At 46.8% G+C, this 70,350-nt stretch overlaps 3 protein-coding genes across 4 annotated transcripts in view; 2 read left to right on the top strand and 1 right to left on the bottom strand.

Annotated features, from left to right (window-relative positions):
* Nucleotides 1–7,773, top strand: part of LOC308426338 (uncharacterized protein) — a gene marked incomplete at its 3' end in the record, with an annotated part of 9,856 nt that extends 2,083 nt beyond the window's left edge. Inside the window, exons 2-4 of the mRNA XM_080924065.1 lie at nucleotides 5,143–5,269; nucleotides 5,645–5,705; nucleotides 6,567–7,773. Coding sequence (XP_080780191.1) covers nucleotides 5,143–5,269; nucleotides 5,645–5,705; nucleotides 6,567–7,773 — 1,395 coding nt within the window. The remainder of the gene's footprint in view (nucleotides 1–5,142; nucleotides 5,270–5,644; nucleotides 5,706–6,566) is intronic.
* Nucleotides 7,774–11,445: 3,672 nt separating this feature from the next.
* JMJD4 (jumonji domain containing 4) lies at nucleotides 11,446–20,038 on the bottom strand. Of its 2 annotated transcripts, XM_080923626.1 has the most exons (7): nucleotides 19,673–20,038; nucleotides 19,346–19,511; nucleotides 16,411–16,509; nucleotides 16,016–16,150; nucleotides 15,597–15,864; nucleotides 14,714–14,860; nucleotides 11,446–14,490 (listed from the first exon to the last, which is right to left on the bottom strand). In XM_080923626.1, the coding sequence occupies exons 1-7, from the start codon at nucleotides 19,935–19,937 to the stop codon at nucleotides 14,191–14,193; spliced, it is 1,380 nt and encodes a 459-aa protein (XP_080779752.1). In that variant the 5' UTR covers nucleotides 19,938–20,038; the 3' UTR covers nucleotides 11,446–14,190. The 2 variants fall into 2 exon arrangements, with proteins under 2 accessions (XP_080779752.1, XP_080779753.1); XM_080923627.1 differs by lacking the exon at nucleotides 16,411–16,509.
* Nucleotides 20,039–20,151: 113 nt separating this feature from the next.
* Nucleotides 20,152–60,987, top strand: SNAP47 (synaptosome associated protein 47). The gene is made up of 5 exons (XM_080923631.1): nucleotides 20,152–20,266; nucleotides 32,595–33,113; nucleotides 39,860–40,350; nucleotides 46,688–46,812; nucleotides 60,013–60,987. Exons 2-5 carry the CDS (start codon nucleotides 32,617–32,619, stop codon nucleotides 60,157–60,159), a joined length of 1,260 nt encoding a protein of 419 aa, XP_080779757.1. The 5' UTR covers nucleotides 20,152–20,266; nucleotides 32,595–32,616; the 3' UTR covers nucleotides 60,160–60,987.
* Nucleotides 60,988–70,350: the final 9,363 nt, after the last annotated feature.

Raw genomic sequence — 70,350 nt, 5'->3', positions numbered from 1 at the left:
CAGAGATCCACCTGCTTCTGTCTCCTAAGTGCTGAGCTTAAAGCTGTGCCACCCAGCAAGGTGAAATACTCTTGAAGCCAGCAAGAAGTAGATTTCAACAACAACAACAAAAAAAAAAAAAAAAAAAAAAAAAAGCTTCATTTCCTCGGATTGTTTTTAACTGTTTCCCCTAATGTATACAGAAAGATTTCTGAGATGCTTTTATTGGGGGAGGCCAGTTGGGGAGTCTTATATGGGCCTAGACTAAAATATTGAGAAAACATTAGTTTCCCATTGTTGTTGTATAAAATGAATACATTCCCACAAAGTACGGTAGGTGAACTTGTAAATTAGTAAGTTGGCTTTGTTGTTGTTGAGATAGGGTCTTGCTATGTAACATTGACTGCCCTGGAACTTGCTATGTAGACCAGGTGGGCCTCCAGCTCAGGAGGGCCTGTCTCAGCCTTGAGAGTGCTGGGATTAGAAGGATGTGCTACCAGAGTAACTGAACGTCCATAGGACAGGATTTGAAATGACCTTCTAAGTAATTCTTTTGTCTTTTCCTTTTTAAACCTAAGTATAAATTTGTCAATTATAATCATGCTTACAAATAGCTAGTTTTTGTTATAGTTCATTATTTTCATTTCTTTTTTTTTTTTTTTTTTTTTTTGTGTGAGTTTGTTTGCATGTGCCTTAGGGTTTCTATAGCTGCAATGAAACACCACCAAAAAGCAAGTTGGAATGGAAGGGATTATTCTGCTTACCCTTTTACAGCACTGAGATTAACTGAAGGAAGTCAGGATAAGAATTCGAGCAGGTGGGGCTGGAGAGATGGCTCAGTGGTTAAAAGCACTGACTGCTTTTCCAGAGATTCTGAGTTCAATTCCCAGCAACCACATGGTGGCTCACAACCATCTGTAATGAGATCTGATGCCCTCTTCTGGTGTGTCTGAAGACAGCAACAGTGTAGTCATATACATTAAATAAATAAATAGTTATTTTAAAGAGCTCAAGCAGGGCAGGATCCTAGAGGCAGGAGCTGATGCAGAGGCCATGGAGGGATGTTACTTACTGGCTTGCTTCACATGGCTTGCCCAGTCTGTTTTCTTATAGAACCCAGAACTACCAGAGGTAGCATCACCCACAATGGGCCGGGCCCTTCCCTATTGATCACTAATTGAGAAACTGCCTTACAGCTGAATCTCGCAGTGGCATTTCTTCAAGTGAGGTCTTCCTTTCTCTCTGATGAATCTAACTTGTGTCAAGTTGCCACAATACAGCTTGCATGCCGAGGTGTGTGTGTGAAGTCAGAGGACAAGTGTAGAAGTTAGGAATTGAATTCATACCATCAGCATTAGAGTAAATGCCTTACCTGCTGAACCATTCTGTTAACCCAATTAACTGGTTTATTTATTTATTTTTAAGATATGGTCTCACTATGTAGCCTTGTTTGTCCTGAAACTTTCTGTGGGATTTAAGATATACACCACTGTGCCTAGTTTTTATTAATTTTATTTTACTTCTTGAGGCAGGGTCTCATGTAGCCCTGGCTCATTTGATTTCTTTTTTGTTAAAGATATATTATTTATTTTAAATTTAAATTATTTTGATTATGTGTGTGCAAGAGTCTGTGCTTGTGGAGGCCAGAGGTTTCAGATTCTTCTGAACCTAGGGATACAGAAGCTGTGAGCTCCCTGACTGGTGCTGGGAATGGTCCTTGGGTCTTCTACAATAACACACACTTTTAACAGCTAAGTCATTGTTCCAGCCCCCATTTGATTTGATTTGAATCCATTGGTGCCTCCTCAGTTTCTCTGGGTTGATACAGGACTACCTTCCTCGTCACTGAAGTTGCCAGAAATGAATTTGATGCCTTAAACTTTTCCTTTGTACTGGCTATACTGTGTTCCACAATTTAAGTTTCTTTTCCTTGAACTATTCAGGTTCCCTCAGATGACTCTCTTTCGTCCACATGTGATTTGGCACTTTGTGACTTCATTTGCAGTTTGGAGGTTTCTAACTGCATTTCTGTTACTGGTTGCTATTTAATGCTTCCATGTTCATTGAGTAGTTTCTGTGCTTGTAGTTGTGTGTTTCTCACGCAGAATGTGGTCTATCCCTTAGTTTTGCTGTTAACTGAGTGTTCCTGAAACATCACTGAAATTCTGGTTGCTGCTGTTGAATAACACTGTTACCATTACTGCTTTTCTGCCCATTCAAACTTGTCAACTACTGATATGGAATACTTTGGTACTTCTAACTGTGATTATGGATTTCTCCATTTTTCATTGTAATTCTAGTTTTTCCCTATGTAATCTGGCCATCTGTCTTATGTTACACAATGTTAGAGACAGTCAGTCATTTAAAACATCTTATTGAGTGAGTGTAGCATTTATTGACTGTAGTGTCTGGTTTCTCAAAGATAGTTATCTCAGATATTTTCTTCTCTTATTTTTGGTGTTAAAATGGACATTTGACAATTGTAATATATGACAACTGAAAAGTCAGTTTCCCCAGTTTATTGTCTGTCCTTGTTTATTGAACATACTGGCTATTTGCCTTTTCTTTGTCGTGTGTGTGTGTGTGTGTGTGTGTGTGTGTGTGTGTGTGTATGTGTGTGTGTGTGTGTTTTGAGATAGGGCTTCATTGTGTAGCCCCAGCTGTCCTGGGTCTCACTCTGTAGACCAGGCTGGCCTTAAACTCACAGAGATCTGTCTACCTCTGCCTCCTGAGTGCTGGGATCAAATGTGTTTATCACCACTGTCTGGCCAACTGTGTCCATTTATGTAGTGAAAATACTGTCCAAGCATTTTCTTTAAAATTAAAAAAAAGTTTTTTAAATGACAAAGTCTCATTAAGTAGACCATGCTGGCCTCCAACTCATAGAGTTCTAACTGGTTTTTGTCTCCTGAATGCTGGAATTAAGGGTATGTGCCACCATGCCCAGCCTCCACTTCCCCACTCCTAAAAACATTTGTGTACCTGCATGAAGTGACCTTGAAAGCTGGAAGAGGGCATTAGAAATCCTAGAACTGGAACTGTAGGTGGTTTGTGAGCTGCCTTGTGGGTGCTAGCAATTGAACCTGGGTTCTCTGCAAGAGTAACAAGCACCCTTTAACTGCTGAGCTGTCTCCAGCCCCTATTTTCAAACTTTTTGTTTTGCAGAGATTGTATTGCTTATGTGTACCTAGTCTGGTGTATTGTTCATTATTATTTATTGAACCAGTTTTGACATATTTCTGTGAATTTCATAAACTAAAACAGAAAAATTAGAAGACAGTAAATGCTCACCTCTTTCAAGGGGTATTTCTGGGTATTTCTTTAACACAAAATCAGGTTGGGGTTTTGTTCTTAGAGTTTCTTGGGATGCATAGTGCTTTCTCAGTTTCACATTATACTTGGGTATTTTTTAATACTTTAATTTTAAAAAAAGATTTGTTTATGTATGTGAGTACACTGTAGCTGTCTTCAGACACACCAGAAAAGGGCACTGGATCTCATTATAGATGGTTGTGAGCCTCCATGTAGTTGCTGGGAATTGAACTCAGAACCTCTGGAAGAGCAGTCAGTGCTCAACTGCTGAGGCATTTCTCAAACCCAAATACTTTAATTTTTAAAAGGAAATTTCACTGCAACATTTTCTTCCAGAGTTTAGGTGGTATGTACACATTGTGTGGGTATAAGGAGCAGCTTGGCTTTGTTTACTTGATGAAAACGAGGTCTGCTCTGCTCCTGAGCTGGAAACTTAGGCTGCTGCTAGCGTGTGTCTTAGTTAGGGTTTTACTGCTGTGAAAAGGCACCATGACCAATGCAAGTCTTATAAAGGACAACATTTAGTTGGGGCTGAATTACAGGTTCAGAGGTTCAGTCTATTATCATCAAGGTGGGAATATGGCAGCATCCAGGCAGGCATGCTGGAAGAGTAGTTGAAAGTTCTACATCTTTATCTGAAGGCTGCTAGTGAAAGACTGGCTCCCAGGAACCTAGGACAAGGATATTAAAGCCCACATCCACAAGGCCGAACCTACTCCAACAAGGCCACGCCTCCCAGCAGTGCCACTCCCTGGGCCAACCACATATAAACCATCATAGCATGTCAGAGACAGGTTGAAGCAAGGATGAGTAGAAGCCTCTCGAGGCATTCTGGTCATTTTCAGATCTTTAATCCGAGTACATTCACATGGCTGATATAAAAGTTGTAATATTGGGCTGGAGAGATAGCTCGCTCAGTGGTCAGGAGCACTGACTACTTTTCCTGAGGTCCTGAGTTCAAATCCCAGCAACCACATGGTGGCTCTCAACCATCTGTAATGGGATCTGATGCCTTGTTCCAGTGCCTCTGAAAACAGTTACAATGTACTCATATTAAAATAAATAAATAAATAAATCTTTTTTAAAAAGTTTGAATAGTGAAGTTTTCACTATTTTTAGTGAATTATTATTGGTTTTACTCGTGTTTCTGCAGAGGGGTGTGTATATTTGGAGCAGCCCAAAGTGTTTCCTGACCTCACTTTCCCTGGACTCTGGATTTTCACTGGGATGCTGTTTTCCGCATTACCTCGATCGCTGTTGCATTGAGAGGCAGGCTTTGGCATTAGGAAGCACTAGTCTTACTGCTCTTCCTGGGATCTGGTAGTTTTCTGAGTGTCTTATACTTGCATGTGAAACTATAAGTTAGTTATCCAGGATTTTTACTGACCTTAGTCACTCTAAAACTTGGAACTTTGGAATTCCTCCGAAATCTTGAGGTCCTTGATACAGCAGCAAAGGTACAACTTTGTGAGTGTTCACTTCTAACCTTAAGAACTCTGACAGTACAAGTATTAATCACTTTGAGGCGCAGACAAGGTTAGTAACATGGATTAGAGATGTGCTGTACTGTGATAAACTAGAGATAACCAAGTAGCATATCTTCCTCCCTGGATTTACCAATTCGGAAGGAGTTTTACTCTGCTATTGCTTTCCTGAGTGACTCAGTTCAACTTTACCCTTAAAACAGCTGCATGTGGGCAGCTGAATACATAAGAAAGTAAACGTGCGTGACCAAAGGATGGGATGAATATCTGGAAATCACAAAATCACATGGACATCTACCTATAGAGTATAGATTCCTAGTGGTATAAGTCTTACCCAGCTTGTAATGGACATTGTGTGATATTTTAGAACTCAGTGGCCTTTGATGATGTGGCTATAAACTTCTCCCAGGAAGAGTGGGCTTTGCTGGATCACTCCCAGAAGAATCTCTACAGAGATGTGATGGAGGAAGTCTTTAGGAACCTGACTTCTCTAGGTAAGTGTGATAGCATTTTCTTTCTTTAAATATATTTTAATTGTATTTCTCCTGCATATATGTCTGTGTGAGTGTCAGATCTTGAAGCTAGAGACAGTTGTGAGCTGCCATGTGGGTACTGGGAACTGAACCCAGGTCCTGTGGAAGAGCAGTCAGTGGTCTTAACTGCTGAGTCATTTCTTGAGCCTAACATTTCTTTACTTAATTAAAACAAAACAAAAACATCCTGGAAATTTTTTAAAAATCAGTTTTAATGGTGGAAAGGAACTACTTCTGTGAATAAATGGGCATGATTTTTAGTATATAGAATCTCAAAGCTGCTATTAATTTTTGGAGTTCATAATTAATAGTGCTTTTCCTTGGTCTATATTTTAGAGAAAGGGTGGGAAGACCAGAACATTGAGGATGAGGACAAAAATCCTGAGACAAATCTAAGGTAATCTGAATTCACAAAAGGTATGGTGTTCCTTGAGGGAAGCTCAGCATGTCTGTGAACTCGGTAAACAAACCGCACAGATAAGCACAGCTGTAAACACTGGTTATAGTTCATTTGTCCCCACCCCCAGTCCAACTGTTGTTGCACCCAACCTCGACCAGCAAGGAAGACACAACCCGAGGAAGATCTTCTTCAAGCAGTTTATTCAGGATTCTTGAACAAACTTCTGCTTCTCACTCTGCCTCTGACTCCGCTCCCGGGGGAGGGAAGGGAGCAGGCTAAATACTCTAGACTGGCAAACCATAAGCTGCCACGTGGGCAATGCAGGTAGGCTATAACCATGCAGAAGTTAAGGAGCCAGGCAAGTGCGTCCAAATAAGGAGTTGTTTATCAGGGAGCGCTCGCCTTCCCGATGGCGGAGGTCAGCGCCATCTCTGGGGCACGGCACAGCGCAGCTCCCTACAAACTGTGTTTTGCCTTTAAGGTAGTTGGTTTTCATACAGTACTAAGAAACTATGTGAACGCCACTGTTTTGATAATGGATTTGGGGAAGCCATGTTCCAGACAGATGATTCCATTTACTTTCTAATAATTGTCATGCCAAGACACTTGGACATTCTCTGAAATTGGTTATAATGTAAGTCCAAGACATTAATGAATAGAAATTCAGCAGTAAACCAGCCTTCAATATGTACTTGTCTTTTGTACAGAAGTCATATGGTAGATTCTGTAAAAGTAAAGGTCGTAAAACTTAGTGAGATTACAAATCTTAATTGAAAAAAAAGTACTTAGTATAGGAAAATCATGTGAAGTGTGACTTGTCTGGAAAAAAATCTTCATATGTTGTTTATTCCTTAATAGGCACATCATAGCCAACTCTGGATACAATCTATATGAAACTGAAGAATACTCTGAGAAGCCATATACATTTACACAGTATAGGAACTCTTTCATTTCTCTTATGAGCATTCAGAGACACATGATAATGGACACTGGAAGTAAGCCTTATAAGTGTATGCTATGTGGGAAAGCCTTTCATTTCCCCAGTGAATTCAGAATCCATTTAAGAACGCACACTGGAGAGAAGCCCTATGAGTGTAAGCAGTGTGGGAAAGCCTTCAGCCATTCCAGCTCCTTTCGAAAGCATGAGAGAACTCACACCGGAGAGAGGCCCTACGTGTGCAAACAGTGTGGGAAGGCCTTTAATTGTTCTGGTTCCATCCGAAAACACGAAAGAACCCACACTGGGGAGAAGCCTTATGAATGTAAACAGTGTGGGAAAGCCTTCAACTGTCCCAGTTATCTTCAAATTCATGAGAGAAGCCACACTGGAGAGAAGCCCTATGAATGTAAGCAGTGCGGGAAAACATTCAGTTGTTCCAGCTCCCTTCGAAAACATGAGAGAACACACACTGGAGAGAAGCCCTATGAATGCAAACAGTGTGGGAAGGCCTTTAGCTGTTCCAGCTCCTTTCGAAAGCATGAACGGACACACACTGGGGAGAAGCCCTATGAATGCAAACAGTGTGGGAAGGCCTTCTTTTCTCTCACAAGTGTTCGAACACACATGATAAAGCACACTGGAAATGGGCCTTTTAAATGCAGTGTATGTGAAGAAGTGTTTCCCTTTTCCAGTGTATTTAGAAGACATCAAACTTCTCATGCTGGAGAGAAGAAACCCTATGAATGTAAACAATGCAATAAATGGTTTAGTTCCTCCACTTCACTTCAGAACCACAAACGAAGTCACAATGGGGAAAAGCCCTTCCCCTGTAAACAAAGTGGTAAAGCTTTCAGCCGTCCCAGTTACATTCGAAAACGCGAACGAGCTCGTGCTGGGGAAAAGCCCCGTCCATACAAACAGTGTGGTAAGTGGTTCAGTGCTTCCAGTTCTCTTCAGACACACGAAAGAACTCATACCGCAGAAAAACCCGATAAATGTGAACAAGGTGCTAGAGCATTCGCTTGCTCCACTTCCATTAGGAAACATGAACAAACTCAGAGTGGGGAGAAATCCTATGAGTATACCGTGGGAAAGCCTTTGCTTCCAGTTAGAATTGATTACTAACAGTCTTATGAATGTGAATTCTGGCAAATCCCTAGTTTCTCTAACATGTTTTTGTTTGTTTGTTTATTTTTTTAACAAGAAATAAAGCACACTGGATAAGGACCTTCTGAATGGCAGGTGTGTGAAGAAAGCCTTTCACAGTCCCAGCATATTTAGAGCACATGAAACACACTCATGCAGGAATACACTCAAATACACTTGAACAATGTGAATGCAGACAGTGTGGTAATCCTTCTCTTCTTCCAGGTATCCTCAGAACCATTAAAGAATTCGTGTTGGAGAGTGTTCCTCTTAAGGAGAGCACTGGAGAACCACTTATTGCAATCGCCTTGTAAACATGAGTAAACTTGTACCCAGACATGTCCTTTGAGTACAAATAAATATGATAAATGTCACATTTGTCATCAAGGAAACTCATATGAAAACAGTTTTCTTGATTCTTATAAAGGACACAAAAAGGTTCAGAGTGAACAATAAGAAAGCCAGTTTGTGAGGAAAAAAGATAAGGTTCTCTTAGATTATGTGAAAGAACACATACTAGCTAAAACACTGGGAATAGGAACATGGGGGAAGCATTCAAATTTTCAGTGTCCTTCAAAGGCATAAAAAGGACCAGAGGGTAAAAGGCCTGCAGGTCTAAGTAATATGGTTAGGGTTCATTTCACACTTCTTTCTGAGAAGCATAGAAGAACTCTGGAGAAAAGTCTGATTGTAAGAAATGTCAGAAGCTCTTCGCTTTTTCCACTTTCATTTGAGGACACAGAAGTCATGTAGAAAAAGACTGTCACTGAAAGGCGTGTGGCACACTGGAGATGGCCGTGCACTACGTCGACTTTACAGTGCGAAGACGCTGCTTTTCTGGGTCAGGCCTGGAATGTGTCTTTTATATTACATTCAATTTTGTAGTATTTTGTTGAGCCTTTTTACAACTGTACTCAATGAGATTTATGATTCTTGGTATAGTATATAATATAGTATTATCTAGTACATACAGTGTATGCATGTATATATGTGTATCTGTAGGATACAGTATAGTTTGTATATGAGTAGTATATATTATATAACTGGTTTATATAGTGTGTAATTAAATGTAACCACTATTTTACTGTAGTATAATACTACATGTCTGTGCTGTTGAAGTCTTATCAGTGTGTAGAATAAAGTATTTCAGTTACCCACCCCAGTCCCTGTCTGTACCGATTTCTTGCTCCAGGAGCATGGCTACCAGATTCCTCAATATTCAGCATCAGTTGTTTTCCTTACCAATCTATGGACCTGGGACTGCAGCTGGTATCAACATCTTCAGCATCAACTGGACATGATGGTGGTAGAGACAGGGAAGGAAGGAAGGAGGGAGGGAGGAAGAAAGAAAACAAACAAAACCAACCAAAGGAGACAGCTCCACAGAATCTTCATCATCCCCATTCTTGTCCCTGAGGACTAGGGAAGGTTCTATTCTGTAGCTCTGGGAATGTGGCTATCAAACTTTAGAGCATATCTCCAGAAAGCTATCAATAAATGATCTGTAGACATCTTTTCACATCCTGTATGTTGTATATACCAAGGTTACAAGGCCTAGCACCACCTTTACTCAGGGGATATAAGATGTCTTATTTTACAACTGTAAGAGATTGGACACCAGAACTATGACTCCAAATGTTACCTTTAAATAGTCCATAATTCTTAGGGAAGATTTTCAGTAACAAAGACGTAAGAGATTCTGAAAAAAAGCCCTGGCACTACTTGGGGTTATACCATGGGGCTTCAAGAAGGTCTCATCTAGGTCCATACCCACAAAAAGTGGTTAAGGATGCTATATGCCCCCCATACTTATTTCAGCTCTTATTTAATTAAGGAAGGTACTGTTTGTGTTTCAGAACTTCTGGGATTCTGGGCTTACCCATGTCACACACCATGGACTAGTGAGGGTTCCATGGCATCCTGTGACATCAAGACTTTAGCCACAATCCTATGCACCTGCTTTCTTGAGTCCCAGAGAAGGTCTTCTCATGGCTAAGAAGGGTCATGGCCTGTGCCATCCTGGGGTGAGGCCAGAGATAGTTCCCAGTATCCTATAGAACTGATCGCAGTTGCTGCGAAAAACACCTGTTATCGAACTGGCTTGTGCTTCCTGTGAACACGTTTGGGTACCTGTGTTCACTACATGATTGGACAACTACTTTTATGAACATTTTGAACATGCACACTGTTTATGAAGCAAAGATGAAAGCACACAGGTTGTGCTCAATGTAAGCAAAGATTAGAGTCTAGAGGGCATCCTACAAGGAACTGTACACTGACTGTGGGTAGGGTTACAGACGGACAGTTTAATGTGGAAGAATACTTCCAAGAAGGGAGAGGGGCACAGATGGGTAGAAAAGTCGGAGGCTCAGTGTTCCCACGAACCAGCACACTGGGGTCTGTGTTATTTGTACAGTGTGCTATTCTTGTAGGTATGATTCAGTTTCTGTTGGGTTGGGCTCTCCCTGACGCCCCTCCCCCACTGCCCCTGTTTGTTCCTATCACTGGTTTCTTTTTTATATACTAATCTATAAAATTCATATAATTTGTATGTTCTGCTCTACTCTCCTGCCACATCTTCAAACCCGATAAATGTGGGGGTCACAGACCCCCCGAATATTTATTTCTCCATGTCTCAATGGGTCTTCACCAGCTAAACAGGAAACCACCTTAAGAATAGTATGGGTATATAAATCTGACATGCAGATTTGCAAACTTGGGCCTATGTGATGAGAAATTCTGGCTGTGCTGCAGAGAGTATGGGGACTTCTTGGGAGACAAAGTTAGACAACCTGCGTGTGGATGAGTAGGGGCTGGGACAGGGATCGACACAGCAGGGTACAGAAGGTCCCTCAGTGTCTGCTGCCCGCAGGTTGTCTCCCATTGCAGTTCCTCAGAGACATTTGGTAGAAAGGCTACCACTTGGGGATTTCCCACACAAGCACTAGCAGATGGTGCCTATGTGAGGAACAGCTAGCTAGGTGTGGTCTATGGGTGAGTCAGTCACCAGGTATGACTGGAATGCAGCTCCAAACTCTATCCCCCTTTGCAAGGCCTGCATGCAGAGATGGCTTACATAATTCCAGCCACACAGAGGTCATTGTCTAAGCTTGCAGGCACCAGCTGACAAGACAGAACCTGGCTTCATACAACACGTTGTCTTGTGTGGATCTGAGAGAAAATTACTCATTTCTCTCCTGCCGAGCCTTGTGAATTCCAATATTGAGAAACAAGGGAGAGAAGTGAAAGCTTTCTACCCTGCCTCCTCAGCAAGAAGAGACTCCTTGAGGCCCCTTCTATTGCAGTACTTAAGTTTTCTCTTTGCCCATTCACTTTTCTCCATCACATTATTCCTGTGTGAATCTACCAATTAGCTTGTCTCCCACAGGCAAGACGCAGCTGGGTTTGTTTGTTCTTTGAGATCAGGTCTCTCTACATAGCTGGCTGTCCTGGAACTCACTATATAGATCAGTTCAACAAGAGACCCCATCTGAAAAAATAAGGTGGAGAAGCAATAGACACCCAACATTAACACTATTTGTGTGGTTTCAGTGCTCTGAGAATGTAAATAATTCTATATACATACATATAACTTATTTTCTTCACAGCATTTTTAAAAAAGATTTATTTTATGTATGTGAGTACATTGTCATTGTCTTCAGACACACCAGAAGAGGGCATCAGATCTCATTACAGATGGTTGTGAGCCACCATGTGGTTGCTGGGATTTGAACTCAGGACCTCTGGAAGAGCAGTCAGTGCTCTTAACCACTGAGCCATCTCTCCAGCCCAGGTTACTGATCTTTTATAAGCCAACTTTTGGTTTCATTGCTATTCTCCATGTTTGAAAGACCTGTGCTGGCTATTTCCATCTTACTCTGTGGGTTCTATTTCTTGGGTTCTGAAGTCCTGCCAGCTTATCATGTTCCCTCTAGGGAAAGTTTTAGCTGTCTTACAAAGTTTGTACATTGCCTCTTCATTCTCAGCAATCTAAGGTATATTTTCTAATGTTGCTCTTGATTTTTCATGTTACCCTCACATAATCTGTATCTATACTCGAGTTCTCCAACTATTTGTTATTTAATTGCAGGCTTAGCCAGGCATAGTGGCGCGCGCGTGTGTGTGTGTGTGTGTGTGAGATCCTCCCACTGGGAAGGAAGAGAGGAGAGGGTTCCCTGAACACAGATCTGAGTCCCTCCTCGGGCACAGATTAGGATGTTTTCCTTTGTTAATGCTTTAGACATATTTGAATAACTAGGTGGAGGGTATTTAACTGTTAATCCCAATCATCTTCCAAAAGATGTTACTTCTTTTGAACAGCAGTGTCACAATGGGAACGTGTGTCAGAATCAAGGTTGTGTCATGGCAGTTGGGGCAACAAAATAAGATGATATAAGATCTCGAAAAACACTAATGTCTGGCTACAAGGAGCAGCAACAAGAGGGGCACCGGTGAGGCCTGGACAGCCCAGACTGGGCAGAAACCCTCACACAGGTGCCAGCTAAGGTCTGGGCCGTCCGTGAAGGACTCTAGTAGCATGAAGGGCTGTTCCTCTTTGACATGGATTCTAGGGTTCACGGCCCCTCCTAGCCTGTTAATCTGACTTGGGATTCTATTATCGTTCTAATAATGATGCTCATGGATAATTATGATATCATAGTAGCTACCCTCTATCACACATGGCCTAGGATGTTAATTTCTCTTAATTTCTGCCAGTCTAGAATAAGGGAGGTAAATTAAGTTGCTGGGCCACTTGAGTGAAGTTGAAGTGTCTCCACATAGGAAAGAAACCAGGGCCCCAGATACTACATCCCTGGCTAGCTCAAAGGCAGAGCCTGGGCAAGCTTGTCCACTTAGCTGTGTTTGAGGACTCCCTGAGATAATGCTGGCATAGGCTCTGATAAAGGAGCTACTGCCATTATTTAGCTGGCAAAGGGCTTGAAGGTATTAGTAAATACTTGGCCTTTCCACTGACTCTACATCTAACACCAAGCACCATTCTCCTGGCCACTGATCTCCAGCAGCTCCTCAGTAGTCCCAACCAGGAGAAAACATAGGTGTCCCTGCCCCCTACGCACATGCTTACAGTCAGCTAGTCTGCAGAGGGCCTACAGCTCACAGGGTCAATTTGCTACTCTGCAGGGCACCACCAGTTGTGCCCTGTAAGATGCAGCTCTCTAAACCTCACATGGCTCCTCTGAAAATGTTCCCAGGCCTTGCCCAGAATGGTCTTTTAGGGATGACAGGGTGTGTCATGGGCACGAGATCCTGTATAAGAACCCTACAAAGACTGGCCAATTCTGCTTATAAGTTCCTTCTTCCTATGAGGCCTCAGTTCAGACCAGGAAGGCTGCAGGTTTAGGCAGTTTCTGTCTGCAAAGATATCCACAAGTCCAGCACTATTAGAGCACTAAGTATTAGAGCTGCGCCTCATCCTGGTGGTCTCTGCTGGCGTCCAGAGTAAGCAGCTGGCTCTCACACAGGTTGTACACCTCTGCCCTCAGCCACACCCCTACTTCTTGAAACAGCACAGAGAACATCAGTGGCATGCAGGCACCAGAAGTACCATGTGGATTCATGCAAGCCATGAAGCAATGGTTTGTCTCCACCTCAGACTCAAGAACATGCATGGGCAGTGAGTTATCCTGGGTCAGCCTGAGACTGGGTGTTTATCTATCCCCTCTACAAGGCTCCCTATACTTCTGCAGATGAGCTAGCACAGGAGGCTGGGCCTTGAAGGACTGCTGTGGGGAAGAATGCTACTTACTGCCCCTTAGTTCTGTACCATCATCTCCATCCTGAGGATTTGGATGGACCAGTACCTGGGTTTTCTGGCCACTTAGTATTGTGCCTCCAGCCACTGGCAAACAACACCCAGCTTAAGACCCCTCCGAACTTATACCCTGTTAGTTCTTCCTAGTTCAGCTGGAGTCTGGAGCTCCTAGGACAGACTAGAGGATGAAGAGCCTTGGAGGACAACTGCATGCATGCATGCATGCATACATACATACATACATACATACATACATATCTATGTCCCAGGTTACACAGGGACACCTCCAAGGTAGGTAGATCAGATGTCCATCACTCAGGAATCCTAGGATAACTAGAAGAGGTTGGGCGGCTCCAAGGAAACCTGGTTTCATGACCACTACTCAATTCACATTCTTTTTGGCAGGCTTGTTAGAGGCCAGATAGGCGAACATCTCCCTAGCCTCCAGGAGTTAAACTTCCATTTTGGCTGGACCTTCCTCAAGGTCCACCCTGCAAGAACTGCACTGGCACAGGCTTGGGGCACATCCTAGGTCTCAAAGGAAGGTAACCTGCATTTCCAGAAGGGCCCTGAGGCAGGAAGCTGCTCTCCAGGATTCTTCCTGCATCTTGCTCTGTAGCACACTAAAGGGCCTCTGCAGCAGTCACCATGTCCTCCAGCTGATGAAGCAGCTCCTCTGGTTGTGGTGAGAAGGTGCTGGTGTCCACTCTCTGAAAGTCAGGATTCACAACCACAGAGGCCAGCACATCTGCAAGGCGGCCAACATCAAATGCAGCCTGCTGTAGGCCCAGGCCTAGGCTCTTGCTGTCCCCTGAGTCCCCCTTTAGCCCTTGCCTCAGGACAAGGAGCCTCTTCTCAGCAATGACCTTAAGGAAGTGGTAAAATTCTTCAAAATTGATCCCCGTGCAGGACTTCATGATGACCTGGACCAAGAGGAAAGGAAAAGTAAGCCCTGGGGTCACATCCAGACTCAGGCTGCTTTTGTGCAAAGATCCCTTCCACATAACCAGGTGTCAGAGACTAAGATGAGACCCAGAGACAAAGGTTCAGAGCCAGGATAGTCACCAGCAGGGTCTGAGTCATGAAGCCTGTCCTGGTATCTGTACTGGCCCCAAGGCTGACTCAACATGAGCCGTTGCTTCCCACCTGGCAGTGGTGGTGCCAGTCAGGCATGGAGTCCTTCCATTCTCCAACCTCATGCTGCACGGCCTGGAGCTCTTGTTGCAGGAAGTGCCACATGTTTGCCAGGTTGAAGCCATTAACCCAGTTATGGTTGATAGAGATGGTGTCTTCCTGGAGGGCAGAAGACAAGCTGGTCCATGAGGTGACAGCAGGCCTCACCATGGTTAAGCAAATCAAGTCCCATCCCACACCCAGCAGGCTCAGTGCTTTGGGTTTATGTAATAGTTTCAGCTGTCAACTTGACACAATCTAGAATCACCTGAGAAAATAATCTAAGAGCAACTGTTTACGGTGGAATGGCCCGTGGGCATGTATGTGGGGAGCCCGTCTTAACTGATGTGGGAAGACCCACCTCATTGTGTGTAGCACCATTAGGCAGAGGGTCTTAAACTGTGTAAGACCAGAGGACCTGAGCAGTGAGTAAGTAAAAAGTAAATCTTTATGCATTCCTCTAATCTTGACTGTGGATGTGATGTGACTAGTCATTTGAAGTTCCGGCCTTGACTTCCCCACAGTGATAAATGGTGACCTGGAATGAACCCTTTTCTCCCCTAAGAATGAAACAAAGTGGGCAAAGGTAGCAAAGGTACAGACTCTGGGCTACTGCAGCTAGGAAATGTGGATCCCGTCTTATGATGGGTATCACGCTGGGATGAAGGCTAGAACCTGACAGGCCAGGGCAGGAACCTGATTAGAGTAGGGCAGGGGATGAGCTCTCTGTAGTCTCATTGTGGCTTCCCACCCTATATCCAGCAGTGCAGAGGAATAATTGTGCCCTCTTTCTACAGCTGGAGGGGACAGAGTGGGAGGGAGCCTGGAAGAAGCTGAGCCATGTGCACAGTCTTACCAGATTATACACTTGATGGTGCCACCCACTGGGCACAAACACCATCTCGCCAGGCTCTTGGACGACTTCAATGGGGAGGCTGTTGTGCTGGATCTTGGGATACAGGTGGGGGTCCAGGAGCTCGGTGGAAGTCACATCATAGGGCAGGTTACCATGGCAATCCCGAAGGGCTTCCTCCTGCCCCGGCGGGAAGAATAGCCATTTCTTCTTCCCACAGATGTTGACTGACCAGCTGAAGGAGCGGAAGATGTCTGCATGGAAGGGAGACCTATAGCAAGGGCTTTTGGTTTGTGTCTTGTTAGTCCTGCATGGAGCCTGTTTACTTATTTTTTTTGATAGGCCTCTAGACAGATGCCCCAGATAGTAGTCACACCTCCCATCTCACCTTCACCAGGTACCCATGTCCCTTCTGTCATTACCAGGTGCCCCTAGGGCCCGCATAGACAAAACGGTAGTCATCCACATTGAGGACGTCCCAGAACTCATTCAGCCAGTCTGACGAGAAGTACACAGGCAGGGTGAATATATCTTCCAAGTCAGCCACCAAGGAGTCTCTGAGGAAACACAGACGCTATAGCAGTAATCTACTCTGCCCCACCGAAGAAGGCCCACCCACATCAAATATGGCCACCTAAGATCACCCAGTCTGAGGACCTGAGCTGAACCTCAAATCACTCAGTCCAGATTGCTGAAGATGACTTTGGGGGCACCCCACTTAGGCAGTAGTCACTGGGCCTCTGGACACATGGTAAGCATCATCATGACCTACAGGCCTCCTCCTTTTCTTCAACAACAATAAAGAGCCTAATGGTACCTGGCAACTCCAGGCTGTAGCCCCAGGTGTGAGAGTCTCAAAACCCAACACTGGGCCCCCAAACACTGGATCATATTAACACCATTCTTAAGGGAGATGCTGGAAAAAAAAAAAAAAAACCTTCTAGATTCATGTGCCTATAACTTCCAACAAGAGACAGAGATGGCCAGAGCCCTAGCAGCAACCGATTATCTGCAGGTCTCCAAACATCAGGATCCCTGGCCTTTGCACATGCAGCAAGCTCGTTCATCTATTAAACCCTCAGGTATGGCTTCCTCTGTGGCCTCCTGATTATGCAACAATATGCTTTCTGCACTTTTTGGTTTCATGTCTTCCAGACAAAAGTACAGTTTAACAATGTATTTCTAATGGTATAAATATGCCAGTGTAATATTTGGGAAATACTTGTAAGAGTAACATCAAAGCAAGCAAACAAAAAAGACACAACCCCCCCACCAAAAAAAAAGTTTACCTAAAATTCCAAACTACTACACACAACAGTATTAGGACCTGTGTTGAGGTTTGGTCTGTTGTTATGTATTGTAATGCTAAATTCTGTACCCTAAGATCTAGACCTATGTGTGAATTCTCACAGTTAGCAGCTTTTGTGTGCAAACCTGGCTCCTTAATTTAAAACTACTGGTTAAGTAAAAATGGCTATAGCCAATTACTGTGGGGTGGGGGTGGGGAGATTAAAGGTAGGTAGGGTTAGGGGTGGGAGATGAGGGATGGTGTGTGTGTGTGTTAAGTTTCCTGGTTGAGCATGAGAGAAAAGGAAAGAATGAGGAGAGAAAGCACCCATGAGCACATCATGGAAAACAGCAAGTACTTGGGGAATACCACTGGGGAGGTGAACAGACCAGCAGTTAGAAAAGTAAAACAGGAGTTTCCCCTAGTAATTGTCAAAGCTAAATAAAAAGTCGTAGTCTGGTCTCGTTTATTTGTAAACTGGTCAGGGATAAGTTTAAACTGGTTGTACTGTGAGTCTGTTCCTATCACGTCCAGACCGAGGACCTGTGTCTGGTCACACAGTACCCAGCTCCTGCTCTAGGCCTAAAGAAGTAGTGCTGCAGGGCAGATGGAGGCTGGTGTTTCTCTGCATCTGGTCAGTTGTGGGAATGCAGGGGCCTGAATCCCACCCACACTCTACAGTTCTGAGCCTTATTTCACACACAAATGATAACAGGAATTCAACTGTTCACTGGCTCACTCAACATTGCACTGAGCCTTTTGCTGTGGGTCTCAGTATGTTGGAAGGCATGTCCATCCCCCCTCAAGGGTTAGCTGAACTGCCCGCTAGTATCCCTAGACATTGGGAAGAGGACACGCCCTCTATTCAGTTTAGATGGGCCCAGTCACAAGCTGATCCACACCTGTGTTCCTATTGATTTTACTACCTCAGGTTACAGACTCGCCCCAGGGGCATACTGCCCTGGTAGCTGTATATCTTGAGTGCTGGATTGAGAGAATAAAGCAGTATATATTCTGGTAACAACCAGTTATGTCTTTCTTGTAAATCCTCAGGCCTTCGCCCGATTCTGAGTAGCTGTTTGCGGTGCAGGTGCAGCAAATGGAGGTCCCAACAAGATTCGGGAAAGAAAGGATACCCTGAAGGATCACCCCAAAGGCTGGCCAGCACATGAGAAAACTGGGGTGTATTGAAAATGGGATCCACAGTTGGTGGATCAACTAGTGGTTTGTGCTTAATCAAAAAGCGTAAAAGAGGTAATGGTAAATGTTTTTGTATATGTGCTGTGCTAAAGACTTAGAGGAATGAAGATATTTCTCATAGGTGTTTTTAAGTCTTGTACACAGATTAGAGGTAGTTTAATTGGACGAGAGAGAGAGAGAATGGGTCTCAGAAAAATAGTCCTCTCCCTTGTCTGGGATGGGCATGGCTCCCAACATCAGTACAGTGGTCTGTGCTTGTGGAAGGCACATCAGGTAGAGGAAAACACAGTGCCAGGGTCATCTTGGAAAAAGTGATACTCTTGCCAAAGTGAGCATCATATGAGCTGGGTCTCAGGTGCAGCCAAAACTCCTGAGATGTAGGACGCTCCTCATCTTATGATAGGCTTATGTACTAGCATGTCCAAGTTGAAAATACCATAAATTTAAAAACATACTAATAGCATGTGTTTAGATGCTCAAGACTGTAACATTCCCAGTTCCAAAAAGAAAAGAAGCAGCAGTTGCCTAAGTGCATGACCACCGTAGCTAAGCACAGCAACTGAGAACACTGTAGAGGAATGATCATTTCCGTAGACCCCAGAGTTGGATGAGGGTTATAGCTTCTTGACACTGTCCATCACTGAGATAGAAGAGTAGAAGAAGAAACACACCACATTTGGCTGGCCTGGGAAAACACCAAAATTCAAATTTCAAAGTAGTTTCTACTGAATGCACTGCACTCTTGTCCCAGCACAAAATCAAAATCTCCTAAGCTGCTGCGTGAGAAAACTGGAGGCTGATCAGGGAGGGTACCAAGTGTCACTTTAAAGAGTAAGGGATTTCCAAAGTGGGACAGGAGTGGTTGTAGAAAGTTCACTTGACCCTTTAGAGAGCTTAGATATTGGGCCAGGGGATGGCAAGAATCCCCAGAGCAGTCATGGAAGGAACAAGCCTGTTCTCAGTGGGGTCACAGAAAGGATAGCCCTAGAGGATCTGAGAAGTACCTGCTCAAACATTATACAGAAGAGGAAGGAGACAACAGGCCACCTGTACCCATACAACATCCACGAAAGACTTACTTTCCCCATGATAGTCTACCTGACCCGCTATGTTGATCTCCCCACGCAACCATCCTCCTCCCAACTTGAGATACAGACTAGAACTCTCTGTAGAGGTAGCCCCTCTGAGGATAGCAGGCGTGCTCTACCTGTACTGCTTGCTTAGGGCAAGTGCCCAATGTCCATCTGCCAGCCTGTCCTATTACCTGCACAGATGCCAGTCCTTGAGGTAGAGGCAGCCCCGCGGAGAGGAGTAGCCTCCTTGGATGTACTCCTTCCAGTAACTGATATAGTCACGGAAGGGCATGTGCTCCTTGGGGTTTGAATTGTATTCCCGCACTCCACAGTTAGCAACAGGTACAACCGCGTCTCCTGCAGCGAAAGATTCAGCACAGAAATGGCAGTGTCATACACGTAGTTCACCCTCTTGGGCTCCGGCCACCCTCTGAACGAATTATCCAGATTCCACTCTTCTGTCCAGCCCTGGCTGCCCTCCCATCCCGGGGTATTCCATCCTGTCTGTGCCCTCTTACCATACTTCTCCTGCAGGTACTCGAAGTCAGGCTTTCCCTCCGATGTCACCCAGCGCCTCCTGCTGCCCCAGCCCTCGGTGAAGGCGCTGGAAAACATGCAGGGTAGGTTAGGCAGCAGGAAGCCCTTCACGAAGTCAGCATAGGAGAAGGTGTCCGGTGCCTGAATGAAAGTCACACTGCTGGGTGTGGGACCGCCGGCGCTAGGGACTCGGTCCCGCAGGCCCCGGTAGTACCGCTCGGCAAAGGTGCGCGTCTCCCGATCCATCCACCGCGGAACCTGACCCCAGAGGCCCAGTCCCGCTTCTCACTACACTCCAAATGGGGGCTAGAGGCTGAGAAACCCCCTAAAAGTAGTCCGGAGCACAAATCACCGAGAAGGAGCCCGGAACAAAAAAGCAGAGGTGTGACATTCCAGCAGGAACTCAAGCCTTGGAGCTCCAAGGTGTGCGCGTGCGCGTCTACGTGGTCCCGCCCTTCCGCGCAGGCGTACAAGCGCTCGCCAAGTGACGGACCGGCTCTGCAGCTGCTGGTGTCTCAATTTGGTGGTCCAGTGGAGCGTGCCATTGCGTCTTCTGCGCGCTCCTCTTGCCTCAGGTGAGCGCTAATGCGCAGTTAGGCAGTACCTGACCCTGGTACAGAGACAGGAGATGAACATAAATCCAAAACCTTAAAGGATGACTGGGTCTTTAGATGATGGTGGGGCGCGGAGCCGACGGTCAGGATCCGCGGGGCGGGGTAAGGTTTCCGAGTCTCCTGGGTAGGTTGTGGAGGAATCTTTCCAAGGATTGTGGCGTTTATTTAGAAATAGATCGGGGGGAAATTAAAAAGGAGAAAAGCGAGCTTTTCGAGATGCTGAGGTTCAGGTAGAAAGGTATGCATTAGGAAGAGGGGAAGGATAGAAATAGGCGGAGGGTTGTTTGGTCTAACTCGCCCATTGTGGATCTCACTGCGACTCTTGTGGTCAGTCTAGAGCTCTGTTTCAGCTAAGTCATGGTAGAGATGACAGCTCATAGAGAAATTCAAGTGAAGAGAAACACCCATGCCAGAACTCGTGGTGCACGACTATAATCCCAGTATTGGCTGAAACAGAAAGATCTGACGTTCTAGGCCAACGTGAACCACAAATCTAGACTTAGCTCCAAAAGGAAAAAGAGGCCAGGTTACAATAACAACAACGCACCCAAAATTCCATTCACATGCGATCACTAAATCTGGTATTGAGCCAGTTTTTCCAGGTATACATGTGTTTACATTCCAGGTATACATTTTATCCCTGTTAGCTCCTCCCTCTCCCTGGGGCGCTCTTCTTTTCCTACACTGGCAATATATTATATTCGGAAACATTTTTTTTCTAGATCTTTAATCTACGTCTGGCATATAATTCTTAAAATTCTTGGACAATTTGAGCTGATAAAAGCCATTTCGCATGCTAATGAGCCCAACACCATCCAACAGCCAGTAGGGTAGATTTTTTGGGTGGAGCTGTTTACTGAAAGACCTGAGCAGGATCTGAGGGTAGGGACTTTCAGCCCAGCCCTCCACTTCTAGGGCTAAAGGTTGAGTGGGTCATCAGTGGCCAGTGTTTAATCAAGTCATGTCTATAACGTCCCTAGAAGACTCAGGATCCTGTGTGCCTAGGGAGACTGACGGTCAGGTCTCATTCTTGACATACCCCGTGTAATGTCATTTAGAATAAAATAGTAAATATAAGTTGGTTTTCTGAGTAATACGAGCTTCTAGGGGAAATCCAAGACAAGGGGGCTCTCTGGGACCCCGATTTATAGGTGCTGGCACATCAGAAAGAATGGTGATTAAAAATCTGGGCTTGCATCTGCACAGAAGTAGGGACATCTTGGGAGACAGAACCCCAGCCTTGGAACCTGATGTGATCTCAGGTAGACCTTGTCAAAGCTTAAAGAGCATTCTTCTGGGGTCCACTGCTGAAGACCCTTTTAGGGTCCCCGAATTCTGTGCTTACCAGGACGTGAGAGCAGAGGTGAAACGAGAAGCCTGTATTTTTTTGTGAGAGTATGAAACCCAAATAGGAATCGATTCTTTGCTTTCGTATCTGAGACTAGCGTCACCAAGTGCAAGAGGTCAAGGTCAACAGGTATATATGCTCTCAAGATCTGGGGGTTGGGGGGGTGGGGCTGTGTAACTAGAACATGAGCTCTTGTGCCCTGTGTAGTTAGTGCTGTAATCCTGGTCTTCACATGATGGCTGGCCTCTGGGTGTTCATAACAGTGTCAATTATGTGAGGCCTGGCAAGAGGCTTGAAACACAGGTGTGTGCCCATGAAGTTGCCTCTCCTACCTCCAACGGGGAAGTGCTGGTGATGCACATCCTCAGCCCACACAGACCTATGGAAACTGCGCATCCTGGGCAGAGCCACCCCAGAAGAAAACAGGAAAGGATTGGAGTTGGCACACTTGAGGCGAGGTGGAAACACTGCATGGTCTCTTTTCTCTCTCTCTTTGAATTTCTAGAGCATGCCCTGCAGCTACGCAGTGGTGTTTGCTTGAAACATCCTCAGACAGCATGCCCCAGCCTCCCAGGGTGGGGATGGGAACTTCTGAGGGAGTGGAAAGAGGGTCTGCTACAGAGCAGGAGGGCAGGTAATGGAAAAAGCCAGTCTTGCCGCCCCCGCTCAGACACACTGCACCACTGTTCTCCCGTTCAGCCTTGTAGTGGAAGGTGTGCAAAGTGTTTCGTGTTCTGCTACTTTGGAAATTAACTAAAAATAGGCTGTTTACTTGCTATTGAGTTTTACTCAAGGGCACATGGGTGATGGAAATGCTGAAAGAGACCCATTATGCCAATCCCAATGTATTAGGAGTCACAGTGACGTGGGCCTATTCCCCAAGAACGTCATTTATGTGACTTTGCTTGACACCCAGGGGTTGCCTGCCATGACTTCCCACAGTAATTGTGTCTCTCACACAGGGTCCTCTCAGAGTTACTACTCTGTACCTGTCCTGGTGGAGGCAAGTTACAACCTTACAAAGGCAGATACCATACAAAGAATTCAGGAACAGAGCATCTCTGGAGGGCTCATTTACTGTGTGTGCACTGGGTACCCACGGAGTATGCAGGAGACTCGATTCTGGGAAGGTCACCTTTGGTGCACATGTTGAGTTATGTTGGGAAAGCTCTCTGAGGTGTGGAGTGCTATGGTTGGTGGTGGGCTCTTTAAGTAGAAGCTTTAAGGTAGAAATGCAGTTCAGAGACTGGACAGTGAGAAGCCCTTAGATGGATAGAAGGGAGGGGCAGCAGAGGGAAGCTCAGAAACCATTGGAATGGGTGAAGTTGGACTTTACATTATGTTAGAAGGTTTTTTCTTTTAAAGAATTACTTATTTTATCTATATGAGTGCACTGTAGTTGTCTTCAGACACACCAGAAGATCTCATTACAGATGGTTGTGAGTTACCAAGTGGTTGCTAGGAATTGAACTCAGGACCACTGGAAGAGCAGTCAGTGCTCTAACCACTATGTTTGTTTTTGTTTTTGTTTTTGTTTTTGTTTTTGTTTTTTTTTTTATGATTTGTTTCACAGAGCTCTCTCCACTCTCCCACAACTCAGGGTCTCCCATGTGCAAAGCAGGTCTTTTACTCTCTCCGCCCCCACCCCGGAGTACGTATTCAGAAGAGTTTTGGGTGGAAGCATGACATTTTATAATTCTGTTTCCTGACTAATTGGTGGTGAATGGACTAAAGGGGCAGGAGGAGCTATGCCAGTAAAAGGTGACCCTGTAGAGAGCTGCCTCTGTCGCCAAACAGGTTGCAACCTATGCCCAAGCCAGGTCTGAAAAGAGTCAAGCTAAAAGTGGAAAGGGTGGGGGGGAAGGAGATTTATTCATTGTGGCCACACTGTTAGAGGGACAAAGAGATCTAATGAGCCCTCAAGTTTGGAAGTGAGATTAAATAGAAAGCCAAAGATTTGCATAAGTGTCCATACTCATCATTAATCCATCCTTGTCTGGACTTCAATCTCCTCCTGTAAGGTGGTCTAACAAATTGTTAAAATCTGGGAGACAGGTCCCCTTCTGGCTGGTGTCTCTTCCTTTTCCCAGTTTGAGATTTCTGGGGAGAAACCCATTTCTCTGGGATCCATTGTTTTAATACTTGATGGTCGGATTGAAAGACGCAATTGTCTCTTAAACTATTTTCATTTCTGCCAGGTCTGTTACACCAGGGTTTACTTCTGGGTTTACGAGGATGAGGAAGGGGGCTCCAGAAACTCTTGGTTCTAACAGAGTTTTTGCTTAAAAAAAAAAAAAAAAGAAAAGGAAAAACCATATAGCCAGGACCTAGTACAGTATGAGGTACCCAACAGATGACCAAACAAGGAGCTTCCTGTTGGTCTGGTTTGGTCGGAGATGCCTGTAAGGTGTGTTGTAAAGATGCTAAGAAGTCACAGTTGAAGCCTTGGACTTGGTAGATATGATTGGAGGAAGTCAGCCTTGCCATGGTGCTCTTAGACCTTTGTGTCTCACAGTGGGGGTCGAAAAGAATGGTGGTACCTGAGGGAGGGTATGTATAGGCTTTAATGTGGAGATTTGTTGTTGTTGTTTTTATTTTTCAAGACAGATATTCTCTGTGTAGCCCTGGCTGTTCTGGAACTCTCTCTGTAGACCAGGCTATCCTATAAATCAGAGATCCCCTTGTTTCTTCCTCCCAAGTGCTAGGATCAAAGGTGTGAGTTACCTTGCCTGGCTTAACTAGGAGGTTTATAATAGGCTTGTGAACTGCTGAAGTTGTCAGGGGGAATTCCTGGTAAGTAGTATCTTACTAAAACAATAGTGACGTGGAGAGGTTGGAAAAACCTTTGGCATCTATTGACCGAACAGACTACCAGCTTCTGCCAAACCCAAAGCTAGGAATGCCATCAGGTAACATCTGAGACCTAGAGAAAAGCAGTTTCCAGCCTGCTGTGGCTGCCTCTCTGATGAGTCCACCAACACATTTTTACATTTGCCTTGACTTACAACTTCCTTTGTTCTATAAAACATGAAACCGCTTCCACTTTGGAATATGGAATTTGGGGTAACCTAAATCTGTGTTGTTAGACCCTGGTCACTCACAATGGCTCCAAAAGAAACATCTGTTGATTCTATTTAAGGTGAGAACTGTGCTCTTTGTATTGACAAAGTAAATGGGATTGGCTACAACCTGTAGCCCACGTCCAGTTGCCAGAAATTTGTAGATGAAGCTTCTTGGCACAGCCACACCCCGCAGTTACGTGTTTCTTGTGGTTGTTAGTGACAGTGACTAAGACACATGGCTCCTAAGCCTAAAACACTTACAGGGCCCTCAAGCCAGGTTTATAGGCCTGATGTAAAGAAGACTGAAGTCAATAATGCTGAGGAGGGGTTGTGTGGAGAGCCCTGAGAAGGGTCTGGCTGCAGGGGGAGCAGGAGCCCCTTGAGGACTCAGTGGGGACTATGTCAGTCTAGGCAAGTAGGAAGGTCATGGGTCTAACCACGCATGGGCAGCTTCTGCTGTGTGGGTGGGAACAGTTTTCTCCTTTCTGCCCTTCCACTTAATACCTGTTTATTTTGGCTTTTTGGAAGAGACATCCTAGAAATCTGTGGAAAAGTTGTGGCCACACGATTCTTCTTTGAACTTTCTCAATCCTGGGCACAGCGCTCAAACTCATTGTCATGTTATTAGGACAAATGCTTGCTGTTCCTCTCCTCAGCTTTTGGTTCTCTGTCTTTTTCCTCTTTGAACATTGGAATGAGTTTCAGGTCTTTTCGTTATTTTACCAGAGGGTAAACAGAGGTCCAGAAGGTGAGGTAACTTTTCCCAAGTCATAAAGCTCTGGTGGAGCTGGAGGAGCAGCAGCTGGAACCACAGTGCGCTTCCTCTGTGGCTGCGCTGCTCGGTGTGGGGATTTTCTGGGGAAAGTGTGGATAATTTCACTGCCCACTCATGGAGTACCTCCCAGAGCTCTGCTCACAACAGCCTTGTGGAGCAGGTGACTGCTCATACAAGCTTTTTGTGTCTAGCAATGCAGTAGTGTGTTCTTGATTCCTGGAAAATGGCTCCTAAAATCCTGAGAAGGGAAGCACCTTCTGTGGGCCAGCAGTCTCTAGGGACAGGGTGGAACTTATTGAAAATTCAGGGCAGGTTCAGAGGATAGGGAGGTCAGTCTTATTCCCAGGCCTCCAAGAAGGAAGAGGGGCTGACGGTTGACTGGATCACCCAGGACTAGTGGCTGATTCAGTCACTCATGAAATGAAGCCTCTGTGGGTGGAGTGCCATGGAAGTAGGCTTCCGAATAGCTGAATACTCAGATATTCCAGGGAGGCCAAGGAAGCCCTTTTTCTTCTTTATACCTCGTCCTGTAGAGTTTTTCATCTGCATTCATTATAATCAACTAGTAAACCTAAGTGTTTCTCTAAGTTTGTTCTATCAGCTGTGTGGCTCCCGCCTTTAACAATTACCATACCCTTAGAAACTATGGCTGGGCTAAAGTGGCTCCCCTAATTCTGAGAGGTACATGCCTGTACTTGTTTTTTTTTTTTTTATCTGTTTGTTTGTTTAGAATATTTTTATTAGATATTCTCTGTATTTACATTTGAAATGTTATCCCCTTCCCCTACCCTGCTCCCTTCCCCCCCCTCCACTTGTCTCCACAAAGGTGCTCCCTCTCCTAATCACCCTCTCCACCTCAGCACCTTGGCATTCCCCTACATAGTGAAAAGTCACTCTCACTGGACCAAAGGCTTTTCTCACATTGATGCCAGACACTGCCATCTTCAGCTACATATGCAACTGGAGCCGTGGGTCTCTCAATGTGTGCTCAGTGTTGGTGTTTTAGTCCATGGGAGTTGTGGAGGGCTTGGTTGGTTGATAATGTTCTTCCCATGAGGTTGCAACTCCTTTCAACTCCTTCAGTGCTTTCTTTAGCTCTTTCATCGGGGTCTCCGTGTTCAGTCTGATGGTTAGCTGCAAGCATGCTCAGCTGCATCTGTATGACTCTGGCAGAGCCCCTGAGGAGGCATCCCTATCTGGTTCCTGCCAATAAGTACTTCTTGGCATCAGCAATAGTGCTTGGGTTTGGTGGCTGCATGTGGAGTGGATCCCTGGGTGAGGCAGCCTCTGAATGATCTTTTCTTCAATCCCTGCTCCTTTATTTGACCTTGTATTTCCTCCCGTGAGTGTTTTGTTCTCCCTTCCTAGAAGGACTGAGGCATCCACACTTTGGCCTTCCTTCTTTTTGAGCTTCATAAGGTCTGTGAATTGTTTCTTGGGTATTCAGAGCTTTCTGGGGCTAGTATCCACTTATCAGTGAGTACATACCATGTATGTTCTTTTGTGACTGGGTTACCTCACTCAGGATGATAGTTTCTAGTTCTATCCATTTGCCAAGGAATTTCATAAAGTCATTATTTCTAATAGGTGAGTAGTACTCCATTGTGTAAATATATTATAATTTCTGTATCCATTCCTCTGTTAAAGCACATCTGGGTTCTTTCCAGCTATTTATATATAAGCCTTATTTATATAAGGCTACTATGAACATGGTGGAGCATGTGTCCTTGTTATATGTTGGAGTGTCTTTTGTGTATATGCCCAGGAGTGGAATAGCTGGGCCTTCAGGTAGTACTATGTCTACTTTCCTGAGGAACCTTCAGATTGATTTCCAGAGTGGTTGTACCAGCTTGCAGTTCCACCAACAATGGAGGAGTGTTTCTCTTTCTTCACAGTCTGGCCAGCATCTGCTGTCATCTGAGTTTTTGATCTTAGCCATTCTGACTGGTGCGAGGTAGAATCTCAGGGTTGTTTTGATTTGCATTTCCCTGATGACTGGGGATGTTGAGCATTTCTTTAGGATACCTGTGCTTCTTAAAGCTATTCTTTAGTATATGAGTGTTTTGCCTGCACGAATATGCACCACATGAATGCACTACACCTGGATGCCAGAAGAGGGCATCAGATCTCCTGGGACAGAAGTTATAGACAGTTGTGAGCCACTATTTGGGTGCTGAGACTCAAACATGGGTCCTCTGGAAGAGCAGCCAGTGTTCTTAAACAGCTGAGCCATTGCTCCAGCCCCACCAATGACTTTCAAGGGTTTAGAGGTCATGTGCATGGCTTGGAGGTCCTCTAACCTGTGACCACTAGTCTAATAGGCAGGTCTTCTGAGGCATGAAGGTATCAGCACCTGCTCCCTGTATTTCCAGGCATTATGGTGGAAGGCTTAGGCACGGGCTTCCTAGTTCAGAGATTTGTTGCCTACTACTTGCTGTGGTTTATTCAAGAAGAAGACACTGCCATTAGTGTGGCCCTGGTGTGCCAGGGAGGGGCTCATAATGTAGACTAGCCTGCTGAACCCCTCCCTCAGAAATACAAAGCACCCTTCTATACAGAAGGAAGTGTCTCCTGCAGCTGAGAAAATCTCCCCCACTTTTCCAGTGACATCAGGCTGTAAACTTCCTGGCTGTTTCTCATGGAGCCTTCCTGAGGTAAGCATGCGAGGTGTTTTGTTTATTTTGAACGAGGTGGTTCCCCTTGGTCTGGTCAAGGACAGGTTGTTAGGAGGCCTGGCTCAGGCTCAGCATAGGACCTGGTTGTCCTCTACAACTTGGAGTTATCTCTGAAATCCTTTTCTAAAAAAATAACATTTATGTATCTTCTTTTCTTTGCTATGATAACAAACTTCTCCTAGCAAGTCTGCAGTCCAGCCGCTTTCTTCCAGGAATATCCTAAGCTCTGGTCCTTGAACTGGTGGAACTGTGCTTTGCTGGTGTAGGAGTGAAGGTGATAGCCATAGACATGGGAAATGTGGTCTGCTCTTGCGGCTGTCATGGAGAAAAGTTCTAGAATAGGTTTGTGAAGAATTTGAGCTGGGTTATTAGAGATGTCAAATTGGCATTTTGTTCTTACCTGGCACTTCCATTTTGTGTATCTTAAGTGTGATACAAAGTTTCCTTTTTTCATCTTCCTTTTCTTTTTTCCTCTTTCTTATTGTGTCTTCTGGTTTCTGTACATATATTGTACGAGACTAACTCTAATCAGACAGTAAAAGCTAAGGCTGCTTTTCCTGCTCCTGTCCTGGTTTGGTTTTCAGAAGAGTTTGGGTATCTTGCTGACAAAGACTAGACTTCTCCCAAGGAACTCAATGCCCCTAAGCAGTAGGAAATGGCTTAAGGAGATTGACAACCCCTATCCCCTCTAACACAGATGAGGGTGGATTAAGAGTTGGAAGGGTAATAGATATAAGAGCCCAGTAGAAAGCTAAGTATGCCTATAGCCTCCAAGTCACAGCCTTCCTCCCTTAACCTCCCCAGGCACCACCAAATTCATCCTTTCCCATAATGCATTTCTTATGGGTTGGGCTAGTGGTAATAAATCCCATATAATCCCAACAAATCCCAACAAATAGACTGACTAAGACAGTGCTTCAGAAAGACTTTTTAAGGAAAGATTTCATTTCTCCATTTCTGTAGGATGCTGAAAATTCTGTCTTCATCTTGTACTTTTGAAATTGGAGAGGCTCTTTTTGGGAATTCTTTGAACCTCGTGGATCTGAATGTCCACATTCCATTGAAAGCTTCAGGGTGGGAGATGTAGCTCTGTGGTAGATTACTTGCCTAATATGAACAAAACCCCAGTATTCGTTTGCACCATAGAAAGGCAAGGGGAGAGGAGGTGGTTTGAATGAGAAAAGCTCACATAAACTCATGTCTTTGAATGTTTGGTCACCAGGGACTAAACTATTCAAAGGTTAGAAGAATTAGAAAGGGTGACCTTGTTGGAGTAGAGGTGGCCTAACAAGGAGGAAGTATATCACTGGCGGTAGGCTTTAAAGTTTCAGCCTGTAATAGCCTATGTTTTTGTCTGTCTGTCTGTCTGACTATCCATGGATCAGAATGTAAAGCTCTCAGCTACTTTTCCAGTGCTGTGTGTGCTGCCATGCTTCCCTCCATGGTAGTGAGCTAAGCCTCTGAAACTGTGAGCAAGCCCCAATTAGATGCTTTCTTTTATGAGTTACCTTGGTTATGCTATCTCTTCATAGCAATAGAACAGTGACCATGACAAAAATCTTCAGGAGTTTTCAGCTGTTACCTAATAATAAACTTTTAGTGCCTTATCCTTATATTCTCTGGAATTCCCAGAGTGCAACTATATGTTTATTTAATGGTTTCCCATATGTCTCAAAGAATGTCTTCATTGTCTTTTTTTAATAACAATTATTTTTAGTTCATTCTCTCTCCCTCTTCGTCTCCCTTTCCCTGTCCCTCTCCATCACCCTGTTCCTATCCCTCTCTTCCTCCCCCTCCCTATCTCTGTGTGTGTGTGTGTGTGTGTGTGTGTGTGTGTGTGTGTGTGTGAGAGAAAGAGAGAGAGAGAGAGAGAGAGAGAGAGAGAGAGAGAGAGAGATAGATCTGGACCTCCTAAACTTGGAGTTACAGTAAGTGTTCTTAACTGCTGAACCATCTCTCCAGAGCCACCTGTTTTATTTTACTTTTTAGAATTATTTGATGAGTTCTTTCAAAAGAATTGTCTGCAGTTCAGAAATTGTGTTTGTTATGGAGTTATCTCTTTATTTCATACTTGTCGTTTGTGATTTTCTTATAAGATTTCTGGTTAACCCATGTGTTTTTTTTCTCTCTAGTTCCTTATCCTATTTCTTATTTATATAATGAATTGCTTTTCTTATTTTGCTTCTGTCTGTATTTCCTTCGGATTTTATTTTGAATTATTTTATAGGCAGCTCATGGCTTTCCTTTGGATTGAGATCTGTTTTCAGACAGTATCTGTACTCTTTGGAAATGTTGTGCAACCTTGAGTTTTTTTAATTGATATTTTCACATCTGGCATAATGTTGTGGTGTAGCTTTCATAGGAAAAGACTTTTAGGTAGGATTGAGGGCGCAGTGTACTTAGTGGAGGACTTGGAAGGGTGGCCTGTGTGGTCTCTTCAGCTGTAGCCCGTGCCAGCAGTGCTGTGTGGACCTTCACTTCACAGCACCGTGGGAATAGATGCACAACTTTGCAGAAGACATGGGTTTCCAAATGCGTGTCCCCTTGTGCCCTGCAGACTTGAGTGCCTGTGACTCTGGGGTTTATGGTGGTGGCAGCTGAAGTCCTAATGCTACAGAGTTCCTGACCTGGTGGTTTGTGTAGACACAGGTCTTCTGATTAGGGCAGCTCGTGCCAGTGTGGAGAAGGAGTAAAGGTGACTGGAAGGCCAGGACCTCTTAAGTTTCCTGTAGCTGTCTTCAGACACACCAGAAGAGGGCATCGGATCCCATTACAGATGGTTGTGAGCAACCATGTGTTTGCTGGGAATTGAACTCAGGACCTTTGGGAGAGCAGTCAGTGCTCCTAACCATTGAGCCATCTCTCCAGCTCCTTAAGTTTCCTGCTACCACTGCTGCTCAGTGAATCCACAACACTCCGTATAGACTCAAAAGGGAGCCTCTGGCCTTCAGCATCAATGTCCTCACACCTCTAGACTTCCCCCTGAAGCATGTAACACATGGCTGAAGGCAGAGTAGCACCCAGCCCACACCTCTCAGAGAGATCCCATCACAGGGGTACAGCCTGTTCAGGAGCCTTGTTTTGACATCGATTGTGCTTTTGTGGGTCTGGTCCAGATGGTACCACGTTTAACACTGTGATTATTTCCAGGACTGGCTCCTTAGAGCAAATGAATGATTCTCCCGTTGACTCCACGTCACAGGAGCTAGGGAGCCTGCCTTTTGTATGCTTGCTGCCTATTGTGGCATCTGCACATCGGGGCCCTATCTGCCAGGTGATTGACAGCAGTGACCTTGCAGTCTACAGCTGGGATCAGTATTTGAGTATCATGCTAAGATATCTCCTAAGAAGTAAAGCTGTATCAAAAGAAAATCTGTATTTGAAAGAGACAGAAAGACACAGAGGAAGAAGGAGGGTGAGAGGGAGAGAAAGATTCAGAGAGAAGGGGACAGAATCAGAGACACAACCAGAGAGAAATCCAAGGGCAGGGAGAGGTAGGAAAAACTCTGCTCTGTGCTTTGCAGTATGGAACTCTTTACTGGGCACTGCCAAGGCCTAGCTCCTCCCCAGTCAGTGCCGTAGACTGTGGTGTGGAACCTCCTTTCTTGTCTAATATTTGCTGCCTGTACAAAGAGGATTGGGTAGCATAACCTATAGGGGTAATTCAAACCAGCCATCATGATTTATGGCTGTCTTGATGACTATAATCATAAATATGAGATTTCAAACAGCCAGGTACGATGGCACAAACCAGTATTTCTCTTACTGGCCAAGCATGGGAATTTGAGGCCACCCTGGGCTACATAGCAAATTCAAAGCTGGTCTGAGCTACATGTGAGACCCTATTTAAAAACTAGGGCTGGGGTTAGAAATCAGTGGCAAATCGCTTTCCTAGATGTAGCTGAGTCTGATCCTCATTACTGGGAGTGGGATGGAAGCAAAAGAAACTGAAACTAGCACACTTCACTTGCTCATGGCCACACAACTGTCTCTGTGTAATCCATGTACATGCGGCTCTAGGTAGCTCTGATTTGACTGTGACTGTAAGAATGTCCAGCAAACCACTGGATGATACATACACAGTGAATTCAGAGAGGACCCTTAGGAGGACCTTGTACAGTGATAGAGACATCACAGCCACAGGTCCTGTGCAAGGGAGGTGTCTGGGGCCTTGTCTCTGGTGCTTGCTGTCCTCACGGTTAGCTCAGTGGGCTCAGGAGTGGAGGGTCTCACTCAGGGAGTGATGGGACAAGAACAGTTCCCTTCTGATCTCAGCCCTCTCTACCATTGATTTGCTAGGCAGGACCCAGAGCTCCCTTGAGGTTATACCTAGAGAGAAGTCTCCAGGCCAACCTCCTACTATATCTGCAGTCTAAAAGAACAATACATTTCAGCCTCATCTGACCACTAATTGTTTCTTTTCCCTCAGATAGCTCAGCAACCTAGAACAGATGAGCAGTGATGTGCGTGTCCACTCCTGGCCTTGTTCCTACTATCTGGACCTGGAGAAGCAATGGGTTCCTGGAAAACTGACCTTGACACCTCACTCACTGAAGTTCAGTGTGGACAAAACTGAGGAGGTCCTTGTTGGCCTGCCCCTCTCCAGCATCACTGAGATCAGGAAAGAGGCCTCTCTCTTTATCTTCAGTGCGATCACAGTCCTGGAGAAGGACCAGACCAAGCACTGGTTCTGCTCGCTGCGGCCTAGTCGAAATGTGGTCTTCAACGTCATCGAGCATTTCTGGAGAGAGCTGCTACTGTCCCAGCCAGACACTGATGCCAATACAACCTCCTCCGTGACCAGAGGGCAGGAGCTGATAGGACTGATGGAGAATTCCCAGAGGCGCATGGAAGACACAGCAAAGGTCCTTCAGCACCAGGGCGAGCAGCTAGACAGTGTCTTGAGGGGCCTGGAGAAGATGGAGTCCGATCTCGATGTGGCTGACAGGTGGGCAGACTCTAACTCTTCTCTGCTTCTCCTGGGAAGGCAGAGTGTGCTCTGGACAGTCTCATGGTTAGCACATTTCCAGCACCTACTATGTGGACTGTGTGGGACTCAGTAGAGAGCCATGGCCTGTCATCACCGGGATCCTGTTGGTTCACAGAGAGTAGGGTGGTGGGTGTCCACGTTGTGATAGGCTGCCTGAGGGGGACGTCTTGCTCTGTTAATGCTGTGGTTCCTGTGTGCTCATTGGTCACGTCTCCACCTCTCGGGTCGAGTATGATCTGCTTTTATGGCGATGGTCGAGTATGATCTGCTTTTATGGCGACACATAGTTACTTTGTTTTTGTTTTGTGCTTACCCTGCAATGTTCATTTCTTGGGTAACTTTTTCACATCTCTAAAATGTATTACCCGTTCGGAGCTCCCATTTTGTGTGTGGGTTTTGTGCCTGCTCTCCTTTATCAGCTGTCTTATGTTTTCTTTCTGTCAGATGTTAATCTGGAAGCGTTAGCTTTGTTCTGCACGTGCTGTTTGACTCCTGCCTCATCACCACTTCCTGTTTCCTTTCTCTCAACTCCACATTTCAGTTGCCTTTTTTTGGTTTTATTTTACTTTGTATTTATCTGTTTGTTTGTTTGTTTTTCAAGACAGTGTTTCATAGCGTAGCATTGGCTGTCCTGGAACTCGATCAGGCTGGCCTGCCCCTGCCTCTTGAGTGCTGGGTTTAGAGGTGTGTGCCACCACCCCCAGCCTTTTTGTTTTATGTTGACCTGTCTCTCCTAGTTTTCTCTCTGTCTGGATTTCTTTATCTTCTGTTTTTAATCGGAAGCATTTGTCCCTGGGTTCCTGTGTAGGGGACTTCTAGGACTGGACTGTCAGTAAAACCTTATCTCAGGTCCCTGCATCCCTCCTGCAGTGTGACCCCTATTGGTCTTGCTTGCCTTGACACAGGGACCCGGCTTTCTTCTCCCCATTCTGTCCCCTGCTAACCAATGTCTCCTCCCAAGTGCCCAGGTTGGGTGTAGGGTCTCAGTGCCTCCTCCACGCCAGCCTGTTCTGTCACTGACCACAGCCCAGGTTTTAGAGGATGCTGGTGCTGCCTTTTTTTACTGCACCTAGATTTTTAGCTTCTCCCACCATTGGTATATAGAAAAGTTACCATGGTCTGTGGCTGTCTCTCCTGTCTCCAGGGAGGTGGTGGTGTTCAGCTGTAGTCCTTGGACAGTACTCCCTGGCCACTCTTCCTAAGGCCCATCTTTGAGAGTACTCTTTTCAGCACACCAGGTTCAAACTTGTGTTACATTTCTGTGCTTATTTTCCAGAACTTAGTTTAGAAATGTCAACAGCCCTCCTGTCTACTGTTCTGCCTGTTGTGTTTCGGTTATCCCAGAGTCCCTCTGAAAGTATTAGGTAGAGAAGCCGACCTCTCGTAAATGTGTTCTCAGTGCCACCCTGGTGAGGTCTCAGGCCTGATTGCCCAGGCTCTTAGGAGGGGATCCGCCCTTTGTCCTGCTCACTGCTCACTGTCCACACCAGTCACTAGCAGCCACTTTGGTTATCAGATGTCTTTAGGTGTCTCAGTGCTGGGCTCAGCAGTGTTTTGCTTAATACTGATCCTAATGTGCAAGAGGACCTGCAATTTGGATTTGCCAAGGAGAGGCTGCCGAGTGAAACACAGGAAGGCACTCTGAGAGGAGTCTCCTCACATAACTCCTGTCGTAATACAGTGATAGAAGGTGGTCTGTAAATAACTCCAGCATTAGCTGTATTAGAAACACAGCTCCTGTCAGGTTTAATACTACCCTTCATGTCTGGTGTTCCTCAGGGCCGAGGAACAGGCATTCTCTGTGAATGAAGGGCTGTGTATGTGAAGGCAGTGCTCCCTGGCCATTGTGTGGAAGAATGTCCCAGGCTCTCTAAGTGTTTTTTAGGGGTGATAGCCTTTGCTTTAGTCCACACGTGGTTAGGGATGTGCTTAGAAAGAACATGCGGACACATCCTCTCTCATCAAGACAGATTTTTTTTTTTTTTGGTAAGACATGTCATGGTGGTAGGCCTGTGTCAGGCTTCTTATAGGAGCAGACAGCGGAGTCCACAGTGTTTACAGTTGGCAACACTGTTCTCTCTGGCCCCTGCTTAGTTTTGTCCTCAGGATGAACTGTTATAAAATGGATATGGAGAGTAAATTCTCTCTGTTCCGGGAATGGGGTGTTTTTACAACATCTTCTCTTCTGATTGACCATGTCCTAGCCTGTTTTTGCCTCTCTGTACACATGAATACACACTTTACGGGAACTCAGGGATAGTTCAGCATATTTCACAGTCTGCCAAGTTAGAGTTCCCATTGTTTACTTTTGGTTCCTATTGGGAAATGAGGTTTAATCTGGACACATTGGACACATTCGAGCCTCTGTCTTCTCCATGAAAACTCAGCAAATAAGTCAAAGAGAAGTGAGACCTTGGTGTTGCAAGGCCAGTCACAGCAGGTGCTGGCCCAGGGCTGGACTCTTCCCAGGGGTCTGTTCTGTATCCTGACAGGGCTCACCCATAAAGAGCCTACTCCATCACCACCCAGATGGCTTGGTGTCGATGTCTTGTGTTTTCAGTGTCTGCCTATTTGTAGTATCTTAGAGCCTGTTTCCATGGCAGACTAGACTGAGGGTGTCTGTCTGAGAGTAGTGCTCTGTGGTCTTAAGATGTTTGGTTCCTTTTCCACCATGGTGCCTGTAATTCACCTCACAGGCCTCAGAACATACAGAGAGGGATTTGTGCATAAAGGAAAAACGTGATCTGGTATCTTTTTGGCCATAGTGTCATTCATAGTAACCAAACTAGGAAGTGGCCCATGTGTCCATCAATTGATGGATAAATAAAGAAAATGTGAGACACTCTCCCCCCGCCCCCCTCAATGGAGCATCACTCAGTGATAAAGAAGGATGAAATGGTATCATTTACTGAGAAATGGAGAGCCTGGTGATCAGCATGCTAAATTCCTGGCTCAGAGAGAAATAAGAAATACACTGCATGCTCTTTCACATGCAGAAGCCAGTGGCTATGAAAGAGGCAGTGGGACTGTTTGGAGGAGTTTGGCGGGACAGAGTGTAGCAGTGATGGAGCTGGCCCTTCTCAGTCATGTGGCTTGTTACCTAAGTAGAAGTAGCTGAGAGCATTTTGGCTGACACCTGGGAGGGCGAAGGCATAGCAGTAGGAGCAGGAGCTGCTTACATCCACACTCCAGGAATGCGGGATGAGGACAAGGATGGGGGACCAGAGCAGGATGTCACGGGAGCTGTTTCTGTGTCCGGGCAGCTGTGAGTAGAGCTGTGATGGACACAGTCGGTCACAGAGACAGTGATGGCGGTCAGCATGATGGGCCCTGAACAGAGAATAATCTAGACAGAGCAGACAGTACCTCACACACACACAGATGAAGGAAATACAGTGTCTGTGCATGAGATGTTGTTCAGCCACGAGGAACACAACCCAGCCATTTGTAACAATACGAACGAACTTGGGAACTGTGATAGTGAAGTAAATAATCAAAGCACAGAAGACAACACATGTTTTCATTTATGGAAGGCTGAGAAGTGGGGCTTTTACATGTTTGTAGCTTATGCCTGATTCAGTAGGTCCCCAAGCCCACCGCGATACTTCTCCAGTTCTGTAGCACACAAGCAGAGCGGACACACTCTAGAGGGAGCGGAGTCCTTCTGTGTCCCTAACCTGTAGTAAGAGGCCGTTATGATGGGGAAAAGTACAATGCAGCCTGTAGAACTTCTTCTGTCTAGAAACATGGTAGCCAGTGGCATCTGTGCTGGGGTCACAGAGAGTGCCACCACTAATAGCTGTGAACTAGCTCCCCTGACCCATGCTAGGGTCATACTGATTTGCTCAAGCAGCTCGAAGAACTTGTGTTGACTGGTCAATCATGAGAATAATTACCAAGGGTACAGATGAAGAGATGTAAGGTCAGGTATGTGGAAAGGACAGAGTATTCATGCCTTCCCTGGCTACCGCGCCCTCAGGACCCTCCACACATCCAGCTCTGAACATGTCTCTAGGGTTTTTTATGGACACTTAGTTACATGGGGACAATTGATTAAACCACTGGCCATCAGTGAACTACTCAACTCCAACCCTTCTTTGGGGGCTGAGATAAGGCTGAGTGAGGGTCCTCACCCTCTGATCCAGCCCTGGTCTTGCAGTGACCAGTCCCACCTAGTGGTTACTTGGGGGCTGCTGGCCAGCAGAGGGCTCACATGGAGAAAGTACTTCATGTGGACATCCTTAGGAAACAGGATGAGGACCAAATACATTTCAGAGGGTCACACTTGAGAAAGGGCTGCAAAGCTTGGAGAATTTAGGAATCTGCTTACTTTTTATTTAATTCTGAAACCAAAAGGCATGTTATTAGTTTAAGCCTTGTGCAGGTGCCCTTTGTCTGAGTGAGAAAGTCACTCTAGCTCATTGAAGTGATAGAATTCCACGGGTACTGTTCTGATGAACATGTAGCTTTCCTGGTTCACTGTCAGTGACGTGAATTACCCCGGCGAATTTTCAGATGTTAAGCCCCCTTCATCTTCCTGGAATGAATAACTCTTATCTGCCAGTTAGTTGTTGGTTCTTAAAATCTTTTGTTAATGTTTTCAAGACAGGGTTCCTCTGTGTAGCCTTAGCTTTCCTGGAACTCGCTCTGTAAACCAGGCTGTCCTTGAACTCAGAATTCAGAGATCCATCTGCTTGTCTCCTGAGTGCTGGGATTAAATGTGTGCACCACCACTGCCAGCCTCCTAGGGGTTTTTGTTTGCTTATTTGTTTGTTTATAAGGAATTTTGCTGTGTTGGGATTTATGTCTTGTTGAATTAGGCTTGGTATGAGTCACACAGCTTATGAGCTTCTTGAGCAGTTTTGCCTTTGCATTGTTCTCTGGGCAGGACTGTTGATAGACAGCTGTTGATCCTTACCATGACCAGGGAAACCACACAGGGCTTGCTGTTCTCTCTGATGCCATCTTTACAGATTGAGTTTCTTTCTAAAGCTCTTATATAATTTTTTGGGGGCTGGGGTTTCAGAAGTTGGGCTTTCTATGTTGTACATTTCAGGTAAGTTGTTAGATTTATTGGCACTGAGGATAATATCTATAAGACTTAAAACTTCTGTAGTAACATCTCTCATTTCCAACCCTATGTCAGTAATTTACATTTTCTCTCTTGTTTAATTGATATTTCTTGTTAGTAATTTGTATTTTTTATTTAAATCACATCAAAGAACTGACTTTGTATGCTCACTTTGTCTGTCTGTCTGTCTGCCTCTCTCTCTGTCTCTGCCCCCTCCTCACCTCTCTCTTAAGATATAGTCTCACTATGTTTACCTGGCTATCCTGGAACTCACTTTGTAAATTGGGTTGGCCTGTAGCTCATAGAGATCTAGTTGCCTCTGCCTTCAGAATGCTAGGATTAAAGTCACAGATCACTCTTTATTTCTCTTCTCTGTGTACAGGCACATAAGTGCCATAACATCTGTATGACAGTTGGAGTCTGTTATTCCTTCTACCGTGTGGGTCCCAGGATCAGACTCAGATCTCAGGTTTGATGGCAAATTCCTTTACCCACTGACCTAGCTCCCTAGACCAGCTCTGGGACACCCACCTCGCCCCAACCCCCATATCCAATTTTATTAATTTCCACTTTTGGCTTTTTAACTTTTTTGTGTATATTTTGGTCTTCATTTTAAAATAGTTTGAGGTAAACACTTAGATAACTAATTTTAAACCATTTATCTTTTTAAAAATTTATTTATTTATTTATTTTTGACTCAAAATTTCTGTGTGTAGTTCTGGCTGTCCTGAAACTAACTCTGTAGACCAGGCTTGCCTTGAACTCAGAGATTCCCCTTATTTTCCTGCTCTTCAAACAATTAATTCATTGAATTAAGATTTGGGTTTCTTGGGGCTGGAGAGATGGCTCAGCGGTTAAGAGCACTGACTACTCTTCCAGAGGTCCTGAGTTCAAATTCCGGCAACCACATGGTGGCTCACAACCATCTGTAATGGGATTTGATGCCCTTCTCTGGTGTGTTTGAAGACAGCTACAGTGTACTTACATATAATAAGTAAAATTTATTTAAAAAAAAAAAAGATTTGGGCTTCTTAGTTGCCATGGCTAAATGTAAAGTGTTTGGTAGCTCTGTGTGCCCCAGTTGTTTTGGATATGCTGCAGAAAGCTGTAGCAGACAGCTCTGTAGAGATTGGTGGGCTGGTGATCCGTAGATAGCTTCTTTTTTTAATATTATTTATTTTATATATGAATACACTGTAGCTGTCTTCAGACACACCAGAAGAGGGCATCAAATTCCATTACAGATGGTTGTGAACCACCATGTGGTTGCTGGGAATTGAACTCAGGACCTCTGGAAGAGCAGTCAGTGCTCTTAACCACTGAGCCATCTCTCCAGCCCCAACCATAGATGGCTTCTGAGTCAGAATTCTCCAGGCCAAGGCACAGTGTGGAAAGAACGAGTCATGTGCACGTTGGCTGTACCTTTGGTTAGCAGGATTCCATCTGGACAGGTGTGTTTACATCCCAGCCTCGGCCCCCACTCTTTGCTCTTTCTGCTCCGTGTGTGTTTGTTGGGAAAGGCTGACTATAAAATAGTAGCATGCTCTACATAAAGCAGTCTTGTGAAAACAGCAAAAGCATTGCACCTTAAAGCTAACCATCTGTGGCTTCTGTGTTTTCTTTGTTCCTTTAGATTGCTGGCAGAATTGGAGACTTCTTCCTGGTGGCCTTTAACCTCTAAGCTTTGGAAGATGCCAGCAGAAGCAAAGCCCAGGGAAGGTGCCCCTGTCGCCACTTGTGAGCCCTTTGGAAAGGAAGGCGTTGTGATCAGGGTTCCTGTTGTTATTTCTCAGAGAACAGAGTCTCAGTCCAAGCCAGGAAAGCTCAGTGTCCTGGTTTCTGGTTTGGAAATCCATGACTCCAGTTCACTGCTCCTGCACAGGTTTGAGAAGGAAGATGTTGATGATATCAAGGTCCACTCTCCTTATGAGGTCAGCATACGCCAACGGTTCATTGGGAAGCCAGACGTGGCTTACCAGCTGATATCTGCCAAGATGCCAGAGGTCATTCCCATTTTAGAAGTGCAGTTCAGCAAGAAGATTGAGTTCCTGGAAGATGCCCTAGTGCTCAGGAGCAAGGGCGGTGCTTCACCTGCAGAGAGTAGCTGCTCCATTCAGCATGCAGGTGAGTGGCCAACAGGGCAGTACGTGTACCAGCTTCCAAAATTAGAGCCTCACTCAGCATGCCGTGATTTGTGTTTAACATGCCCATCAATCAGCAGCTGCTGACTCTAGCTCGCAGGCAGTCTCGGGCTCAAACAACCCTTCCAGGCTGCCAACTTACACCTGCCCTTGACAGATAATTGGTTTCAGGATAGGGCAGCGCCAAAGCTTGGTTCTTGAATGTCTCCCAAAGGCTTACCTCTCAAGGTGACACTGTTAGGAGATGGTGGGGCCTTTAGGAGGAAAGGCCTTGGAGGTTTGCCCTCTCCTGTTTGCTGGTGATAACAGTGAGCAGTTTTGTTCCTGTTTTGGTGTACTGCCTCACACAGGTTCACAGCCTTAGGGACCACTTGGTGTTGGACTGGGACCCTCTAGAACCATGAGTTAGGTTCTCTTGATAAGTTGATTGGGTATTTCCTTGTGGTATAGAAAACTAATACAGTCAGAAGGTATCATCAGCCCAGTTGGTGTTGCTCTAATAAGACAGCAGAAGCTAGGTGTTGTGTAAAGGAAAGATTAGGTAGTTTACCATTCTGAAAGCTTGAAGTCCAAGATTGGATGGCTCCATTTGTTTGGCCTCTGCTCAGGGTCACATGGCAGATAGCAGAATGATGAGAACGCCTGACAGGACAGGATGCTGAAGAGACTTAGGGGCAGGCTTGCTCCTTTACAGCTAGCTCTCTCAGAAACGTCTAAGACCCCACAGTCCTCCTAAAGACACTCGTCACCTGATGGGCTCCCCCGAGGCTCTGCCTTCAAAGGTGCCACCACTTTCAACATCACTTAGTACCCGGCATGTGAACTCTTGAGACACACTCAGCGTATCTGGACACCAGCAAAGGTTCGGGTTCATCCAAAGAAAGCTTCAAATTCTCAGCTCTTGCCTCTGCTCAGCCTAATTCAGGAAGTGTCACTCCCAGACACATTCTGCTGTGGTCCACATCCACCCTGATCTGTCCCCTACCGGCTTTTGGTGTCAAATTAGGTCTTTCTAGCCACTACCCAGATATGCATTGTAGGGGTCAGCAGAGCTGGGTTTTCAGGTTCGGGTACTGTGCGCTGTGTCAGTGGAGCAGCAGAACGTAGCACCAAGGCCCAGGATAGGGGTAATGGGTTTGGACATGACGTTTGTGCATTGCCCATGGTGTTCATCTTCCCTGGATTAAGCTTAGCCAAGTGAAGACCTAATGTAAGAGATGAAATGCTACAATGTGAAGCAGGACATCTGTCAGTGTGGGAGAACAAACTGCTATGCTTGGTCCTTTCAGGGGAGGCTCTCAAGACCGAGAGTGTCCAGTGAGGCACAAGCAGAGGAGAAAGTGGTGTCTCCTAGTGGAGGCAGGAGTAAGGAGATGATGTAAGGAGGCAGGCACAATGCTGGGGAGGGGGCATGTGGTACTGTAGCTGGGTGGGAGCTGTCCCAGTGGAGGACTGAGGGAGGAAATGATATGTGTGGGTGGGTGCGTGTCCTCCTCCGGGGGGCTTTAGGGAGGAGACATTAGCCTTAGGAAGGTGGCAGCTATGCCAGTGGAGGGAGGACTCAGGAGGCCACAATAGCCTAGAATTAAGGTAACTTCCTAAGGAGATTCCTGGGGGCTTTCATGACCTCACTGGATAGGTGAAGTCATAACTGGTGAAATCATAGATTCACTGTGAGATAGACATCATCCTGTGGGTTTTGGTTTGGTGAGAGTTCTGCTGATCACCCAGTGCCCGAAGGCCTAGGCTTGTGCACAGGCTGCCTGTGGTTTGCTGTCCAGACAGCATCATCGTTAAGAAAGCCGTAGGTGTGCTTCCTGCTCCCCTTCCTGATCAGCATCCCAATGGATGCAGGCCAACCTCCCATATTATAGATGTCTTTGCAACCACAGTCCTAGCAACAGCATGCTGGGACTTGATTGAGTTACTGGGGACCTGTCCTTTGTAAGGGACATAGGAAAGTAGCCATCACCGGGCACCTGCGTGGGATGAATGGAGCACTTGGAGTGTGACAGTCTGTTGTTTTATGTTTCCTGGGGACTCCCTGAAGTGTTGTGAGTGTGCTTGGTGGGAAGAAAGCACTATCCTCATTTCTAGCATAAGGGCATGCCCAGCTGGCTGCTCTGTGCAGAAAGCTCACATGAACTGAGGTTTAGTGGGGAAGATGGCTTCCAAGGAGGTAGAAACTCGGTGGTTTTCTTACCCACAGCTTGGTGGGGAGGAGGAGGGGTTGGCACCTTGCCCACACCTTCATGCGCTGCAGTGCTCAGCTAACTTCTATCTCACCACAGGGAGGTGGAAACTGGAAACCTTGACTGAGGCCCAGGCCCAGCCTCTTCTGAAGTGTGCTGTCTGCACACGGCCACATGGGGGCAGTCTTGGAGCACGCAAGCTTTTGCTGTTGGGAGCTAAACTTTACATAGGGAAGCTTCCCTGAGACTAACTACTGTGGTAAATGCTTCCTGCAGACCACAGAGGCTGCAGTATCAAGGGCCTGGATCTGGAGAGCAGGAACAGTGGCCATGCTGTCTCAGAAGAGCACAACTTGATTGCTGCTGCCCCTCAGATCATCCTGAAAGACTTGTGAGCTTAGAATAGGATTGAAGGGCTGGAGAGATGGTTCAGTGGTTAAGAGCATCGACTGCTCTTCCAGAGGTTCCTGAGTTCAACTCCCAGCAACCACATGATGGCTCACAACCATCTGTAATGGGATCCAATGCCCTTTTCTGGTGTGTCTGACAGCTACAGGGTACTCATATACATTAAATAAGTAAATAAATATTAAAATTTTTTTTTGAAAAAAAAAAAGAATAGGTTTGAAAACAGTGCAGGTCATTATGGTTTGTTCCATGTCACTTGGCAACAGGTATCTCAGACTCTTGAGTTTCAGATTATGGAATATTTGTGAACAGTAATGAAATCACGGAGCACAAGTCTACACGTGAACTTCACTGCTGCTTTATATCTGCTTTAGGCATGCAAGCCGAGGAGGATTTTATACCTTTTCTTTCAGAGAGTCCTGGAGTTTGCAGCATGTGAACTCTGGATTTTAACATTAGAGTCCTATGCTGCTCCTAACCCCAAATCTGCTCTGTCCTTAACTTCTAACGTTAGTGTGCCTCCCTGTCCCCCAGGGAACACCCACACCAGGAACCTAATCTCTCATCTCACCTCACCTCCACCTGGCCTCTCTGTCCCCAGAGCCCGAAGGTCCTGTGATTGTGGGTTCCTGAAAGGCCTGTAGAACTCCCCGCCAGAGCACTCCCTGCTGGGGTACATGCCATATATTTTCATGGTTTATCTGAGTGAAATCAGCAGTATGGTGCCCTCCCGTTCTGTGACCGAAACATGCATAGTGTGATCTGAATCATCTGCTAACTCTTTCTTTGCTGCTTGCTGTCGTCACATGCCCAGAAGGGCCGTCCACAGCAGGCACTGAGAGCCGCCCCCAGACATCTGCTACAAAACAGCTCACAGAGCTCTCAGCACTTATGCCTGAAGCTACTGGCCACGTCCCCAGCTGTATAGCACAGTGGAAGACAGAAGATGGCATTTGATCCGATTGGTCGAAGTTGTCTTTTAAAGGCTTAGAAGCCCTTGAGAGTCCTAGGATATAGTTGCCCATCTTAATCAGGGTGTCTATTGCTGTGATGAAACATCATGAGCAAAAGTAAGTTGGGGAGGAAAGAGCTTATTTTCTGTACACTTATAAAACAGTTCATCACCAAAGACAGGACAGGAACTCAAAGAGGGCAGGAACCTGGAGGCAGGAGCTGATACAGAGACCATGGAGGAATACTGCTTGCTGGCTTGCTCCTCATGACTTGCTTAGCCTGCTTTCTTCCAGAACCCAGGACTACCAGCCCAGGGGTAACCCACCCACCATGGGCTATCCTCCCCCCTGTTCCCCCATCAATTACTAATTAAGAAAATGTCCTATAGGCTGCTTATAGATCAATCTTATGGGGGCATTTTTTTTCAATTGAGGTTCCCTCCTCTCCTATGACTCTGACATAAGGCAAATTGACATAAAAATTAACTAGGAGACCACCCTAGGATGAGGTCCTCAAGTGTGCAAGCACTGTGCTATTTTTAGCTGAGCTCTCACAAGAGGTTCCTGATGATAGTTTTTATACATTTTGCCTGATGGTGATCACTGAGCCCAAAGGCAGGATGTGTAGGAATACAGACATGGGTGGCACTGTGAGTGTGGTGCTCCTGGGTCCAAAGACAGGGTCCTCGGGTTGCACTGTGCTGCTCTGGGTTGGCCAGAAAGCTGGTTAGGGAGAGTGACTTGGCCTTTATACACCTATGGTCTCAATGCCTGAATGTGCTATGTACTACAAAGTCACTGGAAGTATAGGTGTCTGTGAAAACAGCATATGATCTTCTGTTTCCCCTTCCTCGCTCTCCTGCCCTTGTGGATGAATGTGCATTTTGTTTTCTGACCTGTGGACTAGCACCTCAGGCCTCATACAGCCTGCAGCCCCTGCCAGAGGAGCTGCTTTCCGAGTGCAGATGAGGAATGCGAGGCCAGGTAGTTCCCAGAAGCGGATCCCTTTGTTCTGAGCTGTGTGCTAGTGGGCTGTCCATGGGGGGGAGACAGTATCTGTCCCTTTTGCCAGCTGACCTCCCTTAAGGCCATCTTCTGGCCCTCTGTCCCTGCAGTCTCTCTGCCTTGCTGCAGGAGCCGTTCTTGCTGCTTTTATTAAACAGATCATTAGTGACTACAGAGATAGAAACCATCCTGCCCAGAACCACAGTAATTCTTCTCAGATGTTTCACAACATGGATCAGCGAGTCAGCAATCAGCCCTGGAGGTGGCAGAGTGCTCTGTGGCTTAGATGGGTCCCAGCTGACCCCACAGCTTGTGGAAAACATCCCAGACTCCATGTGTCTGTGGGTCATTAGGAACATCCATTAGGAGAATCTTGCTTTAGCTTTCTCTTTGTTGAAGCATAGTCCCAGTTATTGAAGCTGTAGAAGTCCAGTCAGCCAGCAGTGAGCCCTAGGATCTGGGGTTGAAGGAAGCTGATTGCTACCACTCCATTAGTGCCTGGCAAATACGAGTTTGTAATCAGTTTGGCTTGTTGCAACCAGTTTTGTTAAGAATGCAGTAGGAAACCACTGTTCCAGTGATGGGTCCTAACTTGGTTATTTGGTAGACTGGGTTTACACACTAAAGAGTGCAATATGTGTGAGGTGAAGGGTGTTTACCTCTGTGTTCATCTACCAATCTCATGGGCCCGTCCTTACCCTGCCCATGGGCCCGTCCTTACCCTGCCCGTCTTTCTCCTAAGGGTGTGCCTTTTTCAGGAGGGATGCCTTTTAAGTCGGTTGGCAAGAGATTCAGAGTGACAGGGATTTTGTGCTGAGTTTGAAGCACCTGAGAAAGACAGGCATGCCTTGGTGACTGATCTTTTGGGTCCCTGCCCTCAGGCCTAGCGAGAGCTCCCCTAGGTATACCCTTTTCACTCTTTCTGTGCAGCAGTGACCTCCAGGCTACTCTACTCTACCTTGCCTTGCTAAGGAAAGTGTGAGAGCCACTGGAGGGGCTGCTCGTCAGACTCAGTGCTCTCCCTGTTCCCTCCCAGACCAGAAAATGCACTTGGCTGCTGCTCTTTATTCGGGTGCCCCATGTCTTAGGGAAGAGAGTTGCAGATCTCATATGGGCTATGAAGTTCTGCGTTTGTGGATTTGCTCCTAAATAAAGAACAGGTGGCACGTGGTCGCCACCAGAAGCTACTGGCTGCCCTGTCCTGCCAGCTGTTTTGTCTTGGGTGCCAAGAGTGCCCAGCACAGGTGTGTATTGATCTGCAGAACTGTCCCATTGAGCTGGGTGCTGCCTGACCACAAGGTGGGTTCTGACTCACAAACTGGGACAGGTTTGTGCATGCAACACCACTTGGCTCCAATAGCTGGCCATTTCCTGTGTTCTCTGGAACCACAGTGTTCTGTGGAATAGCTCAACTGTCCCCACATTTCCTGGTGATATGTGTATTTCACCAGGATTCAACAGTTCTTGTGTTTTATATGCCACATCTTTAAAAATGTGAACACTTGTGAATTATAGGCCCTTCTCTTAAGAGATGTTTGAAAACTTAGCTCTGGGTGCTTACGGTATTGCGAACTCACCTTGATGTGTCAGCTCAGGAGGGGCCCAGGACCAAGGCCCACACATACCCATGTGGACACTGTGACGTGCACCTTGGGCCAAAGCCTGTGGCAGTCTTAAATGCCTTCTGTGATGTTCTGAACGCTTGTGTGTGGTTTGTTCCCTTCCGAAAGTTTTCACCACTGACCTCAGCTTCCTGTTCCAGCATCCAGACTGATGGGCTGCCCTACACACCGAGAGTTGCCCGAGGGAGGACAGGAAGGCGAGCAGCTGCAGCTGCAGAAGAACTGGCCACTACTCTCTGAGGAGGAAGCCCAGGAGCTGACAGAGGTAAAGGGTGCCACTGCCTCAGTGGAACAGTTCAGCACCTCTGTCCTCTCCACCTGTGCCTTATCCCTCTCCTGCCTGAAGATAGATGCATGCCTTTCAGTAAAACAGTGCTTCTCACCCTGTGGGTCATGCCCCCTTTGGGGGTTGCACATCAGATATTTACATTATGATTCATGACATAACAAACTTATAGTTATGAAGTATCAGTGAAAATAATTTTATGATTGAGGGTCATCACAGCATGAGCTGTATTAAAGGATTACAGCATCAGGAAGGTTGACAACCACTGAACTAAAAGGAGCTGCTTGGTTCTAGGTTTGCTATGCCCATCCCAGCTCTCTTGTTTTGTGGCATACAGACTCAAAGTGTGCACACCCTCTGCACATATAATTACCTTGTGGTGATCTCCACTCAGTATGTATGTATGGGCTGTCAGTGTGTGCACTGCATATGTGCTATGACTTTTCTGCATAGAATATGTATACTGTAGTATTGTGCACACATATTGTATGGTGTACAGGTCGTGAATGCTATGTGCTGCACATGAACTCATGTTCTCAGTAAACGTGTATATACAGTTAAGGATAAATTAGCTTGCTCAGATCTCTCATGTTTAACATTAGATGCTGAAAGTTTTCCACTTTTCCTGAGAAGATTGAAACTTAAATCCCACACAGATGCTGTAGTATTGCTGGGCAGTGCAGGTGCCTTTTCTTCTAGTGCTTGAAGAGACGCCTCAGTGTGTCCTCTTACTGACAGATTTCAGTCTCTGCCCTTAGGAGAGAGTACTTGTAGGATATGATGGCTTGTCTCTAGTCACAGGACTCTGGAAGCTCAGCAAGACCGTCAAAGGTTCAAGGCCAGCCCGGATTGAAAAGAGAGACTAAAAACAGTAGCAACAAAAGCAATACCCAGATAAGGGCTGTTAATAAGGCAGGAACATGAGGGTGAGATAGTTGGATCATGAGTTGCATGCATATAACATACATACATGCATGCATTCATACACGAATAAACATAACCCCATTCTTAATTTAGAAAATGAAAACTGGAGGCCGAAGAGACAGCTTCTTAAGAGCACTGGCTCTTGTAGAAGCCTGGGTTTGTTTTCCAGAACCCACATGGTGGTTCACAGTTGTCTGGGTACTGCATGCACACAGTGCACATACATACATCTAGGCAAAAAACTCTTACACATAAAGTAAAACTAAATAAACCTTTTAAAAAGGGCGCATGACTAAAATGTTGAGTCAGCGTTCACGCTGCCCTGGACCTCCCATGAGGCCTGTCTGTTTTAACCAAGACCTGTAGCCACATTCAGAGATGGGAACAGCTCTGCCCCAGCTCTGCCCTTCGTCTGTGGGAGTTGCAGGTAAATACAGGGGTTCTGTTTGTGGGGACATGCCTCCAGCAGAGTACTGTCTCCATCAAGTGGTGGATATGGTTCAGTAAGCCTGTTCTTAGAAATGAGTTCTCAGCTGTGTGTCTGCATAGGCACAAACTTTGAGCTCAGCAGTTTCCTCTCTGGGGGAAAATTTAAACTTTCTATGAAATACTTTAAACATAAACCCCCTATTTCTTTTTCTTCGTGGTCCAATGTTTATGTGTAAGCATGACCCAGGCACACTGCCAGCTGTGAGCATCATCTGCAGGTCACTAGTCACATTGTCTTCAAGACCTTCCAGGTGTGGACTTACTCGTGTGTCAGGACCCGTGTCCTCAAGTTTCCTTTGCGTCCTCTTCTGAGCTTTTGGACAGGACGGCATCAGCCTGGGGAGGCTGGGTGTGTGGGTGCTCAGCTCAGCCTATGACGATGTTTATGCCCTGCACTTGTGTTTAGCAGAATTTTACTTATTAATTGCAATGGTGGTCACGGGGTCTGAGAGGCATCTCCTGTTTGTGAGCATCTGATCTCTGTCAACCTTCATCCTAAAGCTGAGGGTCGGGGGGGGGGGGCGGACGATGTCAATCTGAACCCAACCCAAGCTGAGAATGGGGTAGAGATCCACAGTGCCTGTCTGTGGCAGTACCTAGACGGCCCCGGAGTGGCCTGGGTTGGCAACACCGAGCGCCAGGTGTAGAGGTCTTGCATTGGGACACAGAGGGCAGTGGTTCTGGAAGGCCGTCTGTGATGCCAGGCTGGACCTGAGGGAACAGGCAGGTGGGGACTTGGGGTGGTCAGGAGGTGCAGCCTAGCTCTACATGAAATGGTCTTTTCAAGGTAAAACACATGTTTCATATTTAGAAAAGAGTTCCTAGCTGTGTAGTTGAAGCTCTAACCCAAGTAGGAATGAGTTAAGTTCTGGGGAAAACAAAAACGCAAGAAACCCTCCTCCATCCAGCTGTGGCTTTGGCTGCAGATGCTGTTAAAGCCATTATGTTGAGATGTGTCCTGGTGATTTAAACTGCAGTTGGGGATGCTAATGGGGAAGTGGCTAGGACTACACAGGGGTGGGAGTGACCTGAGTGGGTGCGCGGTCTGTGGCCACCAGCTGCCGCGTCACTGCGGCTGGGAGAGAAAAAGTCCAGGAGGCCAGAAGGAAACCAATCCCCTGGTAGATTTGGCAGAGCCCCTCAGCTGACAACTAGTAGAGTGTCTGCTCCTCCTCAGAACTGTGGCTGCACTTGGTTCATGGATCCGCAGAGGCACATTAGTTGGTGGTAAAGGGGGGACGTGATAAAGCAGGAAGTGGAGGTTTCAGTCTCAAAGCAAGGCACGCAGGGTCCGAGTAGGGTTTCTCCTGTCCCTGCTTCTGTGTCCTCATCTGAGTTGGGAGGTTCTTCATCCGACTTTGCCTTATCCTGGATTCTACCAGTAGAAATCAAGGTGATCAGACATGGTGGGCTGTGGGCAGAAAGCCAGCTGGCCCTAGCAGCAAACTGAAGCAGAGAAAGGAGGCTTCCGTGTGGAAGGTCTAATGTCAGGCTGCAAAGGCATGCTGCAGTGCCCCTGAGGTCTGCAGCTGAGGTCTGCAGAACAGGTTGGTCTTGCAGCTTGATGCTTATATCTTTGGAAGCTCCCACATGCTCCGTCTACTCCAGCTGTACCTGCCCAGCTCGTTAACTGTAGCTTTCTGGAAATAATTTGGTGGTTCTCTATTGGTTATACAACCTCTTTCAAGACATTTGTGGGCCAGTGAGATGTTTCAGTGGGTAAGACCCAAGCCTGATGGCCGACATGGTAGAAGGAGAAAACTGTCTCACAATTTGCTCTAGACCAGGCATGGTGGCGCATGTTTTTAATCCCCAGAAATCAGGCAGAGGCAGGAGAATCTTTATGAGATTGAGGACAGTTTGATCTGAATATCAAGTTCCAGGCCAGCCAGGGCTACACATTGAGACCCCACTTCAAAACAAAAAAAAATGGCAAAATAAAACATAAAAATAAAAATAAGAGAAAACTAAACTGCCCTCTGAGCACTACATGCATGTGTGCATGCACAAAGAAACAATTAAATATGATGAAAAAATATTAAATCCATGTCTTCTGTCTCTGCCTTTTTATTCCTTTTGAACAAATTTGGAACATGGTTTATCATCTTCAGTTCTTGCCACCTTGGCCTGTTTTCCCTGTTATCCCAAGTTTAACTCTACCTCAAACTGTACCTTTTTTCTGCTCAAAAACATCAGTCAGCCATTTTGCTTGAACCTCATCTGCAGGAGATAAATGTACCCTGCAAGTATCCCTGAGGTTGAAGAAGAATTTAAGGGCCAGGGCATCCACACCCACACTGTCTGCTCATTGAGACCCTGAGTCTGAGTTCCCATCCTCTCCCTGGGACTTGGCTTATTACCCTCCAGCACGTCGGTGTCACCAACTGGGGTCTCTGTTGTTTTTGTTGAGGTGACATCTCTGGTCATGCTTGATTGACCAGTCTTACACCTGAACCTAATACTTAACCCCCATTCCCTGGGAGGTCACAGTGGGATCTTGTGGCCACCACCCCCACCCTCCAGTCACACACAGATAGTCATTGCATAGCCATAAACTCAGGTGTGGGGGTCTCATTGGTTATAAAGACAAAGATGTTCCTGTTACATGGGAAGTCCCAAAGATCTTGATGCTTCCAGGACCCAGGAACTAAGGCTACTCAGATCTTATTCTAATCTATTTATCTATCTATCTTTATTTATTTATTTATGTATTTATTTACTTATTTTGGGGCAGGGTCTCTCAGTCTGTAAACCAAGCTAGCCTAGAATTTACTATGTTGCCAGGTTGGCTCCAAACTCATGATAATATTTCTGTTTTTCCTTCCCAGGTATAACATTATCCCCAGCTTTTAAATTTTTTGTAATACAACAAGGGTCCAAAGAATTCAAATGTTTACCCCAGCCCTCCCCTACCCTGTCTGATACTTTGGTCTTTAGACAGGGTCTCACTGTATAACCCTGGCTGGCCTTGAACTCAGAAATCTGTCTGCCTTTGCCTCCCAAGAGCTGACACTAAAGATGTGCACCACCCCACCCAATTTATCTATTATGTACTTCTCTGCTTTGTTCGATTGTTGTTTGTGATATGCTGGTTTGGTGCTTAAAGAACAGTAATAACAAGTTCCTGAAGACTTAGCCCTGCTTTTCTTGTTTGAGTCTACCTTTCCCATCTGAAGTTGTGTCCATCTTGAGTTCATTTTTGCATGTGGAATGAGGTAGCTTCCACATTGCTGGGGGAACTGATGTTTTCCCCCTTAGAGTCATCTCGAAGCCCTGTCAAATATCCATTAGCCATGGAGGTATGGATTTCTCTCTTTTCTTCTTTGTTTTGGTCTGTTGATCAGTGTTCTGATTGCTGTAGCTTTATAGTAACCTTTAAAATTGCTCAGTGTGACATACCTCTGTTGTTGGTTACTTTTTAGTCTTTGAGGCAGGTAGCCCAGGATGCCCTCAAATTCATTATGTGGCCTGTAGGGCCCTCAGGCTCCCAAGCCTCCAGCTTCCCAAGTGCTGTGGTTATACATGTATTTGCCACCACACCCAGCTTCCACGCTGTGAGGGTGGCTTTGGCGTCCTAGGCCCCTTCCATAAGGATCTGAAAATTGGCCTTTCCATTTTGGTTTAAAAACTACAGCTTGCATTTTGACTCTGCCTACACTGTCTCTGTGTCACTTTGGGAGGTTCCATGATCAGGACAGTCTGAAACCTTCTGACCTGGCACCTAGGGAACCTTTCTGTCTGTTTCAGCCCTCTGACTTCATTTAGCAAAACTTCATTTTCAGTGAAGGCTACTGTTCCGTTCTCTAGGATGCTATCATGGCCAACATCTTTTTCTAGTCCTTTGCTGCCGGTACAGGAAGCTGCAGGCTTTTGTCTTGCAGCTGGCTGACTTCATGGCTCAGACCTGGTCACCTTTTTAGCTGAGCTGTAGGTTTCCACAGTTAGACATCTTCTGCGCACAGGAGTCATTTTGGTGTTCCCTTTCCTGCTTCCCTATTTTATGTGCATGAGTGTTTTCCCCACATATGTCTGTGCTACTGTGTGCATGTCCTGTTCTCTCAGAAGCCAGAAGAGGGCATCCAGTACTCTGAAACTGGAGCTACAGACAGTTGTGTGTACTGGGAATTGAACCCAGGTTCTTTGGAAGAGCAGCCAGTGCTTTAACCTCTGTGCCATCTCTGCAGCCCCTCCCTTCACTGTTTCACTAAACTCCACGATCTGGGTGCGCTCTTGAAGCCTCTTTTCTGTTCCTGAGGGCATGCTGGGTTTCATTGGTGTCCTTTGTCAGTAGAAAGTCTGTCTGGGTGTGACTGATGGTGACACTGATTGCTCACAGAGACACCCCCCCCACCCACCACCCCCACACTCGGGGATCTGTCCCATATGGACTTGGTTTGTTTCCTGTGTTGTGTTTTCATTTTTATTTGTCTCTAAGAATTTACTAATTCCTTTCCACTGGTTGTTGCTGAGCATGCTATTTAATTTGCATATATCTATAAATGTTATAAATTTCCAAATTCCTACTTTGATACACTGTGGTCAGAGAAGAAACTTAACATTTCAGTCACTGTACATTTAATGAGATTCGTTCCCTGGCAGATGATGTATGCTGGAGAAAGTCACTGAAGCATGGGGCATCCTACTTCACTCCTAAAGCGAAGTATTTTCCCATGTTTCTCTGCTGGCCAGTAGCCCCAGCCTCTAGAGTAGCTTCAGGGTGGGGCTGGCTACTGAAGAACCAGGGCAAGACTGGAATATGAGTACCCTTAGCCCTATTTCAGAAGAACGGCTTGGTGTGGAGCACATCTCGATGGCCGGTGGTTCCCTCCCTCCCTCCCTCCCTCCCTCCCTCTCTCTCTCTCTCTCTCTCTGTCTCTCTCTCTCTCTCTCTCTCTCTGTCTCTCTTTCTCTCTCACACACACACCTGTGTTATGAAGCCTCCATGAAAGCCCTAGAGACATTTTCAGTAGCTTCCTGAGAGCTGACCAGTTGGAGGCTCCTAGTGGCAGAGTGCTCATGAAGGATATGGACGCCCTTCCTGCACTCACACCTGATCTCTTACATCTCTGTGTCTGTATCTTTGTTAATTATCCTCATGATGAGCCAGTCAACATGTTAGTGTTTCCTAAGTTCTGTGAACTACCTGAGCAAACCAGTACAACCCAAGGAGGAGCCTTAGGAACTCTGACATAAGTGCTGGTCATCAGGAGAAGGCTTATGTCTGGCACTGAAGTGGGAACATCAGAGCTGACCTGATTAGAGGACCTACTGCCGAGGGGTCCCGGACTTTTGGTGTTAAAGGGTGCAGTGAGCCTGCGCTTGCTGTTCCATGTGTCCTTACGCTGGGCAGCTGATTGTAGCTCACTGAAGCCCTGCATTTCCCTACGTGATCTCTCCAGATAGTCTCATCAACATTGTCCTAGTAGGTAGCAAGTGTGATGTAGCTTTGGTCTTGCCTGGGAAGCAGGTGCCACTGAATCATGTCAGATGATGAGGAGGGTGAAAATAATGAGTCTGTCCTTCTGTCTGTCTGTGTGCAGCATGGAGGTGGCACGTGCTGTGTCCTTATCAAGTAACCCATTGTGATAATATGATTGTTACTGTCCCCTGTCCTGCAGCAGGGCTGTACCTGAAGGCTTGGATAAGAATAGATGGTTCCTTGTGAAGCAGTGTGAGGCGCTCACAATGTCAGCTAAGACTCTGGGGAGCTATGCCTCAGCACGTCTTCCTTAGGTCTCCTGTCTTGTATAGTGAAGATTTGACTCTCTTTGAGGTCACCTATGATTGAGTTGTGTAACAGTGGCCTGGCCCAGCTTTCAACCTGTGTAGTCAAGCAACACTGCTGGGCCTCAAGTGACAGCAGCTGTTTGTCACTGGTGGCCTGCTGCCAGATATAGTTCAAGGCCCACAGATCCCCAAAGACCTGAGCTTTGCCACTCTGCTGTCTCTGAGTTGCCTCAGAAGTGGCACAAGCAAACCCATCACGCCATAGAGTGGAGGGACCATGAGACTGGAGTCTCACATCCACCCTCCCTGCCAGCCCCAGACCACCGGCAGCCCCTAGGAATGCGGCGGCTGGGCGTGAGACTAGGGTGGTCTGGGAGCTCTGCGTGTGATGGGTTGCAGCAGAGCATGCTCCTGCAGCCCCTAGGGCTTCACTGCTGTGAAAGCCAACTTTCCCCCTCTTTACCTTCTCCACAACATGTTAATGGCTCAACTGGAAGAACAGTTCACAGTTGCAGACAGCTTGATTTATCCCAGCTCTGTTCTTAAATGGTTGCTAATTTCTCACTGTAGGAAACTACAGTTACTGGGTGAGTCAGTGTAAGAACAGCTGAAAGCAGACAGCCTAGCTCATGTGAACTGTAGGTATTCATGTGGTCATAGCCCAGATCCTGAGATCACAGGACAGGGTGGGGCAGAGCATCCTTTCTCAGATCCTACATGAAGATAGAAGCCAGTGTATTATAACATGTGTGGGCACACAGAGTGTGTCCTGAGCTAGGCTGTCTTGACAGCACAGCTGTACATCAAGAGGCAGAGACCCCTTGAAAGTATGTGTGGAGACATGTCCACACGGCCAGTGCATTTCAACTGCCTCAATCAGCGCTGGTTACATAATGTGCTGTCAGTGTGGACAATGTAGAGATGTCAAGGAGGCTGAGGTCTCTCTGTGTTTGCTCTTCTGGTGTGACTGCTGCCAGCCGGGACTGTTGGTGGTATTTGTCTAAGTCCAGGCAGCCTTGTGCAGATAGACCACTCATCACATTACCACTGAGCTGTAAACTCTGGTCCAGAGAGGCGTGGACCCCTGGGACTGTCCAGGCCAGCAAGGCTAGAAAACCCTTCCCAAGAATTCCCTGGGAATGGCCCTTTGCAAAGTTGTGTGTGTGCCCTGAGGACACAGCTGTGTGACCCCTTGTCTGCTTCCTTCCCTGAACTGACATATTCCTCTCTACTTCTGTCTGGTTCCTGCCTGAGTCACCTGGTTCTCCTACCACAGACACTAAGAGGAGCTGATGTGATTCTTGGTCACAGCAGCTGCTGATTGTTGTATTGTAGTCATAATATCTCTAGAGGAGCCCTCAGTGTCCCAGACTTTCCCAGACACAGGTTTGCACATATTTATGTGTCCTGCCTGTGTAGCAGGGGCTGAGCATCACACAGGTGAAGCTGCCTGGTTACTGTGTTGTTTGGTGCATGTCAGGGACTTGTGGGAATGTCCACTGGAGCCTGGTCTTTGCCTCACAGCCAGACAGGGCTCATCAAGGGGCCCCCAGAGTATGTCAGAGGCTGGCAGCAGTACGTGCTGATGACTAGACAGCTTGTCATCCTGAGCCACAGAGGGAACAACTGTTTCTAAGGTTTGGCCAGACTTCATGAGCTCCATTCTTTCCGTCCCCTGTTATATGGAATGTGCGTGGTGCTATTTAATTACTTCAATGCCTCTCTTAAAGAGAAAAGGCTACCAGTATTCTAGAAGTATTAGTGCTTGGAAGGTTAGCCCTGTGATTTTCTTTGTCTGCAGACCTAGTAGCTGTGGGATGTCTTTTCAGTATGGCCAGTATTAATTAATTCCAAGTGCATTTTGGCAGACAGGCCAAGGGGTCTTAGCAGGCTATTTGGAATGAATTCTATTTTTAAGACTTTTTAAATGGTGAGAGTTTTTCCAAATCAAAGGTTGAATAGCAACCAGCCTTTATTTTGCATATCTGTATAATATAATGCTGAAACTTGGATGGGCAGTCAGTTGTTTGTGCCATGGATTATTTACATGTGAATATTCTTTAACTGTTAGACAAAGGTCACAGAACATGGTCTTGCTCTTTTGATTTCCTTTTGGTTTTGTTGTTTTGGGGAGTTTGTTTGGGTTGTTTGTTTGTTTGTTCTGTTTTGTTTCATTTTGAAAAGGTCTTATGTAGTTTAGCCAAGATGACCTTGAATTTCTGGTCTTCTGACTTCTACTTCCCAAGTGCTGAGATTACAGGCCGACTTCACCACACCCGATTTCTGTGATTCTGGCGTCTGAGCTTCAGCTGAGCTTTAACCTCAACCCATACATACATAGCCTTTCTTTGCCTCACTTTCACTGTGTACAAGGAAGAGCCATTTGATTTAGCTTTTTAGGAAGATGACAGAGATGTAAGTCTCACACAGTCTATCATAGAATGGACTTTGTGCACACAAGGTTTGTGGCCTTTTGGCCCTGCTTCATATGGCTAGTGTCCATATTTGTCTTAGCTGAGATGTTAAGCCTAACGTTCACACTGACATATTAGGACCTCTGTATTGTGTATATTATACTTAACTAATCATGATTCTCATTTGTTTACTTTTTGAAATATATTTTGGATAGATTCATGTTTCACTCCTCAATATGTGGTGGCTTAAAACTCTGTTTCCCCCTGCAGCTTTACGGCCAGTCCAGGCTGTAAGGGCTGTGTGTGTCCTGCAGCCCAGCGTCCAGTTCCTGACTGGCCCAGATGAGGTCCTTGCTGTTTTCAGGGACATGTGATTTCTCACAGTGCCCTGATGTGGCTGAGTCATCTCCCCACGGCAGTAATAGGCTAGTGGTTAGTCTCTTGTAACTGGCTCAATCTGGATCCAGTGAGCCTGAAGCTCATGGTCCGTTCAGCTCTTCTGGACCTTATTTCTAAAAAAGTTTGAGGTAACGGGTGAACGTTTCCTAAAATTAAGTTCAGTGAGTTGCATTGGAGGTGGGGGGGGGGTGTTTATAACTCAAACTTTTGTTTAGGATATCCAAAAGATGAAAAAATACACACCAGGAAACACAACCAGAAGTTTCCTTTCATCTTGTGTTTTGAGTTTTCATACGAGCGTGTGGATGTAGTAATAAAATCCAGCTCACGTGGCTGAACGTCCCTGTTCTGAAGCATTCAGGACTGCACTGGTTTGGGCTTGTTTAGGATTTTTAAATATTTCCCAGACGTGATAGTGCCTCGGGCCAGCATGGGCTAGATACACATGGAATCCACTTGTCTCCTGAGTGCCTCTGACACTACTGAAGATGCTCTCAGACAATGCCTACAGTGGACCTGCGCTCTGCAGGGGTTTGTTTTGTTACATTTTTATTTTTGTTGTTTTCAGATACGGTTTTGTGTGATCCAGGCCAGACCCAAACTCTGCATGTCGCCCTTGAACTCCTGATCCTCTTCCATCTACCTTCCAAGTCTCGGGATTGCATGTGTGCCCCTCCATGTCTGATTAGTGCCTGGACTCTGATGTGGCTTGCCCTGTGGGCTCGGGTGGTGTTCAGCAGCAGTGGCACATCAGCTCAGAAAGTCTCAGATTTGGGATTTGGGGGTAAGAATGCCAACTTGTCAGGCTAATGTGAGAAATCGTGATTTGAGTCATGGATAGCTTTCATTTTCTTCTTTAACTCTTTTCTATAAGCGTGGTTCTTCTTAAGCACAAACAAGACAAACGATTGTATCAACCAACTGGGCTAGTGCCTATGGGCTCTGGGACCTACACATAGCCTGGCCAGAAACTGGTGCCCGAGTTCTGCCAGAAATTGGTCCCCAGCCTTCAAAGCAGCCATAGTCTAAAGGAATTTCTGTTTTACACAGTCTCCTGTACCTTAGGGACAAGGATGCTGGCTCAGAACTGCATTGCCAGCACATCACAGTGTATTCACGCCTCTGAGAAAGACATGTGCCTTTATGGGACCCATGTGTACACAGGCCCAGAGACTGCAGAGAAGCATGGCCAGGGGTTGTGTGTGACCTGACTGTGGGAGGCTGGGAGGCCTTGTCAGGTGACATAACTGATGGGCAAGTGGGTGGGCAGCACAGGCAAGATAACCTTCCCACCACATGGAGGGTGAGAGGGCTGTGGGGCTGGGTGTTAGGAGTTCATCTCCTTGTTAATTCTGCTGTCTCATGCCAGCAAGTTTAGGAGATGGAAAAGATCTACTGTATGATGCCATCCCCATCCCAGGGCTCACTGTCCCCACTGTGTGCTTTCCAGAGCTCTAGTCAGCTCCTGGGGAAAAGGATCAAGAACTGCACACAGCCATCACAAGCCCTGTCTTGTGTCTGAAGAGGAAACTCTGAAACCTGCTGCTGGCCCTACCACAGGCAGTTTGCAGTGTATCATGTGGATGGTTCATGTGACTCTAGCTGTTGGGAACAAACTTAGGCCTTTCTCTCCTGGCTTTTCCTGCTTGTGTTGTCTGTTGTTAGTCAGATGCAGAATTCTTGGTCATGTTTCTGAACTGGTAGAAATGCCAGGCTAGAGCAAGGGTGCCTTTGTGAATTAGAACTGAGCACTTAGGGTACAACCATGGCACCAGCTGAGTGCTGATATAGCAGTTTGGGCCACCTGAGATGTGTGGTAGTTCTGCTCGGACCCTCATGGGACACTTCCATGTGTGACATCAGGTAGGGGTCAGGGAAGGTGTTAGGTGTAATACTGTCGCTAGACAGGCCTCGGGGACCTCAGGAGTCTCCACTCAACCCATCCCTGCCATAAGTAGCTGTGGGGAAAGAGTGATCATGACCAAGATGTCCTGATGAATCAGGTTCCTCAGTTCCTCTTCCTTGGTCCCAATGTGAGGTGAGGCTCTTCCTGAAAGGTGCGGACCGACATCACAGGCAGAAGTCACTGTTTTCTTTAGGATGTTTTCCATTTTGCTGTCAGCTTGAAAGTGCACGCTGCTTAGCCCAGCTCCATCAGAATACAGTCAGAGCAACCACAGCGTGAGGAATTCAGAAATGCAGTAAAGTAAACTGCATCAGTAAGTATGCATCACAGATCTGAGCAGAAGGGAAGCTAAAGGGACCCAACGTGTCTGGCCTGCAGTGGCCTGTTTCTCCGGTGGCCCCATGCTCACATACCTGTTACCCAGCCCTCAGTGCTCTCTGCATCACTGATCCTAGGTAAGTGAGGCTAGCCTGTATTTTTGAAGTGGCCCTGTGTTGTGTAGCCTATTAAATTACAGGCATTTGTCACCAAGTGATAAAGATGGCTCCTTGTGAGGCGACGTCTCAGTGACTTCTACAGGTCTGAATCTTGGTTCCCTGCTGTTATGAGAGTCGTGGGCATAGGTGTATACAGCTGCCGCAGCATGACGAGCACCCTGCTGTACTGCACATAAGGTGTGCCCCAGTGTTTGTCTAACAGAGTGAACCATGCAGCCCAGTGGCTCTGTTAGCCCAGACCCATGTGTGATTGATTATCTATGGTTTGAATAAATGACCACACACTGGGTCTGTTCATGCTAGTGTCACTGTACAGAACGTGAGGCTGTGTCACTGTGACATGGTAGCATTTCTCAGCTCATAGAAATCTGAGATACCTGCTTGGCAGAGCTTTGCTCTGTGGCAGATACTAGTGTTTTGTTGTACGTTTGTGATTGGGGTGATGCCTTCTGTATGCGTGGAAGAGAAAGGAGTCTGTTCGTCTCAGTCTTATGATTTTTATTTCTGGGTGGGACACTGAAGTGAGATACGGGTGACTGCCCTGGTCTCCCCTCGCGCAGAACCCCACAGCTTATGGGTATATTCCTGGCCAGGTCCACGTGGGTTTCACCCAGCACTTTGCAGGGGATGGTCATGTATGCTTTGTGCTGGGGCAGCTGCATGCTGGGACCACAGGGTCAAGCCTAGTGCTGAGGCCAAGCTCAGGCGGCAGCTCTGTAGGCTGTCCTCCTGATTCAGAAAGCTGTATCCCTTTGGCTAGTTACATCAGGCTGTTGCTGTTGAGACACGAATGGAAACTGCTTTTCATCTCTGCTTCTCCCAGATCCTGGGCAAACTGAAGGGACTCGCACTGGACACTGAGACAGAGCTGGAGCGCCAGGATGCAGCTCTGGATGGCATCACCGTAGCTGTGGACCGGACAGCCCTGACCGTGGACAAGCACAACCGGCGTATGAGAAAGCTGATGTAGGGGGCAAGCTGCAGACTCTGCTGATTCTGCTGCTGTTAGCCCTGTGTCCTTTGCCCTGAGACCTGGGAAGCCATTCTGGGTTCTGGGGAACTATGAGGTTCTGCCTAGGAACTACATCTTCCTAGGATGGGCCAGGGGAAGCCACAAAATGCATGAGCATGATATGTTTTCCAAGTGCCCTTAGCATGAGGGCCAAGTCCTGTCTAGTCAAGGATTAGCATAGTCAGCCTCCCTGTCCACACTGAGACCCCAGCGTTGAGCTGCCATTGTGGGGCTATGGCCCTGGTTACCTTGTACAAACCACATCATATTGTCATATTTCACCATTTTTGCCAAACAGTTAAGAAAAATGTCAGTCATTCTGAGATGTGAATACGTAGTCTGGCTCTGCCATTCACCTGCCACAGGCATTGATTCCCCCTTCAGATGCTGCTATAGACCCTGCCACCTTCTCCTGGTCATTAGTTAGAGTTCTGTAGAGGAACAAAACCAGTAGCTTCTATGTGTGCATAATAAAAGAATGCTATTAGATTGCTTACATCAGAGGAGCCGGGTCCATAGTATCCGGAGAGACACACTGAAGAGACAAAGAACACTGTAGCTGCCCAGTCAGCAGTTCCAGTGCTCAAGGCCTGGAAGCTCCTGGAATCACTGATATAGTTCTGCATTAAAAGGTCAAAGATAAGGCTGGAGAGATGGCTCAGCAGTTAAGAGCACTGACTGCTCTTCCAGAGGTCCTGAGTTCAAATCCCAACAACCACATGGTGGCTCACAACCATCTGTAATGATTTCTGATGCCCTCTTCTGGTGTGTGTGAAGACAGCTACAGTGTACTCATATATAATAAATAAATAAATAAATAAATAAATCTCAAAAAAGATATCGGAGGCTGTGTCAGCAGGGGATGGTGGCAGCCACGCGCCCTCACTTAGAGGGACCTGCACACTTAGCACACACTGCCTTCTTCCACCTGCCATTTGGGCTACCCACAAGGAAGGCAGTTCTTTCCCTAACCGCTGTCCCTCTGGAAGCACCCACACACACACAGGATGTCTCATCACTCCCAGACATCTTTTAATCTAGTAAATTGATGTCCAAGACCAGCATCCTGCTGTCCTTGCCCTGGCAGCAGCCTTTTTCTCTCCACGTGCTTGGTGACTGAGTGCAGTCACGAGTGCAGCCCAGCTCAGACGTCTCCACTGTGGACCTTCCCACTTTGACCTGAAGCAGAAGCATGGTCCATGGTCCCGATCTCCCGATCTCCCGGTTTCTGGCCCAGGCTGTTCAAAAATGGGACTAGGTGCCTGCTTTGGAAGTGGCCCTCACTCTAGCTGTCGCCCTGTGCTTAATCTTGAGTTTTCAGTGAGGGTTCTCAGCTTACTGCTCAGAGCTGCTTCCACCAACCCATCTGCAGTGGGCGACTGGGGCCTCATGCATGGGTTGTTTATTTGGGGTGAGGGCCCTGTGGGTTGTTAGAGGGGTTTTTGGGGTTTTGTTTTGTCCTCAGTCTAGTCCAAGCCGGCCACAGACTTGCAGCAATCCTCCTGACTCCAAGAATTATGGTCGTAGGCTTGTGCCACCTTCTCTGACCCCCTCGTATATTTACCAAGTGGATACCAGATGACTGCTGTGTGGCAGTGTCTGCCTGCGTGTGCAGTGCTGGGACCAGACAGACCCTGTCTCAAGCACTTGCCAGTCCTGTGTGTTGGAGCCTCTGTGTCCTTCACATCTCTATGAAGAGCACAGTAAACTGCCAGGCGCTGTGGCCTCCCTGACATGTTCCGGACCTATGCTGTACTCCCATTATTCAGCCAAACATCCTTCTGTTCTCCCCACCCCTCCATTCAGTGCTCCTGGAAGACCTTGAATATCCAGCACTTGGCTTCGTGTGCCCGGCTCAGTTCACGAAACACCGTGTCCTCTGGGTTTAGCCATGTTGTTGCAAATGACAGGGTTTCATTTTTTTCACCACTGAATGCCGATCTGTTCATCTGTATTGTGGCGTTTGTTTCTGCTAGTGCTAAGAACCAACCCAGGGCCTTGCGCATGTTAGGCAAGCATTTTACTGCTGAGACACATCCCCATCTGTTGGCTTTTTGAGACTGAGTGTTACTGCGTATCCCTAGTTGGCTTCTCACTTGAGATCATCCCACCTCTGCCTCTTGAATACAGTGCCTACTACATTTTTTTTTTTTAAATCCATTCATACCACAAGACTTCACTCATGTGGAAGCTGGAAAAGCTGATTGCATGGGAGCAGAGAATGGAATAGTAATTACTAGAGCCAGGACCTAAGAGGGGTGGGCAGGGAAGTGGGTACAGGATTAAAGTCAGATGAACAGTATGCTCTGGTATTCCATTTAGTGGAGAGACTAGAGTCAGCCATGGGTGTTATTTCAGAGCAGCTGGAAGAGTTCTCACCTCGAAGAAACTGATGGGTGCCTGGGGGTATGGACTGTCACCACCTGATCTGACATCCCACTATGGATGTGTGCCAGGGTATCACACCACACCCTCCAAGTAGGTAATTATAACCAAGGCCAAGGGGCTGGTGCAGTAGCTCGGTGGTTAAGGACACTGGCTGTCCTTGCAAAGGTTCTGGTTCCAATTCCCAGCATCCACGTAGTGGCTAACCACCTCCTGTAACTCCAGGTCCAAGGGATCCGATGTCCTCTTTTGATCTCACGGGTATCAGGCACACACAGGGTGAACAGATGCGTTCAGGCAAAACATGCATACACAAAAAATAAAACTACAAATTACAAAACAAAAGCAGCACCCAGAAAGCGGTGTGTGGGGACATGTGGCTTTCACAAGAGATTCTCCCCTGAGGTTCCATGACAGTGTACACCCACACATTGCAAATGGGACGAGCACCACCCAACAGATCCTTAAGACGTGTTCTAACATTTTGAGAAACTGATCCCTATATGGCAGTGTGAGATTTGTGTGGTCTGCAAGTTGAGGCACTGGCCCAACCCAGGGCCAGAAGGGACCTCCGTGAAGGCCTGGGGCTGGCCTGGTATCCCAACCACAGGCTGATGTGGGTGCCAGGATGCTTGGTCATAGGCACCTTTCAGAGTTGCTATGGATTTCCACAACCATGTCTTATGCCCCTGGCACTGTCTCAGGAGTTGATTCTGTTGGGAAGATTCTTAGATTCTTCCCCTTGGTCTTTGAATAGAAAAAGCCACAGGGTTAATCCAGACGACTTGTTAGCCTTGAGACACACTAGCTAATAGGGTTTGGGATGGGAAGAATCAATGGTGAGCTTCCTTCATGTGCATTTCTCTGGTCACTGGGAAGTAAGTACCTGAGGAATCCCTCACATTAAGCCCCTTTCCCTTTGTGACACTGGAGTGGGGACGCGAGTATGGGCGTGGCTAGCAGGCCCAGTTTGGGTACTAAGGGCTCCAGACTTGAGAGGTTCTTCTGGGGAGTGTGCAGAGGATCCTGTGGGCGCCACTGTTTGAGCAGGTACGGCACTTACAGGGAACCGCTCTCGCAGCACTATGAGCGGGGACCTCAGGTGACGGCTTGGAGTGGGGCAGGGGATACCTCAGGGTCCTAAGAAAGACCCAGATCATGTTTGTCAAATGTAGCACATCACACTACTTATTTTGTTTGCCTGGTTTTTGTTGTTGTTGTTGTTTGTTGTTTTTCCTTTTTTGAGTGTCATTTCCTTAGGTCTCGCTGTGTAGATTACTCACTGAGTACACCAGACTGCCCTCTAACTCCCAGACATCTTCCTGCCTCTTTCCCTGCGTGTAGGGATTAAAGGCATGTGCCACCAGGCCTGGCTTAGTTCAATAGTTTTATTGTGCTTGGACGCACCATAGACCCCGTTCTTGGGAGGAGACCTCTGACAGGGCCTCTTATGTAACCCAGACGGGCCTCCAACTCGAAATCCTGCCTCGCCTCCTCAGAGGTGATATCAAGGAGCCCAGGAGGAGTCCATGCAGAGCAGAGAAGGCTGCCAGACTCAGCATGTGATGGAGACACTCAGATGGGACCCCTCCATATACCCCACCTTCTCAGTCAGTGCACCCCACAGATACGCTGTCTGGTAGACTGCAGTGAAGGGCCAAATGCACACAAGTAAAAGCTGACTCTAGAGTAGGAAGAGGAGAGGCTGCTACCTGGGGAGGCCACTGGGATTGTTGGAGCAGGGAACATCACAAAGAGATACCCTCCACATGACACCCCACATGCCAGAGCCTGCACCTCATTGTCAGCACATAGAAAACACCTGGGTGTCCATCCACACCCCACTTGACTGCTGACTCAGATGGAGAGTTCAGCACTGCTGGGAGCTCTCCCCGCCTGCCGGTTACACACCTTTCTAAGTGACTGAGCCACAGCAGGACCCAGGCGAGGATGGCGCCCCTCTTACTACCACGGGACCTCGAATGGACTGAGTCATCACTGTCCTCTCACGGTCACACAGGGTGGGGTCTCCTCTGTCCCTCAGTCCTCAACATAGTCTACAGAATCTGGCTCTCTTCCTCCAGTTAGATGCCACATCCTAATGGCCCCACAAACTCTGAGAACAGTGCCACCAGCTGAGAATCAAGTCCCCTGACACACAAGCCCACAGGAGACATTTTATATACAAGCCATAGAATCAGACAAAATCTAGTCAATAGTAGACCTGACTTGTTCTCGGAGAGATGGAGGTCAGAAACTTAAAAAAAAAAAAAAAAAAAAAAAAAAGCAAGAGTTTTAGTGAAAGAATACTAAAGTTTACTAAAAATAAACGATCAAACATATGTGCACAGTGGAATGAATGACAGCCATGATGCAGAAGTGTGAGAGAAGGAATTTTGTAATTTTTAACAACTCACTTTTATGTGTGGGGTTTGCCTGCATATATGTATGTGTGCCTCATGCGTGCCTGGTGGCTAGAGGTCAGAGGAGGGTGGTGGAGTCCTAGGGACTGAGTGTTGTGAGCTGAGAATCAAACTTAAGTCCTCTGAAGGAGTCTCCAGTGCTCTCTCTCCAGCTCCCAGCCCCCGGTTTTGAGTCAGGGTCTCGCTGTGTAGTCATGACTGACCTGGAATGAATAACTAGAACAGGCGGGTCTCCAATTCACAGAGATCCTCCTGCCTCTGGCTCCTTAGCAATTACAAAAGAATTTGCCCCTCGTCCAGCTTTTAATTAGTTTATAATTTATTCTTTTCAACATTTCATGTGTATGTCCCCCTCCTTTTCTCCCCAAACCCCTACAATGGCCCTTTTTCATGTCTCCCGTGTGGTGTGTGTGTGTGTGTGTGTGTGTGTGTGTGTGTGTGTGAATCTTACCAGTTCCCAAGGCTGTATCCTCATCTGGCTCAACTGAGGTCTGCAGTGCAGCCACGTCGGTGGCAGAATTCAGTGTCTGGCAGTAATGGCCCAGACTGCCCACCAGACTGTTCCCAGTCCCTGTTCTCTTTACACTACAGCCTCTGCCTCCACACTGCAGCCACATAGCGCCCCCTCCCGCAGGTCTAATTCCTGGACTCTCTTTCGCTCACCCCAGGCCTTGCTTCCATCTGCAGAGTCCTTCTACCAATACCTCATTAGTGTTTGTGCACATCACAGACACAGTTGTGTGTGCAGCGGGGCTTGAAGTGTTACAGTGTCTAAGGATCTGCCTTTCTGTTCCCTTCATTCATGAAACCATTGTCTGGCCCTCGCTCCTGACTCAGTGAGATCTGCAAAGTCCTTTGGTTTGGTATTATTGTCAACTTGATATAACCTAGAGTCACCTGGGAAGGGAGAACCTCAACAGAAGAATTGCCTCGCTCAGATTGGCTTGTGGCCATGTCTGTACGGGACTGTTTTTGATTGATGTGCCCAGCCAACTTTGGGCAGCACCATCCCTGGGCAGGTGGTCTTGAGCTGCGTGGGAATCTAGCTGCCCATGAACTTGAGAGCCAGCCAGAGAGCAAGCCAGCAAGCAGCGCTCCTCCATGGCTTCTGATTCTAGTTCATTCCATCATGGACCGTTAGCCAAATAACCCTTTCCTCCCCAGGGCGCTTTTGGTCCGAGTGTCCTTTCACGGCCACAGAAAGGAAACTAGAATAGGATGCCAATGGTCTACTTTGACTTGTCCACTCCTTAGCCCTTCATCCCAAACTGGCAGCCAACAAAACATTCTCAAAACCCAAATGCCCGTGCATGTCCTGGCTCTTTCAGCATTGGCTGTGTTCCAGTGTGGGGCTCCAGCAGTTACTTCCATGTAACATGGAGCTATCCCTATATCCTGTGAACATTGCAGCATCCCAGCTAGTCCCATGCAGTCTTGACCCTCCTGAAAGTCCCTCCCTAGCCTCATCTGCGAAACAATGTTGGCCCCTATTCCTGCCCATGTCCAGGGACTCCAGTTCCATGTACTATCTCAGACAGAGAGGACACAGTGCTATGAAGAGAGGCTTCTCCCTCGTTATCTTCAGTCCTTCCCACAAGATAATTAGCACCTGTCATCCCCAAGGGCACCTTTCACCACGAGCATCCCAGCAGGGTAGTGGCAGCTTGGCAGCCAGCTTAGAAATCCAGTGAGGGCCTGGGTGAGACAGTCACAGCAGCTGCCACACCCAGGGGGATGGATGGCCCTTTTTGTTCTTGCTTTGTTGACGTACAGTGAGAAGGCTGGGTGCAGGCACAGCCCATTCACGGAGCTGTCGGGATTTGTTCCACATGTGAGGCATGTTTTTAATTTAATGGTTTATATCGTGGTGGATGGTGTTTACAGCAGTGAAGTCAGAGATGGAAGCGCTGTGGGCCCAGAAACCTTGCTTGGCACACATACTGGTCTGACAGAGAATATCATGTCTGGTTTGATGGTCATGGGTATAGGTCACCTGAGGGGCATAGCAGTCCAAGGGAGGAAAAAGCCAAGAGACAAAAGGGCTGGGCCTCTTTGATCTCACTGGTCTCCACCTTGGAATCCCTCAACCTTTCCCGTACGTAGGAATCGAGAAGGTTGAACTGTTAACTAGCCCCAGATCTGCACACTGTGCTGTGCAATTGGGGGCCATGAGGACAGAGAGATTCCGAGAGTCAAGACAATCTCAAGCAGATAGCCTCCGTCTTGGGAGATGAATGTGAGTGTCTTGGATTCTTTGTAGCATTGCAGTTCAAAGTCCCATCTTCCTACTCCCATTAACATGTGCCCCGGTCTCCAAGAGCGTACCAGTCGGAGGGATCATACTCCTAGCTATGGAATTATTAAACAAGCCCCTGGTCCCAGGAAAGAAGGAGAGGGCTTCCTGCAGGCTGGAGCCGAAGGGGGAAGGAATAAATCAGGCCAGCAGAACAAGGCAGGTGCCCAGTTCTATTGAGGAGAGGGAGGGAGGGCTGGGGAACAGGAGCACTATCCTCAATGTGTGCGACTAAATAGCATTGGAATCGTGCCCACACGTCTTCTAAGAACCCACTGGTTGTCTGAAACCTTATGAAGAATCTGGCTTGACTACTTTTCTTTTGTCTATTTTGATAAGATTTTTATAAGCTAAAATTCAGTCATGGCCAGAAACTAACAACAGCAGCTGGGCATACATTTGTAATTCCAGCACCGGCTGAAGCAGGGGGATTGCTAAAAGTTTATTGCCACCCCACCCCCAACCCCAGAACATCCTTACCCAGATCTTAGCAAGTGCCACAAGCTGGGTTTTAATTTGTTTATTACACTGTGAATTTCGCTCTTTCGCCCACAGGAAGGACTTCCATGGCTGGTGTGTAGTGACAATTTGATCTGATCATGGAAATAACCTCCAGGTCACTACAGGGTGAATAATGTAAAAAGCTAGACAGAGGGGTGACTCACATACACAGTGGCAGTACTGAGCCCAAGGCCATGAAATTTTACCACGTGTCCAGAGGATGGGTCAGTTCAGACCAAAGAACCTTTTTTTTTGGAAATTTTTATTAATGTCTTCAGGTTGTGATTGCCTAAAGTCAGATATTAGGCCCGGGTGAGGAAACTGGCCTGGGGTGGTTTCGTGACTTGAGTCCCGAACCCATGTCTGTTGGTGAGTACCCAGGCAGATGCCCTGCTAGGTGAATTGACTGACTTCATGCTGGACCAGGGCTCCATCTCTCACCAAAAGCAGATGTTCATCTCTGGATCCCTGTTGCAGCGTGCAGCCTGAACAAATAAAAGAATGACCACAGGTTCAGAAGAAAGAGGGCCGGCATCGTCTTTCCCAGCTTTTCAAAAGGGAGGCTTCCAAAACAAGACTCTTTAGATTTGGAATCATACCTCCTAAGAAGCTAATTCTTTCCTTATGTCTGGAGCTTGATAAAAACAGGCTCCTTTGAACACAGTCCCGTGGTGCTACGTGTATGACGGGAAAAAGTTCCCAGAAAAAGTTCCCAGGGTCGTTTGTGGGCAGTGCCTGTGAACTCCGTGATGGTGCAGCCCTTGCTCAGGAGCACCCAGACAGGGTTGGGCTGTGTCGGGGGCGGCAGGAACAGAGAGAGGGTGACACCCTCAAACCCTGAGGGTGGGAGTGAGGCCACTGAGGGGTGAGGGGCACTTGTGAAAGTGGGAAACAGGGTGTGCAGGGGAGAGGGTGGGTAGGTTAGAGGGTAGGGCTCCTAAGAAACAGAAAACCTGGGTAGGGGTGCGGAGAAAAGGGCAGGAAGGAAGGAGGTAATCAGAGGAAGTGGTAAGAGTGTGGGGGTGGGGAGATGGTGAACCGGAGTGGCCAGGGAAGGGGTGAGGGGCAGGGTAAGGAGACAGAGGCCTGGGGGGGGGGGGAGGATGTCAAAGGGAAGGAATGGTAAGGAGATGGGTGGAGTCCTGGGTATCGACAGAGACAAAGGAAGGAGTGGTTGGAAGTTGGGCTTGAGAGAAAGATGCCCAAGATGGACCAGGTGAAGCTGCAGGCTGGTCTGACAGTGAAGGTCCAAGCAGCTGTACCCAGCTGTGAAGGGGAAGCAGTTGGTGGTTTGGAGTGTAGAAGCAGGGGGCAGCTTTGGTGCTGGGAGTATGACATGAGGTTAAGAAGGCACACCTCTCCACAAAGCCCAGACTGCGATCTGGAGACAGCTCACTGTGGCTTTTGCTGACTGTCCCTACGGAACCTGAGCGTGAATACAGGTGTGTCCCTGGCCTTTTGGCCATCAGAGCTAGACCAGTTCAGGACAGCCAGCCATGGAAGAACTCCTCCCCAACAGCTGCTCTGGGGTCACTGCAGAAAGGACATTGGTCAAACCCAGCGTCAAGGGCAGAACTGTGCCTGGGGAAAGGGAACAGAGGCTTCTAATGCAGAAGTGGTTAATCACCAGCCTCCTCAGTGTTTCAAAGTGTTCAGTAGAGTGTGTTTATATGTGTGTTCTCAGATGCCTGCGTCTGGGTGTGTCCCGTGCGTGTACTCAGATGTGATGGGTTGTCTGTTACCCACTGTGTGTTCTCAGGTGTGTGTGTCTTCCTGTGTGTGCTGTCAGGCATGTGTACTTGGATGTGTTTATTATCCCTTGATGTTCCTCGTTGTATGCCAGGGGGTGGCTGTTTTCATGTTTGTACTGTGTGTGCTTTGGGGTGGGAGGCTCACACTCTTGCTGGGTGTGAGAGCCTGCATACAGAGTGGGGGTGTCTGTGCACTGGATGCTGCCTTGCTTCTGCCTCTGGTGAGGGGATTCTCTCATGGATAGCTGCTTTTACATAATTTCTTAAACACCATCACTTCCTGGGGACTTTGGCACTAAAATAATGACAGTCCTCAGGCCACCAGAACCACATTTCTCAAACTTTACCTTTAAGGAATCTAATCTGATCGTGTTGGGAGCAGTTGGGCAGAGACAGTGAGAGTGTCTTCCTCCACTGACCAATTGATGGCTATTCCAGCCATCTTGGTTCCCAGACCCACTGAACCCACTGCCCCATCTCCTAGAAGGTTCTAGATGGAAGGAGTGGCTGTCTTGCTGAAGCCTAGCTTTGCTCCTCCTATTGAGCCTCCATTCTTGCAGGCTCAGAACCACGAAAGAGCCCGACCAAGCGCTGCAACCACTCCCAGTGAGACATGGTCCCCACACCCACTTTGTACACCAGCCCTCACTCCTGGGCCCAGCAGGGCTTTGGACAGTCTGGGTATTATACAATATGTAGCCTATACCTGTAGGGCAGGAACCTCTCATCTCTGCCTGTTTATCAGCACTCTCCAGGAAGGACACCTGCTTACACTCAGCTCCCGGAAGGAGGCTGG

The sequence above is a fragment of the Micromys minutus genome, assembly GCF_963924665.1.
Source record: "Micromys minutus genome assembly, chromosome: 10".
Classification (NCBI taxonomy): Eukaryota; Metazoa; Chordata; class Mammalia; order Rodentia; family Muridae; genus Micromys; species Micromys minutus.
Note: the sequence above shows the minus strand (reverse complement) of the source record. Positions and strands in the feature narration are given on the sequence as shown.

Bases quoted from the DNA above. Each gene is read 5' to 3' on its own strand.
- JMJD4 (XM_080923626.1), bottom strand. From the start codon at position 19,937: ATGGATCGGGAGACGCGCACCTTTGCCGAGCGGTACTACCGGGGCCTG. The intron at 16,510-19,345 runs GTAATAGGACAG...TTTTTTTTCCAG, and splicing joins AAGGACTGGCATCTGTGCAG to CATCTCCCTTAAGAATGGTG. The intron at 15,865-16,015 runs GTAATGACAGAA...CCCTTGCTATAG, and splicing joins GCGGGCCCTAGGGGCACCTG to GTCTCCCTTCCATGCAGACA.
- SNAP47 (XM_080923631.1), top strand. From the start codon at position 32,617: ATGAGCAGTGATGTGCGTGTCCACTCCTGGCCTTGTTCCTACTATCTG. The intron at 33,114-39,859 runs GTGGGCAGACTC...TTGTTCCTTTAG, and splicing joins GATCTCGATGTGGCTGACAG to ATTGCTGGCAGAATTGGAGA. The intron at 46,813-60,012 runs GTAAAGGGTGCC...TGCTTCTCCCAG, and splicing joins AAGCCCAGGAGCTGACAGAG to ATCCTGGGCAAACTGAAGGG.